The sequence below is a fragment of the Nelumbo nucifera genome, chromosome 2 (genome assembly GCF_055504915.1).
Source record: "Nelumbo nucifera cultivar China Antique chromosome 2, China Antique-T2T, whole genome shotgun sequence".
Taxonomy (NCBI): Eukaryota; Viridiplantae; Streptophyta; class Magnoliopsida; order Proteales; family Nelumbonaceae; genus Nelumbo; species Nelumbo nucifera.
The window spans coordinates 108,855,090-108,920,844 of record NC_142650.1 but is presented as its reverse complement, the minus strand read 5'-3'; the positions used below and the strand labels follow the sequence as shown (position 1 = coordinate 108,920,844).

Sequence of the window (65,755 nt, the reverse complement as noted above, 5' to 3'; positions counted from 1 at the left end):
AAATTCGTCCGATTAGATATTCGAATTATCCGAATATGATTCAATTATGTCAAATCTCGAATTCAAAATCGGATTTTCAAATACCGTTGACACTCCTAGTCATGTGGCTACATGGAAGGGCTAAGAAGGAGCAAGGAAGAAAGGAGACAAGTTTAAGGAGAAAAGAGAGATGGGGGAATGGAAGAAGGAGAGGGCTATTGATGTTGGACATAATCACTTTATAATACAGTATAGATTTAGATATTGAAATATTTAAATAATGTTTTATTTTTTAATGTTAAATTTTTATTATTTGAATAACATTTAAATTGAATAATTCATAAAATTATAATTTATATTGTAACTACATAATTTCATGATGAATTTTGTAAAAATATAGAATTATTAATAATATGAATATTATTATATCTATTAATTTTTGTGTTTTTAATAAATATTTAAAAATTAATATATAATTTCTTTATAATATTTAAATAATTCTGAAAATTTTTAATTGAAATTTTTTTAGGTAGATGTAGATAAAAGTGGGGGAGAAGATAAATAGGAATTTAAGATAATTTAGGATATATATATATATCTGTGTGTGTGTGTGTATGTGTAGAGATAGATAGACAAATAGATACTAGCAGGTACCTATGTGATGCATAGGCTTTGTTAAGCAAAAGTTAAATAATAGAAATACATAAGAGTATATAATTGTTTTATATTTTAATTCTTTAATAACCAATCCATCAATCTCAACCCAAGTTGGTCGATTTTTTAGTATTTCTGATTGGCTTTGGTTTAGCAATTTTCCAACCCGACCAAGTTAGGTCAGTTTCAGTTTGGCCATTTAACTGAACATATCCAACCATAAATATATATTAATATTTTATACTTTAAATTGAACTTCTTAATACTTGAAAGTGGGAAAATTCCCATAGTTCTTAGTCTAAAATATTTTATATCATTATTTTATTTTTAATAATATCACTATTATTTATTAAATTTAAATTTAATTTTTAAGTTTAGTCAAATCGATACAACCCGAGTTGGTGGGTTTTCACTGATGGTCAATCGGTTTCGGGTGACAAACTCCTAACTTCACCAGGTCAATTTGGTTGACAAAACATCTTGCAACTAAACTGAACCAATCCATGAACACTCTCAATTTCAACTGAATTAATAGTCTAATCTCTAGTAAATAACAATATCTTAATCTCCAACAAATATTAAAAATTTATAGCAAACATACACAATCATTGAAAATAAATCTATAAAGAAAACATAATAGATATCTAATAAAAATATAACAACTACTAAAAATATATTAACTTAGTCAATAAATAGTGTAATCTCTAATAATAGTTTAATCTATAATAAATATTAATTTATAAATTATAAAAAATATATATAATTACTAAAAATAAATTTATAACAAAAATAAAATAAATACAATAAATTAAATTTTAAAAGTTAAATAAAAGGTTCTTAATCTCCAATAATTATTGATAATTTTCTATTAAATAACAAAACAAAAATAGATTTATAAGTAATTGTTGAAAACATATTTATCAACAAATACAATAAATAATTACTATAAATACAATAAATTTTAATTTTATTATATATAAAGATATAATGAGTATACACTATTATTGTAAAATTATTACTAATAAATATTAGTTTGTTTGAAAGTTATTTTCTATAAATATTATTTGATATAAGTGAAATTAGTTATTTACAATATTTTTTATTTATTTAAATAATATTATTATTTAATTTTTTTAATATTAATTATTATTGAATTTAATAACATGTAAAATTATAATTGGCACTATTATTACGTGATTAATTATTAATTTTATAACATATTAAATAATTATTAATATGAACACTATGAAATCTATTACAATTATTTTCTACTTTTAAGAAATTTCTTAAATTTGTTACATAATTTTGTTATTTTAACTATTTAAAATTTAGTTATGTTAAATATTTAAATAATATATAAAATATTGACAAATTTTTATTATTTGAATTTTATTTATTTTAATGTTATTATGTAATATTAAATATTTTATACAATTATTTAGCTATTTTTAATGTTTTGTTATTTAAGATAATTAGTTATTGAAATATTTAAATAATGTTTTTTAATGTTACATTTTTATTATTTTAATAACATTTAAATTGAACAATTCATAAAATTATAATTTATATCATTATTACATAATTTCATGGTGAACTTTTGTAAAAATATAGAATAATCAATAATATGAATATTATTAAATATATTATTATTAATTTTTGTGTTTTGAATAAATACTTTAAAGTTAGTATATAATTCTGTTATAATATGTAAATAATTCTGAAATTTTTTTATTGAAACTTTATTTAAATAGATTATAGATATAGATAAAAAGTGGGGGAGAGGATAAATAGGAATTAGAGATAGTTTAGGAGATAATCTCTCTACTAAATTAGAGATAATTTAAGAGATAAATAAGTGTTATAGATAATTTATGAGATAAATAGGAATTAGAGATAATTTAGGAGAAAGTGGGGGAAAGTGGTGCCACTTGATTAAACATTAGAAAAGCAAATCCCTCTTTCTCTATGGTTATTAGAAATAGTTAGGCCTATGTGATTTCCTATTGATTTAATGATTAATTATGTGTAATTAAAAAGCATAAAAAATTCAAAAAGAAAAGAAAATTAAGAAGAAGGTTTGGAGGCAGGAGAGACATAGTGACTGTATTTTGTCATGATATATATACAGGAGTTCTTTTTTGGATTAAATAACTTGTTAATGACAATGGACAAAAAGAGGCTGCCAATTTTGTTAAATTGATAATATCGAAAACTATAATTATAACTCATCTTTAATTTGTGGATTGGTGGGTCACACCATGTTTCCATGTGATACGTTGAAGCCCAGTAGCACATTAGGATCCTAATATTTAGGTTAGGAAAGATATTTTGAGCGTAAATGTTCTAGTTTATTTATAACCAATTAAATAGCCAAAGTTTCTTGAATTTTGTTAATATCATAGAATAATGTGTTTTTAGTCTTTTTTTTTTTCAATTTTATTTGTATCTGAATCAGAAATACACCTCACCAAAAGGTAGATTATATTGAGAATCTTTTTCTTTTTCTTTTTTTTTTTTGTTCCTTAAGGCTTAGTTGGGAAGGAGTATAAATGCAAATATGTAGAGTGAAAAGCCTTATATTTTGTATTATTTTGTATGTATTTATGCTGTACATATTTGCATTTGTACTCTTTCCAAACTGAACCTTACTTATTGTTGACCTGGAACAACACTTTCACCATCTCAGATCTAAAGCTACTTAAAATGAGAAAATATCACTTCTAGTTGTTTGTGTAACCGTAATTTTGATGGAACTCTGATCGATAATATATATATATATATATATATAGAGAGAGAGAGAGAGAGAGAGAGCTAGAGCTCTTGATTTCCCTACAAGAATCTGAGTTGCACGGGGAGTTTTGTTTTTATTTTTTTTTTGGAAGGCCCAATGCAGATTTCTGAATTTCACTGCATACCTATAAACATAAAAAATGTCAAATACCTCCACTCTATACACCAATGCCCACTCGTGAATTGACATCAATTCCAAGCTGGGATCTACCCCAACTGTACTTTGGGCCTAAAAATTCTGACCCTGGGCTGAATTGTCATTCTCCTTTTTTTCCATTTAACTATATCAATTTCTTTACAATAATCAAGAATATTTGAAAATATAAAATATATAGGAGTGAAATCTATCTATACTATCTATAAAAGAGTGAATGCCCCTTCTTTCTGGAATTTTCATTAGACATTTTCTACCCCCTTGTTTAAGCATACAATGGGCATAAAAGAGAGAATATATGTTATTTATTCTCACTTCAAAAAATACCCACTTATAACTGTTCAGAAACTGTCTACTTATAACCATTCAAAAATACCCACTTACTCAGCAAGTGTTGGAACCCAAACTCTTCCTCAGCTTTACTCAGCAAATGTTGGAATCACAACACACTTCTTCTAGTTTCGGCCTCTCCAATAATGTAAACGTCCCTTTGGAACATCACTCCTGGTCACCTGGTTTCCAATTGATGTTAATCTCTTTTCTCAAATTGAAAATATGGTGCAAAATATGAAATAGGAATCAATGAAAAGTAAATTGATTATGCATTAAATTTGATTGAAAATTTTATTTAACGTGTGATAGATATATGAAATACACCATAGTTGAATTCTTCTTTTATTTATAGATAACTAGTGGGAACCCGTACGATACACGAGATTTTGTTAAGTTAAAGATATACAATAGAAACATGTAAGAGTATACAATTGTTTTATATAATAATTAATAATCATTTATATTTTATATACTACTTTTGATATTTTTTATAATACAAAAATAATAATAATTAATTTTAGATAGGATTGTTTATCAAACTTAAGGGGCAATTTTCCCCATTTGCCTTATCCCTGTGGGATCTGCCTTGAATGGGGTGCGGACGGGGATGATTTTCCCCTTGTGGGATAGACATTGGGAAATTTTCATCCCCGTTGGCAAGGACGGTGTGGAGACAAGGAGAGGACTCCTTGCCCTATATGGACCTCGATCCACTCTCCCCATGGGATCCCCACTAATATATATGTATATATACGCATACGTTTATATATGTATATATGTACACATATGTCTGTATGCTAATATTTTTAAAAATATGGTTGAATATGTTTGAATCTTTTCTAATATATAGGATTGTAAGTTTTACTTATTTATTTTTATTTTTAAATAAAAAAAAACATAATGGTTGACATTATAAAGAATCACGGGGAGTGGGAATCCTTGTGGGGATGGGGACAAGGACATGGATGAGGATTTTAGCAAGGATGGGGAGGTTCCTCATCCCCACCCCGCCCTATTGTCATTCCAAATCAAACTAATGAAATTGACTAACCTAATTTTTAGTATTTCTAGTCAGCTTTGGTTCAATAATATCCTAACCTTACTTGGTTAGATCAGTTTCGCTTTGGCCATTTGTAAACTGACTAAAATCGAACGACCTGACCATAGATATAGAATAATATTTTATATTTTAAATATATCTTTTAAATATGGGAAAGTGGGAAAATTCCAATATTTATTAGGCTAAAATAGTTATATCATAAATTTATTTTTTAATAATGCCATTGTATTTTTTAATTTAAACTTAATTTATTAAGTTTAAATCTTTTGAACCAATCAAAAAAACTAAAAATTGACCCAAACTAATATAACTTGAGTGACCAACCCCCTAACCTAACCATATCAATTTGGTTGGCCAAACAACCTACAACTAAATTGAACCAACCCGTAAATAATAGTTTAGACTCCAATAATTATTAAAAATTTATAGCAAAAATACACAATAAATTTAATTTAAAAAGCTAAATAACAACAATTTAAACTCCAATAATTATTTAGAGTTTTCCATTAAATAACAAAACAAATATAGATTTATACATAATTATTGAAAATATATTTATCACAAAAACAATAAATAATTACTGAAATATAATAAATATTAATTTTAATATAGATAAATATATAATAAATAAAGATTAAGTTTTTAAATTTATTATTAATAAACAATAAATTTTTTGAAAGTTATTTTCTATAATTATTAATTGGTATAAATGAAACTAGTTATTTACAACATTATTTATTTATTAAAATAATATCATTATTTAAATTTTAAAATATTAATTACTTGTTGAGTTTAAAAATCCATAAAATTATAGTGCAATTAATACATAATTTTGTTACTTTAACTATTTAAAATCTAGTTATGTTAAATATTTCATTATTTAATATATTAAGTTATTTAATTAAATATTTAAAATCTTAAACTATTTATTATAATTGAAATTTATTCAATAAGTATTTAAAATATATTATTAATTTTAACATTTTGTTATTAAAGATATTTATTTATTAAAATATTTAAATAATATTTCATTTTTTATGTTAGATTTTTATTATTTGAATAACATTTAGATTGAATAATCCAGAAAATCATAATTTATATTGTTTGTACATAATTTCGTGATAAACTTTGTAAAAATATATAATTATTAATAATAAAAATATTATTAAATTGATTATAATTATTTGGGTTGATTTTGGGTCGGGTTGAATTTCGGGTTGGGATGTCAAATGCTAGACTCTAACCCTAACCCATGGGTCAATTCGGGTCATCCCAAAAAATAATTGAAATTTAAAAAATAAAGAAAAATTACATGAAAAATGTCAAATTTAATAAATATTTTAAATTTATTATATAATTTTGTTATAATATTTACATAATTCTTAAATTTGCTATTCAGACATTCTTTAGATAGATGTAGATAAAAAGTGAGGGAGAAGATAAATAAGAATTAGAGATAATTTAGGAGAGAAACTCTCTATTAAATTAAAGATAACTTAAGAGAAAGTTGAAGATGGTAGGGGTGGTTGTTTAGGAGAAATTTTATGATATTAGATTATTTAGGTTATTGAAATGTATAAGAGAGAGAGAGATATTAGGATGTTTTTTTTTTTTTGAAAAACTAGAATTTTTAATTGATAGTTTCGAATGACATGGATTAAAATTTAAAAAAACAAAAAAGGAGAAAATTTTTAGTATGTAGATTTTTTTGGACCATCTAGAGTCGAATTAAATAGGAAATGGGACCAAACTGGCATATGGTCAGATTAGTTTTACGTACCCACCCATTCTCACTCCCCACCAAGAAAGCATTTGCTATAGGGTTGTCAAACCCAATGGGCCCAAACTGATTAGGCTAGTTTTGGCACCAATGAGTTAGTTGTGGTTCCAGATCTATTGTCCCAATAATAGATATGGAATCGAGATCCAATAATTATTAAATGGGCTGTAGATCCAATAATAAAACTCCACATCAGTAGTATATGGCCTAGTGACCCACAAACATTTAACTTGAATAGGGATTTATTTCAATATATTATGGGATGTGCCTGTGAGAACAAGAGCAGATAACTTCTGTAGGCCTTTATGTTTTATCACTGACCCCATCGCCTATACAGTCTTTCCTGAAGAGTTTGTTGTACATCAAATTATAGAGTGTCATGTCAGTACTCTTTCATGCTTAAATTTCGCATGTCTATTAATATATTAAAATTTTAAAACAAATAAAAAATATGAATTTACAGAGCTGAGCAGAAAAAAATCGTGAATGATATAACATCCAGTCTCTTCTCCCAGTCCAAGAGCCTTGCTTCTTCATCGTCATTTAGCAAACTGCCCTAGCTTCCCCTCTCCAGGTACTCGTATTTCTATTAGAGCTCGTATCTCATACCGTCGTATTTTCATCAGACATGGATGAATGAAGACGCTTTACAGCAACAACATCACCTAGAAGCTTTGCTTTATATACACTCCCTTGTCATCCCTTCTCTATACAGTATGCCTTATTGAAATTTTTAGTGGCCATTACTATATCCTTAAAAGCTAATTTCCCGTCTTCTTCTTCATCAGCATATATGTCTTTGCATGTATAATGGTAGATGAAAATTCCAAACAAAATTAGCAAAATTATGATAATGACAGCGAGAGGTATGGTAAGCAACAATCTGCCCAACGCTTTTGTTCTTGTTTGTAGAAGTATTGCTGCTACTACTACTACTATAAGGAGGAACATTTTGAAATTACCTCCCAATGCCTTAATTGGGAGGAACATTTTGAAAGGCCTTAATGTTGGGAAGTGGACCCTCAAGATTGTTATTTGATATATCAACAAATTGAAGACTCCTCAAATCTTGCAGGGCTGAAGGTTTGGAACCAGAAAGCCTATTATTAGAAAGATTGAGATTTTCTAAAGATGTTAGACTTCCAATCTGTGGTGGTATCTCTCCAGTGAGTAAGTTTTGGCAGAGGTCAAGCATAGATTGTAAGGTTGCTAGCTTCCCAACCCGGAGTGGAATTGTCCCATCCAACTTGTTATCAGTGAGTTTTAGAGATATTAGTTCTTGACGATTTCCAAGTTCCTCTGGTATTGGCCCACTTAAGTTGTTCTGTGACAAATCCAGAATTTATAGAACTGACAACCTTTCTATCTCTGTTGGTATCTGCCCAGAAACCTGATTGTTACTCAAGCTTAGTTTGTATAGAAGTGAATCTAAACTGAAAATCCCCACAGGAATGTCTCCTTCCAGTTGATTTGAAGAGAGATGAAGCTTTTGCAAATATTTCAACCTTCCAATCTCCCCTGAGATTTGACTTGATATCATTTTACCAGACACACGGTGGAACCAGAGACTCGAACACTCTATCTGGCCAATTCATTGAGAAGATGCCAGACAATCGGTTATCACCCAAATCAATATATTTGAACTCTGTATAAACACCAAATGCATCATTCATGGATCCATCAAGAAGGTTATGCTCTAGACAAACTCTAGTTAGGCCTATACAGTTTTTTAAGGCTTTGGGGGATGGACCCAACAAATATATTTGCACTAGTAGTGAAGTATTTAAGCTGTCCTCCTATACAAATTTGAGGAGGGGGCTTGCCTGTGAAATTATTGTAAGAGAAGCTCACATTCCTTAGAGATATGGGTCCAAAAAATCTTCAGATATACTACCAAAGAAGTTGTTAGAATGAACATAGAAGTAAACTAGGTTCTTCAAACGGGTTATGGTGGGAAGAAAGTTTCCTTGCAGCTGGTTTTCACTCAGATCAAGAAGTTCTAGACTTTCCAACTTGCCTATTTCATGGAGAAGGATTCCAGTGAACTAGTTATTGGAGAGACTTATGCTGGCAAGCTGAGATAAGTTTCCCATGCTAGAAGGAATTGGGCCAGTAAGAAGGTTATCAAACTAAAAAAGATTACCCGTCGGAGATAAGTCACGCTTGGCAGACCAGACTACTTGTGGGAAGCCTAAGTTAGGCAAGTACCATTGCAGTAGAGAAGATCTAGAATGAAGTCGAAAGAAACAAATAAAACTTAAGTAGGGACAAATTGGTTTATAAGAGTGATTAGAGTCGATGATGATAATTAATTAATGAAAAGAGGAGGTGTTGTGAATTGATTTGTTTTATGGTTGACAAAATTCAAGATGACGAAATAGGAAAAAGAAACCTAATTCATATTTTTTAGTATTTTAGGAGAATGACTGATCAACCCGGGGTCAAAATTTGTAGGTTCAAGGTACAGTTGGGGTGGATGTTAATTCGGAATTGATGTGCATTAATGTATAAACTGGATATTTTTGACCTTTTGAATGTTTATAATTTTGTAATGGAAATTAAAAATTTGCATTGAGCTTGTCCGTATTTTTTGATATTTTTTATTTATTTTAAAATTTTAATATATTAAAAACAAAGAAGATGTTTGAAACGTCCGTTACTCCTCTGATTTGATGTACAAGTCTTGCGGAAGGATTATGCAGGAGATCTGGACTCTATTACAGGTATCGCGTTTAACCAATCGGAATTCCTCCCCACGACCCCACCCCATCTTCCCACTTCCCAGTCCGGTCGGTGATTGATACCCACAGGTGCGTCAAATAATCCACTTGATTCAATGCCCCCACCTAACAACATGCAGAAACAGTTGGTTGGAAAATGGACTCATCTTCTACGGCTCTATTACGGTATTAAGGCTCCATTTGACATTCTTTATTTTAAGGATTTATTGCTGAGCCAATCAACATATACCACGTTTCCCTCTGATTGATCCACGTGTATGAAATATGGATTTAGCGTGGTGTATTTTTTGGTTGACCCGATAATTAAACCGGCGCAGATGGACCCAGACCCAGAATTAGTAAAAGCACGTGCAACAAAAGTAACCACGTCCGAACGGGAGATCCACTCCCTTCTAGAGTCTTGGACTAATGTTAGGGAGTATGGACTTCTTCCAGCCGCCCATTTTCCAACGATGACCAAGAGAAGTTAAACGGACCCATCGACCCATTTTCGCCGCTCCGGTAGTCAGCGCATATTGGAGAACTCTTTTCAATCCAAACAACACAATCAGCAATCGCCGAAGAAATGGATCATTTGACGGTCAAGAAGCGTTCACGACTCGACTAAAACTATTGTAGTATCGGGCACACCGAAACATCTTTTTCCGATATTCCGTATCGGGAACCTCAACAAGAGTTTTTCCACCGAAAATTGAGGACTATAGTACTAATCTGCACATTTGGTTATCATTGTCAATCACAGATCCACTGCTCAGATCAGACCACACTTTCCTCGTTTTGTAGGACCAGCCAGACTTCTAAGGCATCAAAAAGGAAAGGACAGAAGTATGTGCGCGACAAATTTGAAGAGCTGTCGAGCGTGGCCGAAAGTAGCTAACCAGAAGTTGCCGAGAAACCTGGAAAAAACATTCTAGAACCTCCCCCGATTCCAATACAGATATGTCGAATCAACGGTTTCCACAAAAGGACTATTCAAAGCGGTATTCCGAGAAGCACCGGTTCAGCCTCTCCAATATAAAAAATCTCTTCAAAGTCGGCCCTTAAAGTGAGACTCTCCTCCGCCCCTCCAGACTTCCAACCTCATTGAGCCTTTCTCCCATCTTTCCTCCTTGTTCTTCTCTCCACCTTTCGCTTTTCTTTATCCAAGCGAGAGGCGGAGCCGACGCGCAGAAGCCTCACGCAATCGCCGTAGCTCAGGGGTATGCTACAGTACTAATTTTTCTTTCATTCTCTTGTTTGTGTTTATTGAATCTGCTCCTGCTTGTTGTACGGGCGGATCGGTGGTCTCGTTTGGCTCCTAATCTTGTGTGTCTGGACCTCTGATATTATCTGTGAATAGATTTGGAGTTTTGTAACTGTTTTTGCATTTTAGGTGCGGACATTTCACCGTTGATCGTATCATCTTGAACTTCTACTTTTTTAACCAAAGATACTGGACTCAGATCTATCAGGATTTTTATTTATTTTTATTTCACATTCATTTTGATTTGGAATATCTATTGGCTCTTTTCCCATTACATCGTCTTATTCTTTATTTATTCGTTCTAGGTTTCGATTTTTCTTTTTATTCTTAATGTTCTTTCGATATTAAAAGCATCATGCGAAGGTCAGTTGGATAAATTGGATATCTATAAATGTAGATCGGGCCCTATTAATGTCTTTCATTGATCCATAGCTCTGTATTTCATATGTGCTTGGGTTCGTTGCATTTTCTGCGTTGCCTTGTTGGTCTGGATTTTCTTATGTGTCTTCTAGATTCAGATCTGTCGATTTGATGATGCTTTTCAAGATTGAAAATTCACCTTCGGGTTAAGCGTTTTTCTGTCGAAATTGTTGCTATATTTCTGCGCGTGCATTTGTCATCTAGTTCTACCTTAACTGCGAGTTTGTGTTGGTCCGTGTAGACCATACATTGTTTCATTGTCCTACTTTCTTGATCAGTGTGAATTTATCCATTCTCAAATCTACAGCAATCTACGTAACCGCACTAGTCGGTTAATTTTTTTCCTGAGTCTTGGGTAAACGAAGCTTGGTTTCTTAAAATGTTTTACTTATACCTACATTTTATTCCAAAGATATGCCCTGGATTAACAACACTTGTTTCTAAGTCTATCCCTAGTTTTGTTTGATGCTTTTCTTTCGGTGATTTGTTGATATGCATCTCTAGCTAGTGCCCGCTCTAGTAGGGGTGCAATCCAGCCGAGGTGAACTTCTGTATGTCTTGGCTTGGTTTGACAAAATGCTATTAAGCTTGGGGTCAAGTTTGAGTATGATTTGAACTCTATTTCCTGGTTCGTGCTCAGTTTGATTAAATATTCAGTGAACTCGAGTTTGGATAGAAAGCTCGAAAATGAATATATTTTTATATTCTATGTATGTGTTAATTGAGTTAATCGAGTGCTGGCTATGAAGTTGAAATTTTTAATAGTTGATCTTGAGTTCAAATAACTAATTGAGTTTAATGTTGTTAAAATCTTATGATTTACAATATGATTCATAATTTGAACCATGAATCCCAATTCGATTTGAATCTTATATCCGAATCCTTTTCTGCAAAAAAATTTATGATTTTTGTTTGAATCCTATGATTTGAATCATAAATCATTTGATTTATACTATTCTTGCAATTCAAATGAATTCGATTAAGAATAAATTCTCTACTTTGTCATATTATTGTTAATATTTTGATTATTAAAACCATATGTTGAGATTATTTTCAACATATGTAGGATAAAGAGTCATTGTATGTGGATTATATAACTTTCAAGTCAAATTTGATTATATCATGTGTTGAGATTATTTAGATTATTATTGTTAAGAATGAAACCATATATTTCGAGATTATTATTGTTAAGAATAAAATCACATATTTAGATTATTATTTTTAAGAATAAAACCATATGTTGAGATTATTTTCAACATATGTAGGATAAAGAGTCATTGTCTGTGGATTATATAACTTCCAAGTCAAATTTGATTATATCAACTTAGACTTCTATTGTATAAGTGGTAAATTCTATTGATTTAGGAACACACATGGTAGATATAGATTAAAAACATGGTAGGATCACTTTATTACACATTTTGTCTTTTAGCATATCTATATTTTATTTTTTATAATTTTTTAAAAAATATTAATAATCTTGCAGTTTATGATATGATTCATGATTTGATTCGATTCAATTTTGTCTACGATTTACAATGCGAAAACGATTTTCAGAACATTGATTGATTTTACCTAAAAATTTGAACTTGATTAGAATCAAATTCAAATTGAGCCTAATCGAACTTGACCTTGAACTATTCTATTAGAGCTTGTTTTGATTGCAGTCATACATCCTAAATGCCTTGTAGTTTGGTGCATCATTATCAACAAGTGTTCTGTGAGTTTTAAAAGGTACTCCTCAGACATGCCTAGCCGTTCAGGCGAGGCACATTTTAGCGTATGCAATATGTTTTATAAAATCATTATTTATTGTGTGGGAACTAAGTATTAAAGACCCTAGCATGGAATTGTTTGGACTTGCCTCGAGGGGCTTGGTACAAAGGTGGTTCATAGATTCAGGAATGCAATATGTTTTACATCGCATTAGCCACCTGAAGTAATGCAACTGATGAAAAAAAGAGATTGTGGGTTTGACATGCTTGAAAATGTTTTGTATGTTTGATTATGTTTTTCAATTTTCATTGAATATGCTTTACATGTTATGTTTATGTATTTCTATTTTAGATAATAGTGTTTTTTGAAAATATTTTTTTTTGTTTATGCTTATGTATTTCTATTTTGATTTTTTTTTTTTTGTTTTTATTTTTGGGCCTTGCTTCAAAAAAGGTATGTGCGTGGTGCGCCTTGTGCCTTGCACTTTTAAAACATTGTTAGATTAAGTGTTTAGGGACCGTTAGTTGGTGTAATGGGAAAATCTCAGACTGGTAAGTGTGACAGCAAGGGTTTTGAGTCTGAGCCTCTGTGGGTGGCCACTTTGTGCAAAAATGGCAAAGTTTGGGACTGTACCTAGTCTATCCCTCCCAAGACCCCAGATGGTTGGAACAAACAGTGGGTAATGCCTTTGATAAAGTGTTTCTTTTCCAAGACAGAAGATTCTGTCATTGGGTGGCAGTCCTTTGGGGGTGGGGCAGGGTTAACAGGTAAAACATCATTTTTATCATTTGAGGCTTTCATGTGCTTGGCCTTCATGCACTTCTAGCTTTTATTGCTTTGTCTTCACCATATGTGCAACTCTAAGGGAATGGAAAAACTGCTGAATGTCGGTATGGAAATTGAAGCATTGTCATTTGTCCTGATTCTTGTTGTTATCTGATGCCATTGACTTTAACATCCTCATAGGAATGATTTCATCTTCAACCGGTTATTGGTTATTGAATAAATCCTGTTGTCTATGCTATCTCCCATGTTTTTATTTTTCCTTTGGTTTTTTTGTTGGAATTTACATTTCATTTTTTACCTTGTACTTGGATTTTGATTAGGGAATTGAACCGGTTACCGGCTGTACTTGTTTTATTGACGTACTATGTTCTGTGATTTAAAGTTTGAATAACCATATATTTGATTCGTCCTTTCATTTTAGTTTTTTCTATCCTGGCAGAAGTTAAGTTTTTGTGAGATGATTTTATTTGATTTGTTTCTACATGCTGTTCACTACATGAAGTCATGAACAAAATTTATATGTGCATGATTTTAGAGAGCCCCCATCTGTTACTCGGCATGTGTTTCTATTTTGAATGCCAGCTTTTTTGAAATATTTAGAACAATAATTTTTCTCATTAAATGGTCCACTTTGTACATAGGTATTATTGAGAGTAAGCTGTTTGATAAAAATGTTTATATTACCTCCAAATGGTACTTTTTAGTGTTATCTTAAAGTGCCATTTGAAACCTTATTTCAACAGTTCATTATTTGTAATATGCATTGCAGTGCTTCAGGACCTGCTTGTACACAGTATTATGCTTTGCCCAGTCAGTATAGTTCTCATGGTGTTGCCTAGGCAAAATTGACAAGGCGCCTTTTCATGTTGCCAGGTCTTGCTAATATGTGTGTTAATACATTTTATTATATACTATATATATCATTTATACTTTGTTTTAAAAAGGGTTTTGAGAAAAAGAAAGAAAGAAAAGGAGGTTTCATTTTTTTCTAGTATATTTAAACTATTTTTATCTTTTAGATATGATGACTTTTCCACACTTTAAGAAGAAATTTAAAATTCTCATTTAAGAGAATTGCTATCTTTTTCAATTAATTGCTGTTTTTTAGTCGTAAAGGGTGATGCTACCTTGACCTCCTGGTTACTTAATTGTGAGAACTGTTGCTAAACTGTTCAGGGTATGAGAAATTGAAATTCAATGTTACCTGATAAGAATTATTTGCTTATTTTAACAGGGTCTCAGTTTGCAAGAAATGATGGCTGATCAGCCTCATCACCCAACTGTCCTCCAGAAGGTGGCTGGGCAGTTTCAACTTGGTTCAAGCCTTTCTCAAGATGTTCAGGCTCGCAATGGCAGTTTTTATAGGCCTTCAATGTACCAGAGACGCTTTGCTTATGGAAATTATAGCAATGGTGGACTACAGTACTCACTGACACAGCCATGCAGCAGCAGTAGCAGTTGTGATCTGTCCATGGTTGCCCCAGCTGCTTCACCTATCTTTGTCCAAGCACCAAAAGAGAAAGGATTCACCAACTTTGCCATTGATTTCCTTATGGGTGGGGTTTCCGCTGCTGTATCTAAAACGGCTGCTGCTCCCATTGAGCGTGTGAAGCTTTTGATCCAGAACCAGGATGAGATGATCAAGGCTGGCCGTCTCTCTGAGCCTTACAAGGGTATTACAGACTGCTTCAAGCGAACAATCAGTGATGAAGGGATTGCGTCATTGTGGAGGGGCAACACTGCTAATGTCATCCGTTACTTCCCCACTCAGGTTGGTTATGATTCTCGTCTTATTTCTAGTTTCTGCATAAAACTTCTAATTTTATTGCCTTTGAATGTAAGATGTGCCAAATAATTTCTGCACCAGGCATTGAACTTTGCTTTTAAAGACTACTTCAAGAGGTTGTTCAGCTTCAAGAAAGACAGGGATGGCTACTGGAAATGGTTTGCTGGCAACTTGGCATCGGGTGGTGCTGCTGGTGCCTCCTCCCTCCTATTTGTTTATTCCTTAGACTATGCTAGAACCCGGTTGGCAAATGATGCGAAGGCAGCAAAGAAGGGTGGGGAGAGGCAGTTCAATGGCTTGGTTGATGTTTATAGGAAGACACTCAAATCCGATGGTGTTGCTGGTCTTTACCGTGGTTTCAACATCTCTTGTGTTGGGATCATTGTTTATCGTGGTCTCTACTTCGGACTGTACGATTCATTGAAGCCAGTGGTTCTGACTGGAAACTTACAGGTTAGTTGCGACTTGCTCTTGCCTCTTTCTTCCCTCTTTTTATAAAAGTGCAATTAATGTAGTAATGCCAGGTACGGTGGCCTGTTGATTTCTACCATCCATCCATTAGTGTTGCTGATTGTGGTGTTCTTCTGATATGATAGTGGATGCTTGTGTTCGTGATACACAAACAAGTGCATGTTTTATAGGTCTACCCACTTACAAGTTTCTTTTTATTTGTGATTCCAGGATAGTTTCTTTGCTAGTTTTGCATTGGGTTGGCTCATCACAAATGGTGCTGGCCTTGCCTCGTACCCAATTGACACTGTTCGGAGAAGAATGATGATGACTTCCGGTGAAGCTGTGAAGTACAAGAGCTCTTTGGATGCCTTCTCTCAGATTCTTAAGAATGAGGGGGCCAAGTCATTGTTCAAGGGAGCAGGAGCAAACATTCTCCGTGCAGTTGCTGGTGCTGGTGTGCTTGCAGGTTATGACAAGCTTCAGCTGATCGTTTTTGGAAAGAAGTACGGGTCTGGTGGCGCCTAACTGGTGGTGGTATCCTATCCAATTAGTTCTGTTAGCAGTAGATGGTGATGAAAACTTGAAAGAGTTATACTGAGAATTTATCCGGGCGATTTTCTTTTTTATCTTTCCAATAATTTAGTTTCAAACGTCAGATTTAAAGGGAGTTTCTCCCGGAAACTTGTTTACAATTTTTTTGGATGGAATTTTGTTTTCCAGAAACTTCATTTTATTAGCGGTTGCAAGTGCCAACTGCGAGGGGATTGCTTCCCGTAATTAGGGTTACTGTGTTAATTCTATTAGTCATTAATACTAGATCTAGTTTCTTGTTATGCTTGATTACTTGTGGGCTGCAATACATCGGTCGGAAGCATATGCATCATTTGTTGTTTTATAGTGGAATTTTTATTTCCTAAAAAAGGAACCAAAAGTTAGATACTAGTAGTAAGACTTGTACAAAATTGATTAATGTTATGTATTCGAATTTGTCTGGTTTATATTTAACAACCGGGGCGATGCATGGGAAAAATATGGTAGGGTTTATTGGGTTTAAAATTTATTGCTTTATCAGCCTATGCAACCCGTGGGTAGAGGTAACTATTTTCAGAAAACAAACTTTTAGGCTCAGTTTGGAAGGAGTGCAAATGTGAATGTGTTACAAAATAATATAATATAAGGTTTTGCACGCTATAAATTTGTATTTGTACTCCTTCCGAACTGAGCCTTAATTAAAAAAATTCATGGATTCAGGTCTTTGACGGGGAACTCGTCTCGGTTGTTGGGGATTGTGGGTGGTAGTATGTTAAAATTTTCGTATTGAGGATCTGGGTCAGAAATGGTGTTTATTTAAAACTCGGGGTCGAGATGGGGAGTATGTGATCCCCAGTTCCCCACCCTAAACCTGGCCATTGTCATGCGTATTTGTGGTTGTCATACCCATAACACCCCCTTAAACTCAGTATAGTTTCAGAAACGGTGTTTTCTCTATTAAAAAAATTGTGTTTATTTTAAAACTTGGGGTCGAGATGGGGAGTATGTGGTCCCCAGTTCTCCACCCAAAACCTCGGCCATAACACCCTTTAAACTCATAGATATAGTTTTAATAATTATGTAATTATAAATGTAGTATGCATTATTTATGTAAGTGATTGACTTTTTTAATTATTTATTTGAATAATTAAAGTTTTATAATTTAACTTTTACTAAACTAAATTATCAAAATTAGTAATTTTTAGTAATTAAGCTCAAATATTATATAGTAAATACCAAAATTACTGAAAATATAAGAAATAAAATTATAATTATTAAAATTAATTTTCCATCAAAAAGTTACTGAATTTTTCTAATTAATTTTCTGGTAATATCATTAAATATTAGTAAACTGGCCAAAATTGTTGAAAATATTAATAACTATGTTTTGCTAAAAATTACTAATAATATCAAAATTACTGAAATTGTAAAATAATAAATTTATATTTAGGGAAGCATTTCTAAACTCACCACAACTTTTCAAAATGTCTAAAACAAACCATGCCACTAACTTGATGTTAAACAAACTAATAGGTGTTAATATATTACCATTTTAACCTTCATAGAAAAATATAAAATATATACATATATTTTAATAATTAGACATGAAAAATAGGAAAAAGTTGAAAAAATATTTTCAAATATAAATACATAAAAACACCTAAATTTCAAAATAAAAAATTATAGAAATTGCGAACAATTTTTTTTTTCAAATTATAGAAACTATAAAAATTGAAAAACAAAATAATAAAATAAAATTTGTAGAAAAAAAACACCAAAAATTATAGAAGAACACACAAATTGCAAATAAAGAAAAAATACCAAAATTTTATAGATTGTAGAAAATAGAAAAATGTAAAAAAAACAGAAATTATAAAAAACATTGGAAATTATAACAAAACACTAAAAATGCAAAAAAGAAAAAGAAAATTGAAAACTCAAAATGACCCTTTTCCTCTAACTCGCCATCCAAGGGTAATTTGGTCATGAAAAATGATGTGGACACCTTTATTAAGAAGTGATGAGGGTAGATTTGGCCCTCCATTGACATCATGACACATGACATCTTAAAACAACTGGATGACACCCCAACATCACCTAGGTGATGACTTGCCTTAGCCAAAATGATGGAGTCCTAACTGGCGACCCTATGCTGTCGACCTGGCGTCCTACCTCCGCTGCCGACCTGTCAACCTGCCTCTACTGCCAACCTGGCGACCTACCTCCATCGACTTGGCGACCTGCCTCTTCCACTGACCTGGCGACCTGCCTCCGCCTCCGACCTAGTGACTTGCCTCCGCCGGCTTGGTGGAAATCTTGCTGGCGGCCTCATCCACAGCTCAGGGCAACTAGCAAAACCTTATCCAAAGCCGACCTGTGGTGCCTTGTCAGTATCGGCCGAAGTGATCTCAACATGAGGAGTGACTTACCTCGAGGGCTTGCAAACTTGATTGAGGTCCAAGTGGCAACCTGCGAGATGTGCTTGCTAACCAACTCTACATGCATCCCATCACTCCCGGGTCTCTCAGAAGTTAGCTCTTACACCGAATGTTTTGGAGGAAACCGACAAAGGCACAAAGATTGGCCTATGTGCACAACTACCTCTCAGGACTTTGGACCAGTTAGGCATGTCTTCCTGGAGATCTCAGACGCGGTGCGTGATACCCATGCCAAACAATGCCTATATAAAGGCCTTACCTCCAACCTCAAATGGTAGATGAACAATTTGTCTCTCATAGCTCTCTATCTCACTTTTAGCTCTCTCAAAAAATTTTCAACTCGTTGACTTAAGCATTGGAGTGCCCACCCTGGGTAAAGCAACCCGGGCACTCAGACACTATTTCCTTGCATGTCGCCCTAATAAACTATATAGCTCGTCACTATTCAGCTAGGCATTCGAGCCACCTTCCAGTTTGTCACCATTCAACTAGGCGTTCGAGCCACTTTCCAACTAGGAACCATTCAGCTAGGCGTCCAAGCCACATTCTAAGTAGGGATTGTTCAGCTAGGCATCCGAGTCATTTGCCAGCCAGGAGTTGCCAAAACGTGCATCATCAAGAAGCATTAACGATGCACTAATAGAAGGTAAGTTTTGGAAAGAAAAAAAGAAACTTACTAACATGGTGAGTTTTAGATAGTTTGAAAAGTTGTGGTGAGTTTAAGAAAAATGCTAAAAACTCATGGTGAGTTTTAGACAATTTTCCTTATATTTATTAAATTTTCCAATGAAAATTACCAATGATATTTAATTATTTAAATTGTATTTATTAATATTTTGATTAAATGTTAATTTTAGTAATTATTAATTTCAATAATTAATTATCAAAATTTTCTGAAATTAAATTACCAAAATCAGTAATTTTCAGCAAGTAATTAAATTTTCCAATTTAGTAACATTTTGAAAATTTATAGTTTAGATGTTTATATTTACTGAATAATATTCAATAATATCACTAATTATTGAAAATATAAAAAATATTTCATAAATTAATTTAACTACCCAAATTAATTTAACCACAATTTTTGTTTTTGTATGGTTTATTGGGTATGTAATATAGATTAAGAGTTCTGCCACACGCAAAGTGAAAAAAAGAGGACTGCCACATGACTAAATGGAAGGGCTAAGAAGGGGGGTTTAGAGAAAAGAGAGAGAGTTAAGAAGAAATGAAAGAAGGGGGAATGGGAGAAGGAGAGGACTGTTGAGGTTGCCTATATTGCTTTATAATATAGTATCAATTTGATCTAAATTTGGATTGCAATGACCTATGCATGAGATATTGAATAATATTATTAATTTAAACGAAAATGATCAAAATATCGTATTATTAATCAAATGGGCAAAAAATACTAATATTATCATATTGTATGTCATGAATTTGACGTCGAAGTCAATTTTACAGCCTAAAGTGAGTTCGGATCTTCTCCCAATGTGTGGTGAATTCGGATTCAGTCCTCACAAAACTGTATTCACAATATCCTTACAGTCACTTGTAACTATGTATTGAAAATATTTCAGTACTTGTATATATTAATATTCCCCATGCACAGCTGACAAGTGGCCGTAAATATGGAGTGAGTACCATTTTATGAGGACTGAATCCGATCTCGTATAAATTTATTGGGTGCAAATCCTTTCTTTTGAATCACTTGTAACTGGGCCGGAAGAGTAACCCAACCTCTTGTCTAACAGAAATCCTGTCTTTTGAATCACTTGGAGTGAAAAGACAATCACTTTGGGTGTAGAAGACTGCATGAAACAGCTGCATATTGGAAATATTTCTATTCTCCCATACTCAAAAATATTAAATTTGTGAGGAGATGTTTCTGATGTATAGCTTGATAGCATGTTCTATATACCATTTCATATTTCTTGTATAATCCTCAAAGGATTGATATTTTCTTTTTTGTATGCAATAATAGAAGATATTTGCTCTCTCTTTCTCTACACACAGAATCCACTGTGCATCAAAATACTTTGACTGTTGGGAGCCAACAGCCTATGCTGTTGAGAGCGGTTTTGAGAATGCCACATTACCATGAGAGTGGGTAAATTAGTAATTATCCCCTTATTTTATTTTGATAGAAAAGAAAGACATGGGTGTAAATAGGTAAACATGCCCAGCTCTAAAACGCTCTCAACAGCCTATATAGTTGGCTCCCAACAGTCAAAGTTATCCCACTGCGCATTTGGCCGCCCTTTGGCCTTTCCTTAGCTATCTTGCATAGAATCAATATTATGTATGGATGTACAAATCACTTAACTCTATATTTTCAGTGTAGGAGAATCTTAAAACCAATACGTATGACATTGACATATTGGTCGATGTGCACTGATACATTGTAATTGAGCTCAACCGTGAATTGTTTCATTAAATGGCTCTTGGTTCGGTTTCACTTGTTTATAAATTCTTACAAGACCTAGCTCTTTGAATAAATATTTGAATGATATTTTCGAAAAGTATTGGATTAACAAAGGGATTGTCCATTGTTGTTTGTTTTTTCTTTTTTTTGGTTTTTATCAATCACATTAAGAGAAAAAAAAAAGTAAATTTCAAAAAGAATACATATTTTTAAAACCATCAAAACAATTGTTTTGGAAACAAACTCAAAAACAAAATTTATAATATAGAAATTATATAATTTATGAAACATCATTATTAAATAGCCAGATGAAAATATGTTTAAACCAAGAATTCAAGAACACAATTTTTGTTTCAGGTTTGGAAACATAAAAAAAAAAACCCTATAACCAGGAATGTGTTTTCTGCCTTTTTTTTAAGAGCGAATTTGTTTTCATACCAGCTGATTTTATTTTGTTTTAGGAACCAGCATTCACATTGGAGATCGAACATCCATTGTGCGAAAAAGATGGATTTTCATAATTTTAAGCCAAAAACACCCAAGACTCTAATTAGTTTTAATAGGGGAATTGGGAAATCCTTGTGATTTTAGTTACAACCTGCAAGAAAAAGGATGAAAATAATAGATGAGTGCATATGTGAATGGACCGGAAAAGGTATTGCTTGCTTTGTAAAAGCCGTCCATTAAATAGCCAATGATGTAATCGATTCTGGTCATGTATCAATTTTTTGCTAACTACCTCGTTATTTGACCTGCTCCCAGGAGAGGATGGTGGAGCTCCCTGGTGGCGAACTGCCTGGGTACCTGAGGCCTCCCACGCCTCGCGAGAAGGTCGGACATCGGCAGGGTCACCCTGAGCCGAGGTACCCACCTCGGGCTCACCCAAGAGACTATCCCCGCTAGACATGAAAAAGAAATGAACTGAAAAGGAATGGGGAGGCTCGGGGAACTCACTGAAAAAACGCAACCGGACTGGGAAAACGGGACGAACTGGAAGACCCAAGCTAGAGACCCCAGACGCGAGCTCAAGGTGAACGCTAAGAACTTATGGCAAGGAAAAAAGACCTGGGACCCCACTATTTTTTGGCGTTCGCGAAGCCCAGATCGCGTGACATCCACGCGTAAGCTATACTCGACCCGAGTTTCTTTCGATTGAGCCGCCCAGTGGACCGGTCTGACCAACGAGTTGCCTGACAAGGTGGCATGAGCACCGAGCCAAATCCACCCGGCACACCGTGAACTCCCCACGCTGGGTCAAAACCCCCAGCATGGGGAGTGGGGGGCAATTGATGGAGGGTGATTTGGCCCGACCTCGTAGCACGGGGACGCGTGGACATGACCTGGCGTAAGTGACGACTCAGCGTGACAGCATGGCAGCATGACCATAACTCGGTGTGATGAACTCGCCGGAGTCCGATCTGGCGACTCGGTGGACGAGGCAACTCATCGGGAAATAACGCCCAACTTACCCTGACTCCTACTAGGGATGGGACACCCCGAGCTCCCACCAAGTGAGGGGCCTCGAGATCCTCCTAGGACCCGAGCTCCTCCCAATGAGCTCTAAGCCCTTCCTTCCCGAGAAGGGAGCACCCCGATCAGTAGTTAAGTATCCCGAAGTGGAAACACTTCGAGTCAGCCCCATTGGCTCTCCTAACTTGTCCCTAAGGGTTCAACTCAAGTAGAAGCAGCTCGGCGCACCACCGGTACCTCGACACAGGGTAGCTCGGCAGAATACAGCTCGGCTCAAGATAGTCCGGTGACTCAGAAAATATCTGCTTGACAATCGTACCCGCCGAATCTGGAGGCTGCGCCCACGTCTCTCGTTAGGCGGCGTCGTGCCTGCCACCTTTGAAAGATGTCTCACATCTGACGGGTCCGTACCCTGCAGCGGCGGCCTGCGACCGCCATCTTAGCTCTGGCAGTAACGGCTGTGGCAGGAGGATAGTGGCGGTTATGCCTGACTTGACAAAGGCGGTTACGCTAGATTTGACAGAGTTCCAATATAAAAGAGCCCCAATCCCCAAGGGGCAAAGGTAACCTTTAATTTTGCGCTATCTGCACTCTTAGCCTTCTTCATACTCTCCACATCTCTCAAAGCTCTAACTTAAGCATCAGAGTGTTCCCGCCGGGCGAGCTCCCCGTGAATCCTTCATCTTCCTCTTCTTATCAGGTACCGTCCGTCGCCAGATAGGAGCCAAGTTTCTACCAGCTAGGAGTGCTCGGATTGTGCAACATCGGCCAATCTTTACCAAATCAGCTTAATACAGTTGTGACCAACGATCTCATGGTTGGGCCTAGACTGGTTTTAGTAGAAAAAAAAACGCAAAATAATCATGTTTTAATGGACCAAACAATCATGCATGAAAATGTAATTGGGTTCTTCAGTTCTTCATTCCTCCCCTTTAGCTCTTTTCTTCATTTAGCTTAGGTGGTTACTTAAAATCACCTAAGTTCATCTTTTCTCGTTGCTTATTTTAGAGCTTAGACTACTTAGAACAAGGGAGGAAAAGAGGAGTACTTTGCAGCCAAAGGGTAACAAAAGAATAAGCATGGTTTTCAAAACCGGACTGGTTGATCCGGGAATGGTCAGGCAATCAGTTCCGTTTCACTCAAAAATCGTTTTTAAGCCAAAAATTGTTGATTTGGTCAGCAATTCACTGACTCCAACAGTCAAACCATCAACTCATTGACCTGAAAATTAAAACAGTTTTTTTGCCCTTTTTTTATTTTAATTATTTTTCTAAGTCAGAACGGGCCATCCGTTTGAATTGGATGGTCAGACTGTTCAACCCAGGAACCAGTCCCCAAAACAATCCATATCCAGTTCAGTTTTTAAAACCTCGAGAATAAGAGTCAAATGAATAAGATGGAGGAGAGGTGAAAATCACCTCTCTGTGGTGCCTTCCAGTTATATAGAATCTGAAAGTTAAGAAAATCAGAGATTGATGGAGCTTCTTCACTTGCTTCTTCCCACCTTTTTTTTTTCCTTGATCAAGCTTTATTATGCATATATTAATTATTTATTGGGATGGGCTGGGCTTGGAAGAAAAACTTGTTTTCAGGCTTTTTAATTTCTAAGATGGGCTGGCCGGCCAATGCAGGCCTGAAATATCCATCAATAGACTTGCCTTTGCTGTGATGATCTGGACTCTGGAGGACGTATTTTTTAAGCATTTCGTGTCATGCATCATTAATAATTTCCCCCCTGTATTTCGAACTATTTTCTGTGTATTTGCACCAATATTTTCAAAACCAGATCAGACTGGATGATTAGATTGGAAAAATCAGGAATCCATCATTTGACTAGTTCTGTTTAATCTCAAAATTGTTTTTAGCAAAAAACTGTTGATTTGATCAGTAAACCGCCAACTCAGAGAGTCAAATCATCAAACCGTTTTAACCTGAGAACGGTTTTTGGATTTTTTTTTGTGTTTTTAAATTTTTTTGTCTGAGCAAATCATCCATTTGAACCGAACAGTTGGACCACTTGACCTAAAAACCGAATCCAGAATAGTTCCCTGTCCGGTCCAATTTTAAAAAACACTTTATATAATTGTATTTGTCCTCTTTCGGAACTAAGCCTTTCTAGTTAATTATGAGTTGAAATATTTTCAGCCATCCAAATGAATGTGGTAAAACGAATGAATGCCTGGAGTGTTCGATGATGCTTTTGGTTCAATTTATCTCCATGGTGAGATTTACCCATTGAAGGGCTTTAATCCCATAAATTTGGATGTGTTTTTTCAGTTTATTATTAATTTTGTAGGAAGTAGATGCAAATTCTTAAGTTTGAAACTTTTTGTCTATAAGCCCATGAGAAGGTATATAATTGCATTTTATTTAATCAGGCACATAAATTTGTTCTAAAATGTTAGTTATTTTCAAAAGTAATAAAAAACAGAGAAATTGCATTTGAAAAAATTGACTTTTAACTGTGCTTAAAGCAATTTATACATAGAAAAGAGGGAAATCTATAATACAGTAATGGCATGGTATCGAAAGAATTTTGATCAATTAAAACTGATCCATGTATTTTGATAAATAATACCACGTTTATGATTTCAATTGATTGGTGAGAAGTCAGAAGTTTTTCTGATATCATAGTCGAATCCTAAAAAGAATTTTTATTAATTTAATAAGTGGGTCTACCTAAGCCTCTAATTAGGTGGTCTATAAATCATTAAGTCCACTTCTACAAATAATTGAGCAAGACATAATGAGTCTGATTATAGGATTCTGTTGTCTCTCTCAATAGAATTATAGAACTATAGAAACAGAATAAAAAGAAAAGAAAAGAAGCATCAGAAACAGAAAACTGTTGAAAAATTTCTTGCCAAAAGGAAAATCAAACATTGGGTCTGTTGGTTCACTTTGAGTTATCAATAACTGCAGTGAATTATTAGAGCTGAAGTGGGTTATCCCGGCATGACCCCAAATGACATGGGCCGTTCCAGGCATGGCAAGGCCACTGTAGCAACTAGGTGGGTTTGGGTTTGGGGGCCTATGAATATATATAATTTTATTGTAATATTTTTCAATTTTATTCTATTATTTCATATATAAACAACTGGATATATCGAAATTCATGTAGAATAAAATTTTATTTTTTTTTTCAATTTTTCTAAAAAATTGTGCCACCCACATCCCGGATCGGCATGGCAAGGCACGGACCCATCTGGGCTCGTGCTTGGCTACCCCTTTCAGGGCTTTCGGACTAGGCAGGCATTGCCTGCCCAGGCCCCATGCCAGCACAGCACGGCCCACTCCAACATGGCCCACATTCACCTCTACTGAACTATATAATTCATTAATTGTTCTCAGTTTTGATGCAATTAGCTGCAGAGTAACTGTTTAGTGTTTGAGATCACGCCACAGTGGCGTGAATGACATACCCAACCATAATTACTTGGGCTATTTTGACCTAACTTTTAGAAGTTCTATCAAGGAAAGAAAGAGATCTTATTTGAATTTGGTTCTCGTTTGCTTCTGTTGTTTGGTTGGGTTGGTATTAGGGGCCAATGAAAGAAGTTGGCGTCGCTTAATAATCAAAGTTTGCATTTTACATCACCAGATTCTACATCTTCCCAATTCTCCCTTGTGATCTGATACATCAACCACACCAAAATTTGGTCCTAGTCAACAACATAACGATCCGCCCATCTTTTGGGCTAACTAAAAGGATGACAAAATTGGCTTTGGACCCTTCCTTTGACTTCTCTCTCTCTCTCTCATACACACACATCAATTGAAAACCCTAAAAACTATGGAAATCTTGAAGGTTGGTTGGTTGCCCTTTGACTCCTCTCTCTCCCTCTCTCTCTCTCTGTCAATCATCAAGTGGAAACCCTAACGACCTGTGGAATCATGGAGGGTCGTTTGCCTGCCCTTTCTAGTTGAAGTTAAATATCACAATTTTCCATTAAATAATGTTGGAAACATGAGTATTCTAATTTGTTAGAGGTCTATCCTACCATTTCTATTTGAAATAGGGTCATTAGTTTAGGTAATTCACATGTTCAAACTAATCTATACTACCTTGAATCATGTCCTTCCTTTTAAGTTGCCTTCCAAAAGTCTTCTCAATGTCCATGACCAAGCCATCGTTTGATAATGGCATATAAAGAAACCCATTTATTGGATGATTAAAAGCCAAATCCATCTTCGTCCGTATTCATAAAATTTTGCTGAATTTAGGGGGTGTTTGCCAACATCTATGATTTCGTTTCCTATAAACAAAGGCAATTATCATATAAAAAAGCAATACTGATGAGGGATTTTCTTTCTTAAAAAATAAAAATCATTCATATTGGTGATCACTGAGCAGCCTCTTAATCTTCATTAGTTGGTTGATTAAAAAGTCCTTCTTCCTTGCTTGTCCACCAGGTTTTCTACATTTTCATGAACCAGTTGGTCATGGCTTCCTGAGCATCTCCTCCTACATTAAAAGCTTCATATCCCAAACTAGAGAGCTTCCTTTGGTACATTTTCTCTCTCCAAAACTAAAGAGCTTTCTTTTTAGTTGAATGTCGATTTGGTAAGGCTCACTTTTATCTTTCTTTGTCATTTATAATTGCATCCAAAGCTTGAAATCCAAGTCAGTTGTAACTTCTAGCCAACCCCTGACAACATATCTTCCTTGGAATATTTCTCTAGACAAACATATTATAAGGCAACTTTTGTAATTGAGATTGACTCCAAACGATTCTCAACCTCCATAACCTCCTCTGGGGTCCTTGTTTGTGTTTGGTGATTCTTTCCAACCATTCTTCTTACCAACTAGTAAGGGCATCAAGATACAAACCTGGGACTTTTCTTTAATTGGGATACTTGGGTCTATTTATAATTTATTGGGGGCAATTGAAATGCCCAGAACCAGATTGTTTAAGGCCCAATTAGAACCCTAGATAGGTTTGAAGCAACCAAACTGAGAAGAATCAACCTCACCCCTAACTAATTTTCAGAACTTAGACTAATTTCTGTGTATTCTAATGGGTATCCAATTCCAAATGCCTGTGAATCTTATGGGATGATAGATTTAGTTCCTATATTGGTTGTAGTGGGACTCACATGGCTATGTACTGACCATAAAGTATGTATATAGGTGGTGGGTTGGATGCTGAACAGAAAAAGAAAGGAAGACTTGGCATAAAAAAATAGAAAAAGGAAAAGAAAGGGAGATATTGGAGGACTTGGTTGCATTAAACAATGCATCATAAATTGTGGGTTGTGGGTTCCACCTGCCAATATCCAAAAAATAAGCCTTAAAAATGGGATCAGTAGCTCTTACTTGGGGGAATAAATAGAAATAAACAAACAATTTAAAGTACATATCAAATAAGAAAAGCTAGACCAGAACTAGATCGCCATTAAACAGGAAAAAACAAGTCATTTTGTCCTCTCAAGTGAAAAATTTTCAGCCTTCAGACTCCAGAATGATATTTGGTTGCAAAAGAAAGATCCTTGGCAACAAGTTGAGTTCTTTGTTCTTGGCTTCTGTGGCAGAGAATGCAGCTGCTGGAGTTCCTCTGGAACTGACCCAACACCCATTAGCATCTGTCATTACAAATCCTGGAGGATCCAATTTCTGCCAAAAAGTTTCAACTCAATTTCTACTTATTAGATGACAATGGCCCAGAGTTTGAGCAAGGAATAGAAGGTACTCTCCTCTAATCTGTTGCTTCCTACCACCAAAGTTGTACTAGAACAAGGAACCTTCCTGAGGAATATAACCGGAGTTTTATCTTCCATAGTACTGGAATTGACAGAATGGACTGAGGTCCTAACAATAGAATTCTAGCTGTTGTGCACAGAGGCAGAGAACATCTCAACCCAATAGTTCTGTGACAGAGAGCTGTCTTAGAGTAAAAGGTTCAAACTTCAACAGGTTTAGCTTGAAGTGTACAACCTCACAGCTATGTACTTGAGAGGATGCCACATCAAATGCAACCCCCCTTTGTCATTGTTAGGCTTTCATCTCCTTAAAAGTGCTTGATAATCTTCTAAACAGATGGGCCCCATGTGAATCCCTGCCGAGTGCCGACCAGCTCACCTAACCTGACCCACCTGATCATGGGCCCAAGCTCGCCTCCCTGGTCCATGCACCCTGCCCTTACACTAGTAATTGTTCAACTTTGTCCTTCAAAGCCCATTAAACTAAATATTTGTTTGGGCCTTTTTGTGGGCCATAAGCTTGCCCAGACAAGGGTCCTAAGTTTAGTGGGACCGTTGGTGAAGACAGAAGAGAGATAAGGCTCTTTACGGCGGGGCGTCAAAACTTTGATGTTCCCAAGGGTCAAGCGTCAAAAGAAGCGTCAGGGTTTGTTTGTCGTGTGAACACTAATGCGAAGACATAAGCCATGGGGCCCATGCCGTTGCTACTACCGCTGTTTGCTTTTCTTAAAGAAAGAGAAAAACTGACACACAATGACATTGACTATAATGTGATCAAAGGCTAATTCCGTAATTCTAGTCATCTGCTGTCGCCACGCGTAGGAACAATCCTGACCATACACATTGTGGGCCACCCACTGGTTTTGGTTATCTGTGGGTTCTAATCTGCATCAAATGATTAGAAGACCTGTCTTTCATTCTGCTCCGGACTCTCTTCTCTCCACGCACACTCCAAGGCTGGCCCGAGACCGGATCTGCTCCTCACAACTGGCGCCTTATATGCACATCCTATTATGCATCGGGAATAATAGGAGATATTTGTTAAATTGTTATTATTTATAGGAGATATTTTCAATGTACGGTGGATATGCTTGTGAGGCGTCCATTTGTGAGGAACAGATCTCTCACGGCTGCCCCATAGTTTCTGCGTCCCTTATCCTTAACCTAACATCCACGTGTAAACAAATTGTTGTCCGTTGAGAATTGGATCTGCTCTCATAGATTGTTCCTCATACCAACTTCACCGTAATCATCTTCCATGAATAATAAATATAGGTATCGAAGATATGCACAATGTGCGGCCAGAACATGTTATGACTTATGAGGTCAGTCTGAGGCGTATTGTGCGAGAAGCAGATTTGGACTCGTCTGTTGAATTGTTAATGTACACAAGTTTGTTTGAAGGCTTTGAAGTGTAATAATAGAAGAACTTGCCACGTGGGGTGATTTAGGTGTAATTTGTTTGTCCGTGCTAGCTTTGTTTGTTTGGGGTGCAATTTCATTTGCATTAATGCAAAAGTATGAAAGTGCACCTGAATTGAATATAAATTCTAATTTACTTTTGTTTTTACTTTCTAGCTTATTTTGCTTGTTTGCAATGCAAATAAAATCTATACTATAGAAAAGGGGATATTTGCCTTGATTCTGGTGTAGGTTATAAAACTTAAAATTGATTGTATATAATCTTATATTTAGGCTCAGTTTGAGCATAAATGCATATATATAGAGTGCAAAATTTTGTATTTTGAATTATTTTTTATATATTTGTATTGTATATATTTGCATTTTCACTCTTTCCAAACTGAGCCTTACTTGCACACATATATAACATATGCATTTAAACTAGTAAAATAAAACCTAAGGCTGCATTTGGAAACAATGCAAATAAGTGTGAATGCAAATATGTAGTGTAAAGCGATTCATATATATTACAAAATTGGGTTAGTTTTGCACCGATTAATTTACCTTCTTACCAAACAGACTTTTATCTGTAATGGATAACATGAATTTCAATAAATTATATGTCTTTTTTTTTATCAAAAGCCCACTTGAATGCAAATTTACTTCTTTTTTTATTGATGCACTTTTACATCTTATTATCAATGCAAATATGCATTGGTCTGTTATTTATCAATGCATAAATGTTATGTTGCCAAACACAAGCTAAAGCTCAGTTGGAAAAGAGTACAAATACATGCAAAATAATACAAAATACACAAATATGCACTCTACATATTTGTAATTGTATTCCTTCCAAACTGAGCCTAAAATGATGTAAAATATAATCCAAAAATGAATTGAAACTCACACTTTTTTCATTTGTATTCTCGGCCCATGCATTTTTGCTAATGCAAATAAAATAGAGCCAGTGATACATATTGGAGTGCAAATAATTTGGATGCAAAGTTCTGTTTAATTTTTATTTCAACCCTTTCCTTATTTTGTATGTTTGCATTACAGGTGAAGTAAAATAGAACTTGAAACAATGTAAAACTCAGAAGAAAAAGGAAACGAAATTTGCATTCTTATCATTTACACTCTCATACATTTATATTAGTGTAAATAATTTTTTTATAATTAATGCTGAAAACAGATATGAAATACTAGTACCAAACAGAAAGTGTTGTTATTCTAATAAATGTCCTACCTAACAACAAACTTTAAAAAAAGACATCATTTTTTAAAATACGTACTTTCAAGTTTCAACGCATAAACCGAGAAAATAGTACTGTATCTATAGATGCCAAACATATACTAAAATTTCATTATAAACAAATAGAGCCTTACCTACATATACGGAGAGATTTATGGACGGCTTCTGGTAAGAAAGAGAAAGTTGAGACTTAAAAGAAAGAATAGTTGATCTGCTCAAGGATTAAACCTTTTCCTTTTATTGGATAAACACTCTACGCTTAAACCTGTTTATAATTAATGTTAAGCAAAACTATCCAGTCTTAATTAGCTTCTCCTTCCCACGTGAAGGAAGAATCTTTTACATTCTATTTTATTAATTAATTAAGTAATAAAATAAAGCATTGGGATGATTACGAATAGATAAATGGGCCCACATTCCTTGGACATTCTAATTTGTGGGACCAACCATACAAGATTCCTAAGTGGGATGATTGTTGGTATTTGGTAAAAGGAGAGGTCAATTATGGGTCAGGACCATTTCTTTGTAGGATTTAAGGGTTTTTGAGTTTCGTCTTTATTTTTTATTAGCAGGCCTCATGGAATGCACGAATTTTATTAAACAAAATCTAAATTGAAGGATAAACTGATTTCAATGCAAATATTATTTTTGGTTTATTATGGTTAAATAAACTTGTATTAGTTTTTCTGTTAATATTTATTAATTTTTATTATGATCGTATAAGTTGTTGTTAATTTTTGTTTTTTATTAATGTTTAAATGAATTTTTTATTAATTTTTGTTAGATAATTTTTTTGATGTTTACTATTTTTTATTAGATTTTATTATAGAAAGCAATTTCAAATTAAATGGTTAATTTAAAACATCTAAGAAATAGGATAATGGCAAGCATATAAATGGGCTCACATTCCTTGGACATTCTAATTTGTGGGCCCAATCATATAAGATTTCTTAGTTGGATGATTGTTTGTATTTGATAAAATGAGAGCCCAATCATGGGCAAGGACTATTTGTTTATAGGATTTGAGGGTTTCTTGGTTTTATCTTTTGTTTTTTATCTTTTATGGGTTCACGGAATGTAAGCCATAGCTTATTCATGAAGGCTTAGAAGGGCAAAGGATGAATCATATAGTGTATGTATGGAAGTAGTAAGAAATGATTATGTACCAATAATTTAACAATAGATATGACATTAAATATAATAGACGACTCATTACGGATATATCCATGATTATAACTATGGATTTAGAACCATGTAATTATAATTGAGACATACAGTGCAAATCAATGTTTAAAGTATTAATACATATCATACTATATCATATGATATATATCAATTTTTGGACTTTCTCAAAAAATATCAAATTTTTACACTACGTGAAATAGGAGTGAGCATTTGGTTTATTCGGTTAAAAATCAAATTGAATAAATTGAAGTTTTAAAAACCGAACTAAAAAAGATAAAACAGAACTGAAACAGAATTATAGAAAAATCAACATTTTTGGTTTGATTTTCGGTACTTCCAGTTAAAACTGAATTTTAATAATATATATTATAACATATAACATATAATATATAATATATAATATATATTATGAAATCAAATTTTATTTTATTTATATATTAATATATAAATATATTATATATTATATATAATAATAAAAATTCAGTTAATTTAGTTAATCAAATTTCTAATTCTATAAACCAAAACCAAAAACTGAATAACCGAATCGATTTAACCAAAAACTGAACCGAAAAAACCAAAGTCAAAATTTTTGGTTTGATTATTCGGTTTTAATCGAATAATGCTCACCCCTAACATGAAATGCCATGAATTGACAAAATTTAGATTAAATTTCAAAAGATTACAAATGCAAATATATTAAGTGTAAAACCTTGTAAATTAATACTCTTTTTAGAGTTATTTGTATTGTACATGTTTGTAAGGCTAAGTTTGGGAAGATTACAAATATTTGGTTTGAAGGAAAAGATGAAGAAACCTATACAAACTTTTTACAGGGCCCCTGTCTTTCCCTTTCTTTCCCTACATATTCCTTCAAACCAAAGCACAGTCTTAGTAAATTGGTACCAATTATCCTAAAATGTGATAGGTGGAAACAATGTATTGGAGAGCATGGATCAAGAATATAACTGGGTTGATTTGGTTCGATTCTAATGGATCTATTCGACGATTTGACCCATTCACGTCAGCTCTATACACATGGGGCCCATTATCAGACTGGTGTGGCTTGTCATGATTGGCCACATCATCCAAGGTCTTTGAAGTTTGAACCGGTGGTTCCAAACCTTCTATTTGTACCAGACGAATATTTTTAATATTATAACCCTTGTACCACCATGAATTTCAATTTTCTCTACTTTTAATATTTTTATCTGCATTGAAGGCTAGATATTGTAGATGAATGTTGAGAGTAGGTACTACAATAATGAAACTTTGCCTTGACCTATGTTCTAATATGTTGAGCTAAAAATTAATAAACAAAAGTAATAAAATATTTAGCTTAATAAGCAGAAGTGACCTCCTACCTTTTATGTATTAATGTATTAGCTAAGAGATGCCGAATGTCAACTAGTTAGCCAACTTCTACAAGCCATGATCGAGAGAGAGAGATCCAACGGAACCAATTATGTTCGTTTTAGTTCCATGATTTTGTTCTCATTAATAATTGGATCAATTTTCGTTTTAGTTCCAATTTAATAATTGGATCAGTTTTATATACATATATAACTTTTTATTATATTTTATATCTGAAATGGTAAATTTAGTAAATAATATATAAGATAATATTAATTAAAAATACTTAATTTATTAACATATAAATAATTTATTAATTTACTGTCATTTTTATTAAGTTTATAACATCAAAATCCAAAATCGAAGTTATTTTCTAAATACAAAATATAAGGCAATATAATCGGGTGTATCGGATCAGACCCGATACCAATTGGGTCAGGAATGGGACACTCCTGTCCCGACCCAGACCCAACCCGTTCAGAGCCCTAACTACCTTTGAGCCTTGATCGGTTGGTTTAACCGCAAAGTTACACTGGTCTAGTTTAGGAGGGCGGTTCAAACCTGGCTGCTCTGTTTTTTTTTGGTTTTCCGACTCTGGGATCAGATCAAGATCTAGGGTTTTCCGGTAAAAGATCTAAGGGTTTTAGTGGTCCAATTTCTGCCCAAATTTTAATAAACCAGTCCTTCACTCTCCTATCATTGTAGGGATGCCACCTGGCAACTTCTGACCCGACCTGCCAATCTGATCTCCTTGGTCTCTCCAGCTCAGGTTCGGCATCTCCAGTCTAGTACGTCCTTTCTTTATCAAAGAATATTGCTCTAATGACCAATCCACCCATAATATAAAGACACAAACACCCTTCACACACAGCCTTCCAATCCTAAAATATTCTGAAACCCTAATCCCAAAATTGGGCATTTCTAGATAAACCCAATATGGCCCGGTCCAACCAGAAAACCAGGCCGTCCTTTGTTCTAGGAATTGGAAACATGTGATGTGAACTTTTCTCGCTTGGAATGTCTCAATTAATGGGAGCAACTGGATATGCCTCCACTGAGCCTTCATAAATTCGGAAAGAGAAAGGAGTACTCTTTTACTTCTTTAATCAGATCCGGATCGGACGTGCCAACGAAGTTCTACAGACTGAGTTTTGGTGGTATTTCATCTATACCGGATCACTAACGTCACTAAAATAAAAAAGGGAAAATGAAAGAAAATTAATTTCCAAGAAAATCGTGTCCGCTTCCTGCCTGGGAGGAAAAATGTGAGCTTGAGCTATTTCTCATTCTCGTGTATCGCGAGATGTCGGAGTGTTTCTCGTCTGGTTGGTGTCGACTGTGTCGCGTGTCTCTGAATCTCAGCATAAAAGCGCCACAAGAGAGAGAGAGAGAGAGAGAGAGAGAGAGAGAGAGATTGGAGATGGAGACCCATTCTCTTTCGTTTTCGTGTGCTAATCTTCAGAGCCGATGAGCTCGTTCGTCCGTTTTCTATGTTCTTTCTAATCATATAGATCAAAGTCAGTTCTCAAATCTTTCATTTTCTTTCCTTCTCTTGCCTAGAATTTCATTCTTTCGTTTTTTCTGTTCTGCTTCGTCAGCTTTCCCTGTTTAATCTTCTCTTTCGTCTTATTGTTTTGGTTTCTTGTTTCTCCTTGTTGATCGATTGAGCAATTCAACATTCTTAGCTTTTCAGCAAGGATATCTCTGAGAATTGATGGAGAATGTGGTATAAATGGCCTCTATTGCTGTGCTCTTTTTTTTTTTTTAATTTTATTTTCACGCAGTGGTTGCAGGGATTGAAGCGTCAGTGCAAACCATTGTTATCAGCTCTTTAGTGGCATCAACTTTATTTTTTGGACGTAAAAACTATTTTTTCTCTAAATTCTTTCTGGTTGTATAGATTTCTTGTAGGGTGATCGCGGGAAATCAGGAGTCAGGACATATTTGATGGAAACGAGCAGAGTTGTTGTTAGATGAGGTGTGGTATCTACTTTTCCTACAACAAGATTTTAGTTTTGTATTTTAAAGAATATATCACGGAAATGTCTTAATGACTGCGTCAGTTTGCCCAGGATTCTAAAATTTCCTTTCTGTTTTGCTTAAAGATTTCAGAAAACGGAAGAGAGCGATCAATGCTGGCTCATACCTCGTGAGATCAGTGCTTTCTGCCCTAGTATTCCGACATTCAGGTAATCTTTTGCTACCAACTTCTCTGCGTCAGGATCGGATCGACTGAAATCCGTACTTCATGTAAATGTGCTACAGCCGATTGTTTCTTGGATTATTCAGTCCATAATTTCAAGCGCTTAAATGCTCTTGGAAAATCTACGTGTACTTGGCAAGGATCAGGGAATTCTTTAGAGCTATTACGAAATGAGGTTTAGCTGCTTAGTTCTGATTGCTCTGTTTTTGTTTTGCTGTTTTTTCTGTACAGGGAATAGCCGAATAGGAGAAAGCAAGAAGTGAAGGTAATGACGAACAATTGATCTTCTTTAACTGTCTTGGATGAATTTTCTCTCCTAATATCAGAAATAGCAATTCGGCTTTCTCAATGCTTTCCTTCTCTTCCCCTCGGGACTCAGGTTTTTTAATGATCTTAATTCTGAAGGTTAGACTTACTTTACTGTAGACATCTAAAACGAGTGGTTCAACATGGACGGGAACCGACAGATGGAGGTTCATTACATCGACACTGGATTTCCGTACACTATTACCCAGAGTTTTATGGATTTGTTCGAAGGTCTTACATACTCTCAGGCGGATTTTCCTCTTGCAGCAACTATACATGATCAGGTACTAGTCTTTTCGATGTACCTTCAATTCCTTGGTCCTTAATAAGTTGGTCAAATAACCCTTCTTAGATTCTTTATGCTTAGTCACGATCAAATTCAAATCTGGTAGTTGATGTTGCTCATGGGTTGTGGTTGTTTCATATTGTGTATAAGGGGTTTTTTCTTGGTCTATTGGAGATAAAGAAAAAACAGAAAAGATGTTGGAAAATTGTAGGAAAGTCCATATTATAAAAAAATGTGGAGTCCTTAGTTCATCCTTTTAAAACATTTATAAAAAAGGAGAATTCAATTGTTTGTTTCTATCAAGTTGCTTATATCATTTGATTGACTTTGAATGTCAACTTTAAACACTGTCCTCGAGTGAATCTTCTTCACAACAAAATTTTCTTTTGTTTTGCTCTAAATATGCAGGAGAGTGCATACTGGTCAACGCATGAAAATTCATACAAGTTTGGAACATCAGGTCCAGGGAGTACTTCATATTATAGTGATAGTTATACCTATGAGTTAAATGATCATGTACAGAGAATAGAAGCAAGTGGGCAGGCCTGGGATAATGCTGCAACCATGAACTATGAAGATTTGACACCCACGAATATGCATGGGAGAGAAAATTCTGGGGCAACTATACATGTTACACCTGAAGACTGTATGTGAACTCTGAATTGTGGTCATGATTTGTTTTACTACTTATGTTATGGGTGGAACTTTTGAGCATATTCATGATGTATTGACTTAAAAGCTTTTAACAATTAGATAAGAAATGAATTGTTAACAAGTTACATCTTAGATAATCTCTGTAGGTAATTAAGTTACTGAGAATTCTTCCTTTTTGGCTGAACTCCTATCATCATAAAGCTTCTATCTCAAAGGTGCTGTTACTCCAAATAGAGAGAAAATGGTAAAAATATTATGGACAGTCTGTTCTTAGTGGTTGTAGATCAGTGGACGGTTGTAGAAGGTGTTTATGCAATGTGATGATATCCAACTGTTTATTGACCTAGATACTTGAGCAGCAACAATATGACCCTCTGACGAGTATCTCATGATGCATATAGTGCATCAACATTTTAGATGCTATGACTGTTTTAATTGTTTATATTTCATAAGTGATCATATTGAATTTTAATTGTCATACCTTCAGTATGGAATCTAGCTTTTCATCATGGTGAACATATGTTGGTCAGTGGGTCTGCACTCTCCTTGTTGGTTTGAGTATGCTTGTTCTTAGGCTTCATTTTTCTTGTTTACATTGGCATTACTTGATCCATTTAGTAATTTTCATTTTTTCAGATATAGGTGTAATCATAACCCATGATCCTACAATTTTGAGGAAGAATTTTTAGCAGTACTCAGTTTCACCATGTTTTTCTTTTGGATATCATGCTGAACTGTCTCCAGCCGTTTGAGAAACCAATTATTTCATCTAGTTCAATAATAATCTGTCCAGTCCAAGATGCATAGCTAATAGTAGTACACATCGGATCCTTGGGTTGTCTCAACATGTGCATTTGGTTCATGTGTATTATTTTTTTTGGTGTCCATATATGATTTGAATCTCAAATACTTGAGTGCTAAGATGGTGTAGCATATGATGCTACAGTGTATAATCCTATAATACAATTGGTTATGCACCAACTAGTAAATGGCCCCTGCCCATCATTGTCCTGGATGCCTAATAACTTTTCCCCCTTTAGTATAAAGGAGATTGAAGACCCTTCCATCACTTTAGTGGAGTCAAACCTGTTTAAACTGCAGGTCTTAGGACAGGTGGCTACAATTAAATGTTGAGAACTGTTATATCTTTATTATATTTACTTTCCATTCTTTTGCCATTGTTGTTGCATAGTTGTCTCGTCCTATTGTTCTTTCTGGAGAATTACCATTTTAGTACATATTCCCACTTCAATATATATCCTTTTGCAGGCATTAGAAATCAACATGATCCTAGTAGTTCTCAGGTATGAAATTTGCTTCTTAGAATTTCTTACCATTGAACAAATTTTACTTGAATGGTGTACATACATGCATACATACGTGTGTAGGTTGGATATGGACATTTTTTTTCACAAAATGGATGTTCTCAAGCTTGAACCTGTTGCATTCTCATGCCTGTCAGTCCAAGATTTTATCACCAAGAAATGACTCCTACTACTCTTGCCCTGTAGAGACAAGGAGAACTAGTCAAAGGCTATTTTTGTACTTTTACCTTTCTTTCTTGGACTTTTCTTTCTCCTTGGTAATACGAAAATATATCAACTTTGATTTGGTATTGTCTAGAAGTGTTTGATTGTTGATATACTTTTTCAAGATATTCATACATCTCATATGCAGTCCGGTATCCCCTCATAGGAATTGCAATATCAGTCTCAACTGATCATAGTATCCATGATGCAATTTTTGCATTATCAATTTTCCTTTGATTGAGAGCCTTAATGTCTGAATCATCAGGTTTAGCTATAGACCCATCCAGATATCCCTGAAGTCCCTTTGCCTCAACATAGAATTGAAAATTAAATTTCCACAAGGCATAGTTCGTACCGTTGAACTTGATAGGGAGAACATCCATTCTGTCTAATGTCATTAAAAACAAAGAACAGCAGTGCACACTTCAAATCAGGTGATAAAGAGAGGTACCTTTCAGTCAATGTCCAGAAAAGGAAACTGAAAGTCTGCTGAACCAGAAGTGGATCAAAACCATTCTAAATCACAACCGATCCAAGCCAAATCAAGGGGAAACACTAGATGTCCTCTAGGCAATACCAAACCTAAAGATTCAAGCCGATCTGATGTTTCTACAGAGAGATCCAAGGAAAAAAAAATTTCTGATGGTGCAATAGTTGAGAGAACTGATCTGTATAGATCTGATCGAAGCATCCCTAGAGAAGGGGGTTCAAAGGCACTTGAAGAGTTCCCAATACTGTATTTATATTAAAGAAACATAAGAGGAAAAATCTACCCTCATGCATATTGCATATACTGTACAAGGCATTGCATCAAATGGTTTTCTTATTTCTGAAATGTAATTTTAATTTGGATACTTTGTTTTAATGGTAATATTAAAATTTTATACATTTGGACTTTCATGTTTCAATTTGTCCCCCTCCCCCTAATTCTCAACTCGTATATAAATGTCATTTTGGAGGTAAAAATTGAACCATTTGCCTTTGCTGTTTGAATTTTTGCAGACGTTTTGGCAAGATAATATTGACCCAGACAACATGACTTATGAGGTTTGCTACATACACTTTTCATACAATGCTATGAATGAGTATTCCTTGACAAATAACTTGTACTTGAAATAACCTTTGGATATGATGAATATGGCAATGGATTTTATTTCCTATTATGGGTTGTACCATCACATCTAGAAGATTCTTATATTCAACTCTTTCTCTGTTCTCCTCGTGTGGTACAATTGAATTTGATCATTGCCATGAATAGCACTTGTACTTTTCTGAGCTTTATATTAGCTTCTTGGAAGAGTGTAGGGAATAATTATGTTCCTTGAAGTTGGATTGAGCTACCTATATCTCTTTGCATCACCTTCACTTGGAGAAAAGTAGAAAATACAACTTTAGTTTTCAAATGCCAAGACAATCTTTCATTTGAAATTCTGAGGGAAGGACCAGGTGGCCTCTTTTTCCTGGGTTTGCCCCCTTTAGAATACAGGAATGTTCTATGTGCCAATTTAGCTTTGTTGTTAATAATTGCTATTGGTTATTATCTTTGACTTCTTTTGTTCACTGCTTGTTTAACAATAGGACAGGACACTGGTGAATCCATAGTTTGTGAATATTTGTCCATGCTTTTGCACTCCTGGTAGACTTGTTAGGATGCAACATCCAGTTTCTATCAGTTCCCTGCAAGGACTAAAATATTAATATACTCGATACCCAAAGTTTGGTATCGGTGCATATTGATATCACCTATGCTCCACTTTTTTCTCAACATTTTTCTTTTTTTGGTTTTATAGGGCATTAAAGGGATGTGAGAAGGTACCTTGAAGTTTTAAAACATTTAAAATATCTTGTATAGCTGTATCCATCCCTACTTGGGCGCACTGGTATGGATACGATATGCCTGATATTTTAATCCCTGGTTTCCTGACCACCTTTTTTATATCCGATTGTCTTTAATGTTTTATATGGATCCATACTATAGTTGGGTTCTCACTTTTGGCCTTATTTTCCTTCGAATCCAAACATATTATAGACTCATCCATCAGCATATCATAATCTTCCTTTTATAATGGGTGGTTGTAGAACTTGTGATGGGAAAAGCTGATTTAGGGGCTTACAGTCAATGTCTTATTTTTCCCAGAAATCCAAAATTGAGCACGTCAGCAATCAAAATTTGATCTGTGGTCATATACTTTGTTGATCAGTATCTGTGGTCATATACATTCATTATCATGGGGATTCATGGATGAATTTATAGTGGTCAGATTTTCAAGCACAATATCTGCAACTGAATTGAATTACTTATAAAAAAAAGGAAATCTGCAATCAAATTAAGTTCACAATTGAAGATATATGGTAGGAACAGATTCAGGGTCTACCTTGTCATCTGATGGTACATGCATCCTCCTATCCATCTTGAGGCCCAAATGTAGGTATTATTTATTTGGAGCATAATTAGAGGCCCATGAAATCTTATAAGGCTGCATATGTGTGTCTCAAATTATTTGGATGTGGGGGAATAATAGTCTGATTGTTGTTGTTGTTTTTTTTTTTTTTTTTTTTTTGCATTTCTAAAGATGTTTCTTTTTTCTTGATTTTTTTGCTACCATGTGTTTTTAAGCATCTAATATATGTTAATCCAGAAAAGGTTTTACTGGACCTGAATAAGAAAAGGCATGGATTTTCTTTTGATGGTAAATATACATATCGGGTTTTAGTTGTTTATATTGAATGGGCATATTTGGCAGAATATTTGGCATGCCTTGTCCTACAGTGGTGTATGGCTCATATGCAAATTCGATACAAAGGTTCAAATTATTTGAAACACCCTGCTATGCACAAACGTGCATTATCAGGGGTTTCGATCACACTCTCCCCTTTTTTTATTAGTTTTATTTCCAAAATCGCACAGGGGGTAAGTCTTAGGCTAACCTACCCCTTGAAAATATCAAAAACCCCAAACACCTATTTTTTAGTGTATCGGGGCAGGACCAATATGATATGATATGCCCGGTATGTGACGGAATTTTGGACCTTGCTTGATTCTGTACCTACTACAAGATACATGTATTGTGAAAGGATTTACTACCTGTATTCTGTACTTGGTCCAAGCAGCACCTGCAGGATTTTGGTCATTGCACATGCAGATCTTTGATTTGTGTGCAATGACCAAAATGCCCTGCAGATGCAGCCTGGTCCAAACTTGGGGCTTCAATAGCACAGAAAATTTGTATTTTACTAACTTATTGTTAACAGATGAAAAAGACCAACTGTTAAAGCAACAAAGGACTGTTATTTCAACTCTGGTATGCAACAGCCATGGTATGACATGTGATGGTTACTAGCTAGATGAATGTGATATTTTGTGTAATTGATAAAAAAGGCTAGGATGTGACGAGATTTTCCACATGATGGTTGGACTTTGAATTTATTCCTAGAGTGTTATTAATGTTTATTCTGTTACATATCTAGCCTATTTATTTATCTTGACTGGTACATTGATAGACGTAATTTTCCCAGGTAAGTGTCAAGGGAACCATCTTTTGTAGAGTGTTCCATCTCAAGAAAAACTAATTATCTATAATGGATAGAAAATGCTTCTAACTTTTCATTTTCCTCCTGCTCATCTCTTAGGATAAAACAGCACTTTTCTCAATTTTAGGCTTGTGAAAATTATACATCAGGAGAACTTTTCATCTACATATTCTTAATATTCTATTATGGAGTAGCAGTTATGAACTCTTTTGGATCATTAATTTAGTAAGGCCCCACTTATTTGAATGCCTATTTTTTTGCCCCTTGCAAATCCCAGATAGCTGGGGCAAACATTGGACTTGGCCTTTTTTATATGACACTTTCCATTTACTACATTGACACAAATTAGAAGGGGTGGAAAGCAAATTTTTAACTGTAAAGGGGGCATAAATAATATCTAAGTATTTTAGTTAGGAAAATTTTATATCTAGTTATGGAGAAGCAAGCTTGTTGGCAGAAAGAATTATGTTGGAAGAAAATGGTTTAATCATGACTTTAAGTTATATTGGAAGAGAATTTGTAGTCGGGCATAGTTTGGTAATTAGCTGTGGTCTAAGAAAGAAAGGCAAAGCATATTGGAAGATTTTTACTCATGTGGTCATGTGGGGGATCTAGGAGGGACGAAATAATCTGGTGTCTGAGAATAGAGCCAGACTGCAGGTAGGTTGGAAGCACATACAATATATGTAATGTTTGGATCTTAACATCTGATGTTTTTGAAGGGGTATTAACATGGGAAACCTGAGTAGAAATCTAAGGGCGATCCTGCATTCTTCTCTCAAGCTCATTTGCCACGCAGAAGGTTATCTGACCAGCCAACGGACAAGGAGTTCACTATCAATTTGATGGAACTTCTTTTGGAATCCTGGGAAAGGATGGTATAGGGTGAATTTTGTATGAGAAGAGTGGGGCAGTTGTGTAGGTTTTTAGCAGGACAATTGGTGTGTCTGGCTCTATGAAGGCAGAAGTCTTGGATACTAACAGGTCTGGTTTGCTACTTCGCCTATTGTGCCTTTACCTAGGTGACTTCGTGAACACTAAAATGGATTGATGACCGGGGGAGTGGGCCGTGGAGGTTTGACTAATTATCTGGATGAAGTGAGAGATTTGGCAATGTTCTTGCATGCTTCTGTTTGTTGGATCCCCAGAGAATTAAGCATTTTTGCAGACAGGTCAGCCAAATCAGGGGGTGTATAATGTGGACTTGCATGGTGATTCTTCCCTTCCTAGCTAGTGGTTGTGTGTTTTTCATGGTATGTACATCCCCTCATGTACATGTATTTTTGTCCCTATTTAATATTATCATAGTTACCTTTTCTTTGAGAAAAAAAGTTTGGTAATTAGCCACCAGATATAGTGAGTTAGTTTCTTGGAAACAGCCTCTGTATGTGCAGGGGTAAGGTTGCGTACATCTGTCCCTCCCCAGACCCTGCATTGGCAGGAGCCTTGTCTCTGGGCTGCCCTTTTTATATAGTGAGTTAGTTTGATGATTTAGAAGCCGTGTTTTAGTTTCTGACACTATGATTAACCTTGTTTACATTGACATAACAATTTATCAAATAAAAAAAAAGAAAACATTGGCATAACAATGGCTTCAAATAGAGGTGTCAATTGGACTCGATTTGGTCCAACCCAATCAATCCATTCCAATACGAGTGCACTTACAAATGGACTGGACCCAATCCAGTCCAAATCCAATACAAACCAAATCCAATCCAATCCATTAAAATGTAAATGGATTGGATCCGATCCAACTCAAACTGAATGAAATATCAAAAATTATATAAAATCACTTTTGGCATTGAAAAAACACTTTTGTAAAATTACTTTGATAAAAGTATTTTCATAAAAGTGCTTTTGTAAAAGCACTTTTAGAAAAGTACTTCCATAGACTTTTATAAAAGTACTTTTGTAGAAGTGCTTTTGTAAAAGTGCTTTTATAAAAGTACTTCCATAAAAGTGCTTTGTAAAAATGCTTTCGTAAAATTACTTTTATAAAAGCATTTTTGTAGAAGTGTTTTTAAAAGTGCTTTCATAAAAGCACTTTTGTAAAAGTTCTTTCATAAAAGTGCTTTCATAAAAGTTCTTTTGTAAAAGTGCTTCCGTAAAAGTGCTTTCGTAAAAGTGCTTTTATAAAAGTATTTCTATAAAGGTGCTTTTGTAGAAGTACTTTTACAAAAGTACTTCCGTAAATTTTTTTTTGTAAAAGTGATTTCATAAAAGTGCTTTCGTGTAAAAGTACTTTTATAAAAGTGCTTTCATAGAAGTACTTTTGTAAAAGTGCTATTGTAAAAGTACTTTTGTAAAAGTGCTTTCGTAAAAGTACTTTTGTAAAAATTCTTTCGTAAAAGTAATTTTATAAAAGTACTTTCATGAAAATACTTTTCATAAAATTAATTTTATAAAAGTGCTTTCATAAAAGTACTTTTGTAAAAATGCTTTTGTAAATGTGATTTTAGGTTTTGCCTCATGATCGGATTATTGAAAATTTGGTTTAGGCCCAATTCAAACTAATAGGAATATGGATCAATTTATTTTGGATTGGCCCAATCCAATAATCATAATGGACCATCCAAATCCAATTTGATAAGGTTTGGATCGGATTGGATCCAAACGAAAACTGGTCGATTGACACCCCTAGCTTCAAACGGAATTCTGTGCAGTTGAGTACGAGTCTCTGAAAATGCTAAGAATAAATAGTGACTGCTTTCTTTGGGAATCTGTTTTGTTTTGAATTATCTTCCTATTGAGATGTAAGCATAAAATGCTTTTAAATTCTTATTGAGTTAAATGCTGGTGATCTGGCTTACTTTTTCAGAGTTCTCTTAGTTTTTTTTTTTTTTTTTTTTTTTTTTTTTTTTTTTTTTTTTCTCACTCAGAATTCCTATATTTAATTGGCTATTAACACAATTTTCATCATAGGAACTACTTGATCTGGGTGAGGCAGTTGGAACCCATAGTCGAGGTCTCTCCCAAGAGCACATTTCTCAGCTTCCAATATCAAAATTCAAGTGTGGGTTCTTCTCAAGGAAAAAATCTCGAGGGGAACGGTAAAAGTTCAAGCTTTTTAACTGTTCTTTAAAATTGCATTAGCATCTTTTCTTCCTATCTGCTGACTGGAAATTTAAACATTTTATTATGTTTTACAATGTTGATCTAACTTATCTCTCATGGAAATCTTCATGTTATTTGTCTCAATCATCTACTTGAAAGAAAAATGCACTTGTTGGCAGACCGAGTGTCCATGTGAACTAGCAGCAATTAATGCTGGATGACAAGACTTTACCTTGATGTTGTGAGACTTGGACCAGATGGTTTAACCATTGACCTGATAACCTAGTCACCTTTCTGGGTCCTTGTTAAATGATGATTTTCATTGGTTTGAACAGGCTAATTGCTCAGTTAACTGGTAAAACTGAGTCTGTGACCCAGTGAGCATTTTGATTTGTATTGCCTTGTAAGGTATCCAAGAGCCCAAGGGCCACCAGACCTTGGAATAACCAGAAAATTACCATCTTGAAGGGTATGATAAATTAATCCATGGATAAGGCCAGGAGCTCAGCACAAGAAATTCCTTCCCCATGGGGGACCTGAATAACTCTTAAAATTTCTACCATTCTCATCATAAAAATGTTAACAACCTAGCCTACTTCAAAAATAAAGAGATAATGGGGTCCATGTGTTTTCATATTTTTGTCAAAAGCAAGAATCACAGTTATTGTGTGGACGTCCTCAAGTAAAGTTCATAATTGCAAGGCATTCTTGAACAGAATACAGAATGAAATAGAAAATGCAAGTATACAGTTTGTTGTCTGTACTCCAAGACAAATCTCATAACTGGTCCTTTTTTAACAGTGTAAGTTTCTCTTTTTTTATAGGTATGGCTGCAACTGTTAGAAATTTGTTTTTAGGAAACTAGGAACTTGTGGAAATATTATTGTGACCTAAAAATTTTGCAAAGGAATTTCTTTTCTGCTTCACCTTCTTCTGTGCTCAATAGGTAATGAATATGAATTTCCACTGTTGGTGGCAAACAGATGTGTGATTTGTCAGATGGAATACAAAAGAGGAGACCGGCAGATCACTCTGCCTTGCAAACATGTCTACCATGCTGGCTGCGGCGCTAGATGGCTCAGCATCAATAAGGTCAGTTGTTGAGGGGGAAAAAGAACATTAATCTAAACTAAGTTCAGAAATTTTCCTACACATGCCCTTCTCTTCTTCTTCTTAGAAGAAAATATATCTTTCTAATTTTGTTTTTCTTCATTATCAGGCATGCCCAATTTGCTATAGAGAGGTATGTGGCAACAAGGAATCAAGGCATTGAAACACTCTTTCCAGGAAAAAGGAATAATGTCCTGTGGTCTGCTTTGGCTGCTTCTACATGCTTTACTTCCGCAAGCTCGGATTTCTACTTAATGGAGTTACATGCAGATTGCAGTATTCTCATTTTCTTTTTTCCTTTCATACGTTGTCCTCTTGTGGGACTAGCTCCACAATAAACTGAAAGTGATCGAACAATTTAGACCTGATCTCTCCACTTGAAGAATACAACATACCGAATTTCCTGTTGAATATAGATTCATTTGTTGTATGGCTTTTTCAAACAACAATTGGTTTTCTCAATTCAGTTGCGGATTGAAAATGGATTCTGAATTGCAGGTTTACGTATGCAACAAACAGTTTTGCTCTGGTAAACTTTTGGCAAGGAGAAAGAGAAGCCAGCTCCCCATTCCATTTTAAATGTAACAGTTTGGCAAGGAGAACAAATTACTAATCAATACTACCAAGGCAGTATTTGGCATTCATTATTTTATAAGTCTTTTTTTCAGTTAAAAACTCAATGTTCATACGGGCATTTTAACATCCGAAAGGAGTCAAGTCTTTAAAATAAGGAATGCCAAATGCAGCCGAACTCCCTTCTAGTGACTGTAATCTTAACACTCCTTCAAGTTCAACTCCATGGCTATAAGCCTTGTTAAAAGGCTCTTCTTGTTGTGGCTGTCATCATCATCATTTGCAACCATTTATGACATCATTGTTGTTGTCGATACCATCATCATCATCCTCCTCATTGCTAATACAGCTTTTGTCATCACCATCGACATCCTCATTGCTAATACGGCTCTTTTCATCATCATCATCATCCATATCATTGTTACCCGAGGTTTTATTTTTATCATCACTGTCTTCAACATCTTTGTCCCTGTCATTACTGTCATTACAGTTGCTTTCATCGTCATTCTCATGGTTGTCGCTACCGGCCTCAACATTATTGTTACTGTCATTATTGCTGCTACAGCTCCTTTTATCATCATCATTGCTACAGGAGGTCTCGTTATCACTGTCGTCAACATCATTCTTACTATCACTATTGCTGCTACAATTCCTTTCATCATCATCATTATCATCATTGCTACTGGATGTCTCATCATCACTGTCCTCAACATCATTGTTACTGTCATTGCAGCTACTACAGCTCCTTTCATCATCATCATCATCATCATCGCTGCTAGAGGTCTCATCAAGACAGTCCTCAACATCATTGTTAATACTATCATTACAGCTATTATAGCTCCTTTCATCATCATCATTATCATCATCGTAGTCACAGCTACTGTAACTCCTTTCATCATCATCGTATTCGCCACTACTATCATAATCATCATCGTCCATCATATCACTATCATCATCATCATTATTGTCATATTCATCATAATAATTAATATCATCATCATCATCATCTTCATTTTCATCATCACTATATTCCTCCTCACTATAATAAATACAAGACCCCATGCTCCCTTCATCAGCAATCGCCAAAAACGGTCGTACAAACTCCATTCCATGGTGCATGAAAAAAGCCAATAATAAAACAGTGAGGCTTCTGTAGACCCAATAGTAGACGACCCCGATAACATACCCACTCATTGGCAATGCAATCTCAACATCTGATAAACATCTCATCAAACCCTCCATCACCTTCCCTCCCAAACTCAAAGCTGCACCAGATAGAACCTTGCAACGGGATCCACAACCACAAAAAATACCTCTAATAGTTGCTCTTGTGGTTTCAGCCAGTCTTCGGACACCACCAGAAAGAGAGAAAAAGCTTGCTAGCAGACCGTCGCGATTGAGTGCCTGACGCTGCAAGCAGAGAGTGATCGCAGGCAGCAGAAGAGCAGCATAGCGAAGAGGCAGGAGGTACAAAGAAATCTGAAAGATGGGAAGAACCACAGAGTAGAAGAAGATAGAAGTTAAGGAGATACGAGGCAGGTTGATAAGCCACTGAAGGGTGAGAGACACAAAGACGGAGAGTCTGAAGAATGCAGCAGGCTCCATATCGCTGGTTCAATGCAATTTTCGATCTCCTTTCTTTGATGGTTTGCAATATACGGTCTCTATAGCTACCAGGTGATTTTTATAGTCAGAAATTCAGAATACAGCTTCCAGTTCGAGTTCATGTACAAAAAGGAGTGGGAGTGAGAGAAGGTGACATACATCGGTTGGGAGTGAGACACCGACAAGAAACTTTCCTTGTTTGACTTGGTCTTTAATACTGTTTTGGGTTTATTTCCCAAAACTGGATTCTGGGAGGATCATCTGGGCCGACTCTTGTGGGCCCTGGCCCAGTACTCATGCCACGTGTATATATTCAGAGCCATTGATATGACATTTCTACTCGTAATTATCGTTTTGTGGATGCATCACGATTCTGACTTGAACGATTGATTCTCTAATTCAGAAACGGGATTCAATCAGAGCAAAGTACATTAGATCTCTTATGGAGAGAATTCACGTCAGGGATCAAAAGCACAAAGAGAAATTTTATTAAAACAAATAAAAAAAAAGGATTATAAGGGTATCTTCGATCGGTCCAGCTTAAATAGAGGTGTAAGGTGGGTCGTGCTGTCCTCCCTAGTGAAAGTTTTAGGGGTTAGTCCAGTATGGGCCAAGCCCATGTGGGCTCGTATTGTGTTATGGGTTAGACTGGTTCATGGTCTTCTTTATGCCAGGTCGGGTTGTGCATCGGCCCAAAGCTATTTATTTAAAAAATTGATAAAAAACTTAAAATTTTAATTTTATATGAATTTTGTGTATACAATTGATTATATATATAATAATTAAATAAATTAATATAATAAAATTTAAAAATATTTATTTTATTAATATATTATATACCATATATTTTTAAATAATTATAATTTATAATATTATATAAATATATAAATAATATATATGGGTTATGTTGTGAATCGTGCTGGCCCGCTCGGTCGTACCATACCGTGTTGACCCGTAAGCCTAAAACCCTAGGCCCAGCACGGCTCGCATGATCGTATTAGGCCTGACACAGCCCGTGGACCGCCATGCTAGGCTTGTCCAAGCTTATGCTGGACCATGCCGGGCTGCGGGCAGTATGACCTGGTTGACACCTCTAGGTCCAAGACGAAAAGGAGGCCAATTCAAGAGAAAAATACACAGCTTCCTTACACCTGTGAAGGTCTCTCTTCTTGCTCCTCCCAACTCATACCATCCATCCTCACATGGAGCCTTCTTGATTGCTTCTTGTTCCAACCTATGAAGGTCTCTCCAGCAGATTCTTCGGTCTTCACTACCGAGAAACAACAACTCTAAAGACTAGGGGTGATCATTCTTGGCCCTGGCCTGCCACAGCCCACAAATTTCTGGGCCCAAGCCCAGAAAATTTTAGGTTGGGATTGGGCCCAACACTTTAAGTTCGGCCTGGGCTGGGCCTTGACTTAGCCTATAATAGAATATATAATATATTCTTTTATTATAATATATATATATATATATATATATATATATATATATATATATATGTACATTTTATATTTTATATTAAATGTATTATATATAAAAGTTAAAAATTTTGTTTTAATATATAAATAAACTATCATGAGTAAACACATACAACACTTTAGTTAATTCAAGTACTAGAATTGTCCTCTTAAGTAAGGTGGGAATTAAATGATAGGTAAGCCAACTCGAATCAAGCATGGAAATTAAATGAGGCGTATGCCTTATTTTTTGTGCCATGAACCCAAAACATAACCAAGGTCAATTTAACTTGGATTTGTGTAATATTTTTTTATATATTACATGTTATTTAATTTTAAAAATTAAATTTAGATATATCATGGGTCCAAAGTCATTATTCATTAGGCCTAAAATTTCGTAAACCTAACCCAGGATAATGTTAGGCTTGCAATTTAAGCTGGGCCTGATTTTAGGTTAGAGCCTTTATCATTGGTCTTAAACCTGTCCAAAGTCATTATTCATTAGGCCTGTAAGTTAATTGGTCTTAAACCTGTTCGGACTTAATCCAATCCGACCCATGATCACCCATGCTGCTTGTCCTAAAATAGAAGTTGCTTGATTGCTTCCTCTTGAATGGCCACCGCAATGCCAAGATTGAACTCTCTGGGATCAACAACCTCAAGAGGCACGTTGTCTTCCCACCGCTTCAAGCACTTGAACTATGCCGCTTCAAGCACTTGAACTATGCCAAAACACCATCATCAAATTCTTTGATACGGATTCTTACCTACTACCAGAAAATAGCTGTATCAGCCTTTGAGTTGTAGTGCTGGATCACCACTTGAAAGGACTTTCAGCAACCACATGGAGGCCAAAACAAATCCTTGATTTGTCTCTGCTCAGCATTTCAAACGGTGTACAAGGTTGATAGAGCCCAAGGTTTAAAGTATGGATACGTATCCGGGATCCCACCGATATGCCCCTATAGTGGGTGTGGGTGTATCGGGGTTCTGACCAGTTTAGGGGATGGAGGACACTTAAACTGCCCTTTGAACCAGTTTCAGAAAAAAATAGAAAAAACTAAAAGAAATAGTACCGATTCACTCTATACACCCATACCGACGTATCCGGCATATCAATATTTTGAACCTTGATAGAACCACATCAGATTCCATCCCACTTATACCCCTGTGAGGACTGTAGCTATTGAACTTGAGATTTAGTTCTCACAAAATTATGCTCATACCATATTCAGTTACTTGTAACTGTGCATTAGAAATATCTTTGTATTGTATATATTTATTTAGGCCACATTTGTTTGGGGTGGAGGATCGAATTGGAGTAAACTTTACACCTTGGTTCGATTTTCCACATGTTTGGAATGCGTGTAGTTTTACACTATAAATTGATTAAAAATGATTTTTGAATTTTTTTACATTGATAAGCGATTTAATATATACACCGAAATTATTATTGTAATTTTACAATCTCTTTCTTCCTCTCTCTCTTCTTTTTCTCTTCGCAGATTGGAACCCAAGGCGGCAGCGACAGGTGATTTCTCTCTCTCTCTCTCTCTCTCTCCCCTTCTCTCTTCTTCTTCTCCTTCTTCTTCCCCTTTTTTTTTCTTTCTCTCTTTCGTCACTGCTGCTGCAACCAGTGCAGCGGCAGATCTGAAACCATGGCAGCACTGGCATTGGCATGCGTATTCTCTCTCTCTCCTCCTCTCTTCTTCTCTCTTCTTCTTCTTCTTTTTCTTCTCCCTTTTTTTTTTCTTTCTCTATTCCGTCACCGCCACTGCAACCAGTTGCAGCGGCAATCTGAAACCAAGGCGGCAGTGACACCAGTATTTCTCTCTCTCTCTCTCTCCCCTCCTCTCTTCTTCTTCTTCTTCCCCCCTTTTTTTTTCTCTCTATTCTGTCACTGCCGCTACAGCGGCAAATCTGAAACCAAGGCAGCAGTGGCACTGGCATTTCTCTCTCTCTCTTCTTCTTCTTCTTCTTCTTCCCCCCTTTTTTCCTTTCTATATTCCATCACCGCTGCTGCAGCGGAAGATCTGAACCCACCTCCCATCTGTCTCTCTTTCGTTCTCTCTCTTTCTCTCTTCTCCCCCTCCTCTTTCTTCTTCTTCTTCTTCTTCCTCTACTTTCCTCCTCTGTATAAATTTTCACAGAATTTACACCTTGACAATCATACATGATTGTTGTAAATTTTCAAAATCTACTGGTCCTAATTTCCATCTATAACTAAACCAATTCAAATTTCCCATATGTGTAAAACTGAATTTACACCTAAAACAAATGCAGCCTTATGAAAAAAATATTCTTAGTGCACAGTTGCAAGTAGCTATAAATATAATGTAAGCACTATTTTGTGAGTACTGAATCTGATCTCGTAACTGTTATATTAGAATGCACTAGTTGTTTATCTATCATAAATTATCTCATTGATTGTTACTATCAATAATACAATATGGTGTTGCTCACAATTCACGAATGGTGTGTTTCGTGAACACTAGCGTACAGAGGTGTAAATCGGGCCGGGCCGCTCGATTTACACTAGCCGGCACGACGGCTAATGGGCCGTGCCAGGCCCAGCATAGAGGTCCACGCCGTGCTGGGTCGGGGGTTCGAGGCCCATGGGCCAGCATGGCGTGGCACGAAGCATGGCCTACCGGGCTCATAACGGGCCGCACTCAACCCACGAGAGAATATAGCCATTGGGCCCCTTTGGGGGGGTTACAGAAATACCCCCCAACAACTATAAACGACCATATTAGGGGGGGTATTTCTGTATTTTGCTTATGGGGGATTGAAAAAATGACATAAATGCCCCCCAACAACTATATAACAACTAGTTTAGAGGGGCATTTTGGGCAAAGTTATAAGTAACTTTATAGTGACTAAAATACCTCTCCTAAAAACTAAATAATAGATAGTTTTTTGGGTATTTTGGGAAATTGAATTATGTTCAATTCCTATAAATAGCCGTATCCTCCACCATTCTCATCACACCAATTCAACAAGTCTCTTAATTCTCTCTCTCTCATAGTCATACATTCTCAATTATTTGCAATCTGAGAAATTCTGATTAGCTGATTGTTTGATTCTGCATTCTCCAATTCTCAAGTCTCAACTTTTTAAAAGTATCGACTTTCAACAAGAAGAAGGCTTGCTCAACCAGCTCAAGTATCTTAATCCAGGAGGCTTGGATGTTGAAAGACTTCAACCGTTGAAATCAAGTTGGGATTTTGAACCGGCAATCCGGGTAAGTCGAATTAGATTAATTTTTATCTTTTTAGAATTAAATAAATGGCCGGTCCTTCTCAAAATTGATTCCCAACATATTCACCATGGATGACATTCAATCGCATCACGATAGTATTAGTGTTAGCACTGATGCGTTTGATGTCGATGGAAGTGGAACTCTCACCCCCAATAGTAGTGGTACTACAGGAAAAAGGAGGGCTTCTAAGCTGAGTAGCTCGATTTGGAACTTTTTCAAAGTATAAGATATTGAGGGGAAGGGGAAAATGGTCGTTTGTCAAAAAATGTAGGAAAGACTTTAGTTATTGTAGCAAGGGTGGTACGGGTCATTTGATTAGACTTCTACTCACCCATGAGCTAGAGGAAGATGAAGGGAGAGAAACAACCCAAACACAAATTGGGAGGGTGACTAGTTTTGTTACTTTTAGATATTCACAAGAAAAAATGAGACAAGAACTTGCTAAGTATATTGTACATGCAGAACAACCATTTATGTTAGCTGAAGATCCAAAGCTAGAAAAATGGTTGCGTAGTTCTGTAAACCCACAATATAAAAAAGTTTCTACGAATACTATAAGAACTGATGCTTTAAAAATTTGTTATTCATATAAACAAAATTTAATTTATTTGTTAGCAAATCTTAATTCTAAAGTTGCAATTACTTTGGATGTTTGGACATCCAAATTTAATATTAGTTATATTTGTATTACCAGCCATTTTATTGATGAAAATTGGCTTTTGAATAAAAGAATTTTAAGTTTTACTAAGCTTGAATGGCCACATAGTGGCCTGGGTATTGCTGTAAGTATTTTAAATACTTTGCATGCTTATGGAATAGAAAACAATTCTACTAGTTTTGATAATGCTAGAAATAATGATTTTACAATAAATATTTTAAAATCTCAATTAAAACCATGCTTAAATGGTAAATGAATTCATATTAGATGTGCATGTCACATCTTAAATTTATGTATTCAAGATGCCTTGAATATTATTTGTAATCATATTTCAAAAATTAGAAATTGTATTATATATATAAAAAGTTCAGGGGCAAGGAAACAAGAATTTAAAACAAGTACTCTTACAATTTCTTAACTTCTAAATGTGTTAAAATATACATTCAAAACTATATTTTGTTTAGGGTCGGGTTAGAGTTTTGATTCTTTGACCCGAGTTAGGTTCATGTTTTGGCTGACCCGCCCCGCCGTTCATGATACCTTGCATATATACCAAGTACTCTTACAATTTCTTAACTTCTAACTTTATAGACTTAAACTTTATAATTTATTTATATGTTGATTTTGATTTTCTTCTTTCTTTTAAATGGAAAAAATAACACCTTAAAATATATAAAACAACTTCCTTATTTAAATTAATGTATTTTAGGTCTTCAAAATGTGTTAAAAAATACATTCAAAACTATATAGGTCAAGTTAGGCCAGAATCGGGTTAAACCCTATAGGGTCGGGTCAGGTTCACGAATCATGTCTTTTTAAGTTGGGTCGGATTGAGTTCGAGTTGGAGTGTTAGAGGGTCGGGTTAGGATTGAGGCAAACCTGTGCTGAACACGATCCGTTGACATCCTTTTGTACACTCTTACATGTTTTTATTGTTTATCTTTAACTTAACAAATCCCGTGCATCACACGGGTCCCTGTTAGTAATCAATTATAATTGGTCTTCTCTAAGTTTCAATCAACTTAAAGTCAACTTTGATGCATTGTGCAAGGTGGAAGGCAAAGCTTTTATAGGATGGATTGCTATAGACTATAAGGGTACATCATCATTTTAAAGTATAAGAAGATTGAATGCTGCTTAGTTTTAGTAGCAGAAGCGTGGGAAGCCAAGTAGGGGTGTCAATGGACCAGTTTTGGGTTGGATCCCATCCAAACAAAATCAATTTGGATGGATTGGATGGGCCAATGAAACATATTGAATTAGACCATTCTAAACTTAAGGGTTCAATGTATTTATTGGATTGACTAGACCTGGTCCATTTATAATGGATTTATATTAGGCTGGGTTAGATTAAACCAATATCTGGTCCATTGATAGTATATAATAATACATGTGTCAACAAATTGGATGTATTTATTGGATGGATTTATACTAGGTTTGGGTTGGAACCTATCATAATTAAAACCAATTTGAACAAATTGGATGGTCCAGAGACATTGAATTGGACTGGCCCAAAATGGTCCAAATTAATTCACCAGATTGGATTGGACCTGTCCATCTGTAATGGGCTCATATTGGATTGGGCCAAATCCATTCCAATTGACACCCCTACAACCAAAGATGATATTGAAGTGGTGATCGACTCAGGATTTAGTAGCATTGTCCTTGAAGGGGACTGCCTTCTCACCATTGAATGTATTAAGGCCCCATTCACTTTTTGGTAAGTTACTTACCTGGGTAAATGCAGTTACTTGGGTAAGTTTGTCCTAGGAAACACTTACCCGGGTAAGTGTATTTACCCTTGTTCTTTTACTTCTCTTGTAAATAAGGCAATGGTCATTTTATCCATAAAAATCCATTATTAAAAGGGGCATTTTTGTCCCATTCAAGTGTTGGCAACTTCCTAACCCGACCCATTCAAGTGTTAATAGTCCAACTACGTTGCAATATTTGTTGTATGTTAAATCAAAATTTCAACCAATCATATTAAAGCATTGTTTTGAAAACCAGACTAGACTGGATGGTCAGACCGTTTGACCCAGGAATTTCTCATATCTCCGGGTCCGGTTTTAGTCTAAATTGCATTTTCAAAAAAAAAAAAAAAGAACATTGATTTGGTTGAAGAACCACTGACCTGAATGGTTGAACCACTGAAGCATTCGACTTGGACAGTGGTTCACAGTTTAATGAATTTTTTTATGGGAGGATTAAAGAGAAAAAGATGAGAAACAGAGTAGGGGGGAGGGATTGAGGTGAGTTCTTTGGTCCAAGATCACTGTGAGTTAGTGAGTGAGAGAGAGAGATGTCTCAGATCTGATATCAAAGAGAGAGAAATCTCAAATATGAGTAAATCTGATATTAAAGACAGAGAGATCTCAGATTGTCATCATCCTTGCCGCGGTTTGTCATTGTCATCGCTGTTGTTGGCACTGTCACTATCACTGGTGACCATTACCTCTTCTTCCTCCTACTCTTTCTTCTTCTTCCTTTCTTCCTTTTCTTTTTCTCTTATATATATGCATATGTTTTACCCTAATATTCCAATCTAAGGGTCCATTTTCTTGAATCATTCGATTTGGATGGTTGAACTGTGCGCTGATCCAAAAACTGGTGACCAAAATGGTTTTATCTCCACATCGGTTTTTAAAACCTTGTATTAAAGACATAGCATGGTTTATTCAAGCATCGTACACCTAATAATCTGGATATAAGATCATAATAAATGAAACGAAACAATTTGAGACAAAGGACAGTGGAAATTGGTGCTATTCTGTGATGGACCTTAAAAGATGAATAACATTTGGAAATATTAATTTGGACATGAAATTAAACTTGATGATATATTCTTTTTTTTTTTTTTGCAGTAAGGTAAAATTAAAAGGCCTATCGATAGCAAAATTGCAACAGAAAACATGAAAATATATCAATGAGAGTTTGGAGTGTCGAATATGTGCACATTTCCTTTCCCTACTTTTTCCTTCAAACCAAACATAGCTTTAAGGTTTCCCCTCTTCCTTTGTAAATTTAACTCTAGTTTGCACGTTTATTTTCAAGTTTTTTGCTTTTTGACATGGTTCCTATTGTAATTAATACCAGAATTTCCTTTTGGATTTTGATGAATATAGTTATATTCACCATATTGATGCTAATCATCAAACACCACTTCTGAACTGCTTCTTGTTATCAATTATAATATGGATGCAGGATCTTCTTGAAGAAAAAGCAATAAAGAATCATTTAAAGAAATAGTTAAATGGGGTCAAGACCGCAGTTCCTTTATGGATCATAGTTAATTGCAATACAATCTTTACATTAGTAATGCAAGACATGAAATTGATTTCAAATTTGCTGTTTGTTAATCAATTTTTAAAGAGAGAAGTACAGATACATCTGAGGCAGAATTCTGAATTCTAGCCCCCCCTCCCCCCATTACTTGCCCTCTCCCCCCTATAAACCACATCATGCCCGTGATTTTGGCATCGATTCACGGTCAGATGCATTCCCCCTATACTTTGGGGCTATAAAATTCTGTTCTATATTTGAGAAAACATTACATTTACTATTTTTGTTCTAATCATCATTAATTTGCTCTAATTTCACAATTTCTATTTGTTATTAATTAAGATGAAAAAAACTTAATTCATATGTTCTTGTGTCAAGATCCTTCATTGTAATTTACATGTTTTAAAGTGTATTCTATTTAAACACAGCCTACGCATTCATGTTTCAAATTTGGCCACAATACAACACATGAACAATCTTAAAAACTGAATGATTCTTATATTCACTTATCTACTAAAACTATTATCATCAAAAGCCCTAAAGCATGCAGGATCACCAACATTCTACAACTACTTGTCACTATTCAATCAACATCAATCCACTGTTGAACTATAAAATAAAAAATTCCTGTAATTTGTTAGGGTTAAGAGGAGCCATGGAAATCTGCTCCAAATCCAATGGAATTTGTCATTCCATCATTAACCAAAAAAAGGAATGAAACATTTCGCCATGAGTAAAAATTGACTATATTTCTACCTCATTGAATGTTTGAAAAAAGTAAATCACTAGAGAGGGAATATGACTGAAAAGGGAAATTTTAGATGGTGATTGGCAATGAAGTGGACCTTTCCTGGTGAAACATGGGATGGAATCCTAAATCATAGATGAATTCTTTAAAAACATTTTTCTATTTTTTTTAGAAAGTGATTCCTTTTAAATTCTTTTTATTCATATTCATGAGGCTAAACAACAAGATGTAGCCCATTGCCCATCCCTGATTTAATCCCAAATCTCTCCAATACAACCAATCAGAGACCTTATCAAACAGGGAACCTTGATTCTTTCTAAACTTGAGAAGGATAAACAGAATGTGCTTTTTTGGAAAGCAATCTTCTATAAGCTACTGTTTACCTTTACCATAACTCACACAATTATGGTCTAATATCTTCACATCTAACCTTGGCCCAGGAATCACAGTTGGAGTTAAAGATGTGGTCCAATTCACAACCCAAATTTAAAAATGAAAAGAAATTGCACAAAGTAAAGGAGATCATACAACATTTTGAAAGGATATCGAAACAAATGATAAATCAAATTGGAAGCCCATTTAGTCAGGGAGTTGATAGAAGGAAGAGAAGAATACTCTTATGAATGTCATGATTTAAACAAATACCGTCAGTGGAAAAGTATTTAGGAGCCAAACTAAAATTTTGGAAAACCAAACAAGTCAAAGCAACTGGAAGCTATCCAAAAAATTGAAAGATTGACATCTAGGAGAGAAAAACTTTTATCACAAGAGGAAGAACTACTATGGTAAAAGTAGTGACACAAGCTCTACCAACGTAAAACTTTTATCGAAATGCTGGAAAAGCATTGTGGAAATATATATCAAACCAAATAAAGTGGAACATAATATAGCAAATAAAAGAAAGATGTAAGGCAAAAATAGTTGATATTTGGGTTCCCACCATACTAGATGGCATTCCAAAAATAAAAATCTAAAGCCCTAAACTTGCTGCCTTTCTGTCATGTGGTAGAGCTCAATAACAATCAGGGTGTTTGGGATCAACACAGACTCAATATGATCTTTCAAGAAGATTGAATTCCTCATATTTCCCAAACATTATTATCTACTCACCTTTCTAAGGACACCTTACTATTGAAAAAACAAGAAAGGCACTTACACTCTCAGTTTGGGCTACAAGTTCTTCACTGAAAATCAACCATGCACTGTCCTCTCGACAAAGGGTAAACTAAAACATCATCTGGAGGGCCTAAACACCATTGAGATTTAAAATCTTCATGCGGAAGTCTTAGTGGAATGGTGTTCAAAGGAAGGATAAACTCACCTGCTTCCTACTAGAAATAGGAAAAAAATTGCCTATTTAGTGACACAAGAATGGAGTTATGGTAGCACCTCTTCATCTCATGCCACCATGCAAGGGTTGGCGAAATAGTTGGCCAAACCAACCTGAACCCAACCCAACTCATTTGGATAAAATAATGAAGATTACACAAAAATAATAAAAATCGCAGGAAATAAAATAGAAATTAAACAAAAACACAAAAATGCATAAAATTAATTAAAGTTACATAAAAATTGAAAAAAACAAAAAATTACAAAAAAAAACTGAAATTGCATAACTATATAATAAAAATTATAGAAAAACATAGAGAATGAAGAAAAATAACATAACTTACAAAAAAAAAAAGAAAACCTAGAAATTGCAAAAAAAAAAAGAACAAAAACTCGAGAATGATATAAAAATCATAGGAAAACATAGAGAGTGAAGAAATATAATAGAAATTACAGTCAATATAAATAGGTACCGGAAAAATTACAAAAATTTGTAGAAAAACCGGTGTTGGGCAAATGCCTCTCAGCACATATAAGGATACTTGTCGTTTAGATATCAAGCAAACAATAATAGTAGCCCCATTACGCACACACACACCCCTTAATACTATTGTTTCCAGATTCCAATGATCCTCTTCCCCACCCCCCACAAAAAAAAAAGTTGAACAGAGCCAATCCAAGAAAAAATCCTAACTTAAATGATGGTTTCTCTTCCTCTAACAATTGATCTTCTTTCAAACTGATACTACCGTCATTTAGAGGTGTAAAATGGGTAATGTCAATCGCGACTCGGCATGGCTTGACACGAATTTGGACCGGCCCGACATGACGGTCTGTAGGCCATGCTAGGCCTGGCACAATCGTATGGGTCGTGCTGGGCCTGGGATTTTGGGTCCATAGGCCAAGCTGTCATGGCACGACCGAGCGGGCCGTGCCACCAGCAGTCCTCATGGCAACACAACCCCACCCGTAGCCCATCCCAGCACAACCCGATATAACCCATATATATTATTTTTATAATATATATATTATATTTATATATAATTATATAATAACATATAGTATATAATATATTAAAATAAATATTTTTTTTAATTTTATTATACTAATTTATTTAATTATTGTATATATGAGATTTTATACATCAAAATTCATATAGAATTAAAATTTGAAGTTTTTTGTCAATTTTTTAAATAAATAGGTTTGGCCTGATGCACGACACAACCTAGCCCAAGGCCCGGCCAATGGGTCAGCCCAGCCCACGACATGACATGGGCCTAGGCCGTGGGACCTGTCGGGTCAACCCCCAAGTTATCCCTAGGGGGGCATAGCCTGGGATGGCTCGTGGGTCAACAAGGCAAGGCCCACACTTTGTGCAGGCCCATGACCCGTTTTACACCTTTAACTGCCATATTAGGGTTCTGGTCCAATGAGAGAGAGAGAGAGATTAGTAGAGGATGAGGCTTTTCGCCCTCATATCTCAAATATGTAGAGAAGGAGACTTATCGCCCTTATATTTGAAAGTTGTAGAGGAGGAGGATACTTGTTGCCCTCAGATTTCAGAGTTGTAGAGGAGGAGACTTATCATTCATAAAGGAAGAAAAAGATTTCTCTCCAAGATATAAACAAATGATGAAAAGCTAGAATCCTTAATTGATGGATATCCGTTGGACACCCGTGACCCAACCTGCCCAAAGCATTTAAAATTTTGTTATTGGGTTGATCCACCCGCTAAGAATCCAATATTAAAAATTACAATCCAACCTGCTAATAAATGGGTGGGTTGGGTTAAAAATTGCCGCCCCTAGTTACAAACAAGTTGATTGGCCTGTTAAAAGAGATAAAATGCTATTATATAGTTTGTAGCAAATAGAAGATTATAACTAAGTAGAGAAAAAAACTATTATGTATAAATACCACAAGAGACCTAAATAGAGAAAAAAGAAAAGCAATAACCGAGAACAAAGATTATAATTAAATATCTATTATATGTGGATGGGTCGAAACAAACCAAGCTGCAACAGGTTTTATCATCCTAACAAGACCAAATGTTACTTTGTTTGCAGCAAGTAGAAAAATTAAAATCTCTAAAAATATTCACACAGAATGGTGCACACTGCTCGATGGTTTGAGGAGGGCAATTTTGCTAGATATCTAGTCACTTTTTGTTTTTTCTAACTCAAAAGGCATTGTAAATACCATAAACATTAACTGGACTACTGAGTGGAGCATGAGCGCCATATATACAAGAGAAGGTCAAAAGCCTTATGAGTGTTTTTTTTATGTTATTTTAGTAAATCATATTAGTACAACCTCAAATTGTACTACCCACAATCTAGTATACAATGCCATGTAAGTATAATCACTTAGTCGATCATGAGGCAGCATAAAGTCTTCCAGTAATGATATAGATATATGAATGAAGTCATTTCCTTTGGAAAAAAAGAAATTTTTTGGGTTATGGTTGAACTGGCCCTTGGTGTTAAGTGTCCCTTCTGTGGCTGCCATATTACTTCGGCTACATTGGCACCACGAAAGATGGATAAACACGACCAAGGAAGGAGAACCCCGTATGGATAAGGAGGACGGCTCCGACAGGGATCAAGACATATCCTGAAGACCTCGGTGGACGATCTCATCTCGCCAACCCTAGGAGTCTCATCTGAAGAGGACACGGATCCTCGATTATAAATAAATAATCCCCACCCAAGGTAAGGGACTTTTGACTCTTTGGCATCCATAATGTTATTATGCCTTTGCTCGGACCAGCACGTTTCTCTCAGCTGCTTGGCCTGATCACCCACTATCCTTGACTAAATTGAGTGTTGGAGTACCTACCCAGGGAACAACTCCTTGGGCCTTTGACCATATTCTTGTTTCAGCCCTTGGTGCGTAGCTTCATCCTTCCACCTCAGCTTCGCCAGTTGGCAGGATTATCTGATCGTGATCTTGGTTTGGGACACCTTGAAAAAGACAACATTAGATTGGTGTCGTTTGTGGGAAATGCACAAAAAGTCATTCCCAATTTTCTTTCTACGCAATCAAGAAACATGCCAAGAAATGCATTCGACCGCTCCACAGGCCGATCTCTATCTCAGAGATCTTGCTCTCATAGAAGCCCTCCACATCACGAGTCTCAGCAGTAGCCTCAACAGCAAACCATGGTCGACCCCGCCTAGTTCTAGGTGATGTAGTAGAAGGCCAACTAGATCCTCATGATGATGCAAATCTTGGGACAAATAGCACAACCCCCTTAGACCATCCCCACTCCTGTCCAGACGCTTAACACGGTTGATCCTTACCACCACATGGACAGGAAAAGGGTGTGGTCTGACCAAAAAAGGCAACCGACATTAAAAAGATTGGACTCTTCAACACAATCTCGCACACGCAACGACCATAGCAAGATGCACCGTTCTGCCCAAATTTTTGCAAAAGAAAGGCTCGACCAAGGAATGCAACAACAACTAGTCTCCATTGCCGAGTCCATCTCGGTCAGAGACCACCCCATGATACCTAAGAAAGAAAGGGCCATGCATGCGGCTTCAAACAAAAGAGATGCAGCCAAAGAGCTAGTCTTCACCCAAGACATCATGGATGAGCTCCCCCCAGTTGACTAGTGACCTCCATAGTTTGAGAAGTACGATGGAGATGCAAACTCCAATGACCACATCAAAGGCTTCAAGGCCCTGATGATGCTGCACGACTCATTTGAAGGACTGATGTAAACCTTCATTGCTACCCTCAAGGGAGTTGCCCGAACATGGTACCTCTCCCTTCCCTCGCACTCTATCTCCTCTTGGGAACAACTGGAGAGCCAATTTTTGGCATAGTTCATGGCTAGCCAACGACATTAGAAGAATTTGGCCAGCCTCATGCATGTGCAGCAGAAGAAGGGAGAGACCCTCATAGAGTACTTGGAGAGGTTTAACGCTGAGGCCCTACAAGTCCATGCCTTGAACCAGTCTACGACAATCACAACCATCATGTAGGGCCTGTGCTCCTCCACATTCAACTTCTCACTCCTCAGATCGTACCCGCGCTAATGACACACCCAAAAGTAGATCAACACTAAATAAGCACAATCACAACTGAGGGATGAGGAGGAACAACATCATAGGAAAAGAAGGGGTCCTTATGAGCACAAGATAGAAAGGGTGGATTGAGACAACAAGAGACAAGATTGCCGATCTAATCGAAGACCGAGGACTCCACCGCCAACCTATAGGAACTTTGCAGCTTTGAATGTACCTCGGTTAGAGATTATGTTACAAATCTACAACCACAACTACATCAGGTGGTGTGAGAAGATGAAATCTCAGAACAACAAGAGAAGCAGAGACAAGTACTGTGACTTCCATTGGCAACATGGCCATGAGATGGACAATTTCCGCGATCTATGCCAACACCTCGAGGACCTGATTAGGTGCGGATACCTAGAAGGATTCATTGCCATTAAGGATTATAAGCTAAAGGAAGAACCTTGCCAGACAAATAGGCCTCCAGCCCAAGCTCCCCTCATCCCTGGTTAGGTGCGGATACCTAGAAGGATTCATTGACATCGGGGTCATTGTAGTGATCTTAGGAGGAATGGCCTTCGGGGGGAGAGTAGCTTGGGCCACAAGGCATATGTGCGATTGCTCGAGATCTATGACATGGAACCGAAGAGAAGACAACAGAACGATTCGATCACCTTCACAGAAGATGACCACAGGGGGGCTTAGACCCCGCACGATGATACCCTCGTGATAACTACTGAGATTTCCAACTTCAAAGTTTGGCACATCCTAGTGGATACGGGAAGCTCAGTCGACATTCTCTTCGAGGAAGACTTCGAACAGCTCAGCATCAACAAGGATCATCTCACTCCAATCAACATTCCCCTGGTAGGCTTCTCTAGAGAGTCCCTCATAACCCAAGGGAAGATGGTGACATCACCACCACAATGATAGTCGACTTTATCGTCATCCGATGAAAGAATGGTAGGATCCATCTTATGGACGCCAATAAGGTTGCGGAATGGGTGGGCGAATTTCAAAAATTTCCTACATTTCTTCCAACTGGGAATCACATTCCCTTATTTTAGAATCAAATATTCAAGGATATACTCGAACCAAACCAGACCAGATCTGAACCAAAGATCAAGGGAAGGGTTATACCTGATACGGAGAATCAAAATCTCCCAATGTCGGTGTTCACACCCAAAGAAAGATCCAAAATCTGCTCCCGTTGAAGATGACACAACGATGGTGGGGCAGAACCAACAGTGTACGTCTCACGTACCGAACTCTTCACAAGAACTCGTTGGAGGCTTAGAGCACCGTACCAAATCAGCCATTCAGCAAAGACTGATATCAAGAACAGATTTCTTGATTTCCCCTTCAATGGAGTTCGAAGTATGCAGCAAGGTGGCGGCGGCTGGAGGAGATCCCTAAGGCTAAAAGTGGCGTGACTGCAGTTTTCAGCTTAGGGAAGATGAGATCCTATCTCAGATTGCAGAGAGTGTTGACTACAAAACCCTAGGTCGAATTCTTGTAATTCTTGATTAGGGTTTTTCTCCTTTCTTAGTAATTAAGAAACCTCCTAATCCCATTAGGAGTTATCCCAATCCAAATCTGTATTTGGATAGGAGATAATCTTAATCCTATTTGTAGATTAGATCAGCCCATTCCTAATCTCATCAAGAGGTTAACCTTAATCCTATCTGTAGATTCACCCCCTTAAGTGGGTGATCATATTAGCCTAGTTCGAAATGGGCTTTTAGGCCCAATAAATAAATAGTGCTCAATAAGTTTCCAAATTACTGCCCAGTTGGGCTTCTTTGTATGGCGTGGGACCCAAGCATTGATCTCCACATCAGCCACATGGGTTTGGCCCAGCCTTTGTTACAAGGCTTAGCCGAATTCACTGGAAAGCCCAGTGAACCCCCTGAGCCCATCACATGGACCCTATGGGCCCAACACTTACACTAAGTGGTCCCTGGGCCAAGCCATCTTATAAATGATCAAGATTAGCCCATTAGGTATTATCCTAAATGGCCTTACACTTAACCTCTCAGCCCATAATGATCAAGCACTGCCCGAAAAGAGAGGACCTCTCCCTCGGCTACAAGGAACAGTGCTGCACTCTCTGCTCACATGGATCCTGGGAATTAAAACCATTTGCAAACATTTTGAAACCGTACATATCTATATATCTTATATATAAATTTTGCAAAACAAAATTCCAACGATTGAAATCAACTGCCGGCAGTTTGGTTTCCATCAGAGAGAGTGCATCCCCGATCATTACCTTTGTCCGACAAAGGGGCTGATCCTGTCACTATGATCACCCACTCAAATGAATTCTCAGACTGTCCCAACATACCCAGGTTTTGACCCCCGCTAAGGATATCACTGATTGGCATGTCAAAGTCAGCCCAATCCGACACCTAGTGCAATATCATAATCGAGTCTAGGGGTCAGGTGTAACTTTCCAGTTTTGCCCATCAATCTCCAAGGTCCAGGGCAATACTGAAAATC

General features: G+C 35.8%; 2 protein-coding genes across 5 annotated transcripts; both read left to right on the top strand.

Annotated features, from left to right (window-relative positions):
* Positions 1 to 10,530: 10,530 nt before the first annotated feature.
* LOC104590098 (ADP/ATP translocase 1, mitochondrial-like) lies at positions 10,531 to 16,728 on the top strand. 2 transcript variants are annotated; one of them, XM_088897569.1, is made up of 5 exons: positions 10,538 to 10,690; positions 14,426 to 14,529; positions 14,891 to 15,427; positions 15,524 to 15,895; positions 16,124 to 16,728. In XM_088897569.1, exons 3-5 carry the CDS (start codon positions 14,909 to 14,911, stop codon positions 16,418 to 16,420), a joined length of 1,188 nt encoding a protein of 395 aa, XP_088753695.1. In that variant the 5' UTR covers positions 10,538 to 10,690; positions 14,426 to 14,529; positions 14,891 to 14,908; the 3' UTR covers positions 16,421 to 16,728. The 2 variants fall into 2 exon arrangements, with proteins under 2 accessions (XP_010246934.1, XP_088753695.1); XM_010248632.3 differs by lacking the exon at positions 14,426 to 14,529 and having other exon boundaries at positions 10,531 to 10,690.
* Positions 16,729 to 35,021: 18,293 nt separating this feature from the next.
* LOC104590099 (E3 ubiquitin-protein ligase BIG BROTHER-like) lies at positions 35,022 to 46,803 on the top strand. 3 transcript variants are annotated; one of them, XM_010248634.3, is made up of 12 exons: positions 35,022 to 35,161; positions 35,330 to 35,370; positions 35,545 to 35,622; positions 35,750 to 35,833; positions 36,079 to 36,112; positions 36,274 to 36,437; positions 36,848 to 37,085; positions 38,363 to 38,397; positions 39,625 to 39,669; positions 45,076 to 45,203; positions 46,191 to 46,299; positions 46,427 to 46,803. In XM_010248634.3, exons 6-12 carry the CDS (start codon positions 36,297 to 36,299, stop codon positions 46,478 to 46,480), a joined length of 750 nt encoding a protein of 249 aa, XP_010246936.1. In that variant the 5' UTR covers positions 35,022 to 35,161; positions 35,330 to 35,370; positions 35,545 to 35,622; positions 35,750 to 35,833; positions 36,079 to 36,112; positions 36,274 to 36,296; the 3' UTR covers positions 46,481 to 46,803. The 3 variants fall into 3 exon arrangements, with proteins under 3 accessions (XP_010246936.1, XP_010246937.1, XP_010246938.1); XM_010248635.3 differs by lacking the exon at positions 35,330 to 35,370 and having other exon boundaries at positions 35,023 to 35,161; positions 35,556 to 35,622; XM_010248636.3 differs by lacking the exon at positions 35,330 to 35,370 and having other exon boundaries at positions 35,040 to 35,161.
* The last annotated feature ends 18,952 nt before the right edge of the window (positions 46,804 to 65,755 follow it).

Bases quoted from the DNA above. Each gene is read 5' to 3' on its own strand.
- LOC104590098 (XM_010248632.3), top strand. From the start codon at position 14,909: ATGATGGCTGATCAGCCTCATCACCCAACTGTCCTCCAGAAGGTGGCT. The intron at 15,428-15,523 runs GTTGGTTATGAT...TTTCTGCACCAG, and splicing joins TCCGTTACTTCCCCACTCAG to GCATTGAACTTTGCTTTTAA. The intron at 15,896-16,123 runs GTTAGTTGCGAC...TTGTGATTCCAG, and splicing joins TTCTGACTGGAAACTTACAG to GATAGTTTCTTTGCTAGTTT.
- LOC104590099 (XM_010248634.3), top strand. From the start codon at position 36,297: ATGGACGGGAACCGACAGATGGAGGTTCATTACATCGACACTGGATTT. The intron at 36,438-36,847 runs GTACTAGTCTTT...CTAAATATGCAG, and splicing joins CAGCAACTATACATGATCAG to GAGAGTGCATACTGGTCAAC. The intron at 39,670-45,075 runs GTTTGCTACATA...TTTTCATCATAG, and splicing joins CAGACAACATGACTTATGAG to GAACTACTTGATCTGGGTGA.